Here is a 72,089-nt window from a genome sequence, read left to right as displayed (position 1 = left end):
GTTAAAAGTGGCTGAAGAACACATTTGGCTGGGAACTACTGTGTGGCATGGAGTGGAGCAGAATCAGGATTCCGAAATGATGGGCTCTTTTTCTGCAATTAAGGCTCTCCTCTTGGTTTCCCCTTTGGAGCTACCATTTCCAGCAACCTTAATAAACTACAATTTCCAGGATTCTTCGGAGGAAGCTGTCAGATGGTGCTGCGGTTGCTCGAGAATAACCAGGCAGGACTCTGACCTGTCTTTTACAGGCTTTATTTTGGTGTAAATTATTTACAGTGAAGAGCGTCACAAGTTCATGTCTGGCTTAATTGATAGCAGAATCCGGGAGTGGTCTGTTTTTGTACCTCCCCCAACATCATCACCCCAAGCCTTTTCCGCCCCTCCCTGCACCTCAAACTACTGTGCATGATTGGGGATGGCAGGGGTGTGCTTCCCTCTTCTCCAGCTTGCTCAGGTGCAGTGTTAAGGCTCTCTCTAGCATCCTCTGGTCCTCTTCTCCACTGGAGGTGGGGCTTTCCTCCTCGCCTGAAGAGGAACTGCTTCGCAAGATTTTTGGAGGCTCCCTGTAACACAACCCCCCCTCTATCTCTCGCCTCTGAGCCGATGGCAGTTCCCTGACAGAAGTCATTTGCTTTGAATGTATTGTGTAGATCTGAAATATGACTTGGACTCAGTCATGAGCTGGACTTTGGACTGGGAAATCTGGGTGCAAGATTCTCTGGCAAATTCACTCCAGGGCATCTCCTGGTAGGACTTGGAGAGACCTCTGCCTGAAAGAGTCACTGCCAGTCAGTGTAAATAACACTGAGCAAGATGTGCAAATTTCCCATGAGTGTGTGCCCCAAGCCTTTGAGAGCCAGTGGTGGCCTAGTGGTTAGAGTGTTGGGCTAGGACCTGGGCGAGACCAGGGTTCAAATCTCCACTAGGCTATGAAGCTCACTGTCATGACCGTGGGCCAGTCACTGCTTCTCACCTTAACCTACCTTGCAGGGTTGTTGCGAGGATAAAATGGGGAACAGGAAAATCCTGTGCACCACCTTGCGCTCCTTGGGGGTGGGGAAGGTGGGATGTAAATTTATTAAGCAAATACATGAACAAAATTGGTCTTCTGAAGCCATCCAATTTGTCAAGTCACCACCGCATCTTCTGGCACTGAATTCCACAGTATGACTAGGTTCTGCGTGGAAGAAGTCCTTCCTTTTGTCTATCCCGAATCTCCTCCACTTCTGCTTCATTGGGTGACCCCGGGTTCTAGGACTCTGAGCGAAAATCTTCTCCCTGACTTGAACTGCAAAGAACAGGAATGAGGAGTTACACTCCAGTGAGAAAATTATGCACTGAGAATCATTTTCTTAGTTCTACAGGTTGGGTACAGAGACGCGTTTCTTCGGTCGAAACAGGAAACCAAGCGGCCCTAACCAGCTACATTTAGCACACGAGTACACAAAGAGACGTGTGTTTCTCCTGGAGTTTGGCTGCTCAGCCCCCTGGCCCATCGGCTTGGGACAGCAATCTTTTGATGGAATCTGCCTTCCTCATGATGGCTTGCCAGCTTTAACAAAGATGTATCATGGTGCAATTTCCCAGGAAAAGCGAGATTAATGATTGAGAAATCAGAGCATGTAGGTTTTCTGCCATTATCCCTGAAAGAATACCTTTGCCTCTTCTGCTACTCGAGGGAAAAGAACTTGGGTGGGACCCCAACATACTGCATAGCAGGAACCTTACAACATGGTTTTATTCTCCTGAAACAGAAAGAAAATCTTTTCTCAATAAGTACTATTCTTTCTCCCTCTCCCTCTCCATGTGCTTTGTAGCCTGATAATGAAAAGAAGCATGTGATAAAAATCCTTTAAACATTCTGTGTGAAAACTGAACTTTCTTTTTTGAATACATGACTAGGTGGGCAGCATCATTCCTTTCAATCTGTGGCAACAGAAAGTCAGAACTTTCCATTCTTTGTGTTCATTTTCACCTTCCTGCAACTATTACTGATGCATATGTATGACATGTTGTTGTTGTTTAGTCGTTTAGTCGTGTCCGACTCTTTGTGACCCCATGGACCAGAGCACACCAGGCACTCCTGTCTTCCACTGCCTCCCGCAGTTTGGTCAAACTCATGCTGGTAGCTTTGAGAACACTATCCAGCCATCTCGTCCTCTGTCGTTCCCTTCTCCTTGTGCCCTCCATCTTTCCCAACATCAGGGGCTTTTCCAGGGAGTCTTCTCTTCTCATGAGGTGGCCAAAGTACTGGAGCCTCAGCTTCAGGATCTGTCCTTCCAGTGAACACTCAGGGCTGATTTCCTTAAGAATGGATACGTTTGATCGTCTTGTAGTCCATGGGACTCTCAAGAGTCTCCTCCAGCACCATAATTCAAAAGCATCAATTCTTCGACGATCAGCCTTCTTTATGGTCCAGCTCTCACTTCCATACATCATGTATGACATACCTTCCAGCATTTCTCTGATGAAGTTAGGGATGTCCTATTCCATAAAAATTATAATTATTATTATTAATATCCTGCCCATCTGACTTGGTTGACCCAGCCACTCTGTGCAGCTTCCAGCATGTATAGAAACATAATAAAACACTAAAAAGAAACCCACTTCCCTATATAGGGAAGAGAGCTATTGTGTTCACCTTCTGCTTTTGGGTTTCGCATTGGAGCATCTGGTTGAGGAACAGGATGCTGAACTAGACGGGCCTTTGGTCTGATCCTGCAGGTTCTTCTTATGCTCAGAGTACTTGAACAGGGCACAATCATGCCAAAATATGAATGGGGGTGTGTTTTCAAATTTACATCTTATTGAAAGCGACACACTGGAATAGACAGTGTTCACACCTACATGTTCATGCATCCTGCTGAGTGTTCGCATGACCATCTGATTTATACTCCTGGCCCTGCAATTTTAAAAAATGCTTTTCATTTTTAATATAACTGCTTAATATTTAAAAAATCTCTAAGCCATATCTCTAATACGCACACATCAACCAGTTTTGCTAAATCAGAGTGAAGATGCAATATTCACAGGTTCAGAATTTTCTTAATGGAATCTCTTGTTCACAAATTGTGACTAATTCATTATTAATCTTCCTGGTGTGCTTGACAGAGTTAACTAACAAGGGCAGTCAACTGGTAGCTTATATGTTTATGGCTACATGATACACACATGAACAATATATGGAAGCCCATTGGTTTCACTAGGTCTACTCTGAGTATGGTTTAGTTTGGTATCACAGTACGTCCACCCCATCCAGCACTTGTGTTTTTCAGACTTGGGACCCACCTTTAAACCATCAAGGGACCCATTTCTTTCTTTTTTTTAACCATGCATGCTGCTATTGCAATGTGCCTTGGATCAGGCCATGATCCACTAGTGGATCCCAAGTCCTGACCCGCTTCAGTTGGACTAATCCTTTGACCCATCCTCCCTGACCACTGGCCATGCTAGCTGGGGCTGATGGGAGTTGGGAGTCCAACAACATATGAATAGCAACTACTTCTCCTCCCCTGCCTAAGAGGGATGGAGTCTTTCAAGTTTGCAGACAATGCCTCCTACACCAGGTGAGCCCTTAGAAATCACAGCATCAAAAATACAATATATAATATGCATGAACAAATATAAGGGGATATTTTATTACGACAATTCTTATTCATTTCTGGAATTCACCACCATTTAGGAAACAAGATGTGCTGATAGGATTCAGGGCTGAAAAAGTATGGACTTAGCTGCCATAGGGTGTGGTGATGACTGCAAACTTAGATGGTTTCTAAAGCAGATTGAACAATCCATGGACGTGTGATGGGTCTGTGACAGCAATATGGAACCTTCAAATTCAGAGGCAGAAGGCCACTGAAGAGCAGTTGCTGAAAGGCATGTGTGTGTGTGTGCGCGCGCGTAGGACAGCTGGGCTTCCCTGAGGCATTTGATTGGCTGCTGTAGGAACCCAGAAGCATTGTTCCAAGCTGGCTGTCCTCTTCTGTACCTCCTCCTATTGTATCATGCAGCATGAGTCAACACAGAGAACAGTAATGGTTTGTGAGGAACTCCTTGTGCTTTCATGCAATGAGTCATGAAACACAGATTTATTTCATATTTGCCCTTTGGCCTCTAAGGCAAAGCCTGCAGTCACCCTTCCAGCAATCTCTGTCCAACAACCAAGGGGTGTCTTGACAATGGATTTTCATGCTCACAGGAGAGGCTTGCATTGGTTCTACACAGAAAAGCTCGTTCAAGACCTATCTGTCCTACTGAAGGCCCCAATTTGAGGTTTCTCAGTCACATTCATTCAATTTTCTATGATGGAGTCACAGAAAGAAGGGACACACACACACAAAAACTAGATGGCAGCCATTGCAAACAGCAGAAATGAAACTAATGCACTAATTAAAACTTTATCCACATCTGCTGAATTGTAGGTATGAGCGTTCATATTCTTTCACCATTCTATAAGTTCAATGTACTTCATTGGCTTTATGAAATGCTATAAATCATGTGGTAAAGCTCCAAGGCACCAAGAGAACACAACACCTACAGATGGAACAGCTGGGGTGGATTAGACCATTCCAAGTGCAATGCTTCTGTAAATTTACTAAAATTTATTAAAGTGACTTTTGCATTGCATTGTAAACCTGCAGTGTGCTTGAGACTTCTTTACCAAATGTTACGCAACCATACCTGCAGAAACAGGCAGCCACATATCATTCGGTTAAGCTAGAACTGTAACTTCAACAGCGCTATACGAAACCAATTTGGAGGCTTCCCAGAGGTATGCGGTTGCCTTCTGCAGAAAAATCAAAAGAAGGGAGAGTTCTCAGAGTTTCCTGAAAGAGTTTACGATGGCTATACATGCCAAATGCAGCTGGGGATTTTTTGTTCCTTCTTCAGATATTTTTCAGAGAGAAGAAATGCCACAGTGCACCTGTAGCAGCAAAACTAGATGCCTTCACCCACCCCACATGCAATAACACAACATGTATTTCCCATATCATTCTTTATAGCCACAGCAGGCACTGTAACACTACCCCCAAAGGCACACTCTTCCATGGTTTCCTGAGACAGAAGGATGCCAACACAACAGCCGTGTTCTACCTCTGCAGTTGGAGGCAGCAATGGTTCTGAATCTTAGTTGCTGGGACTGCAAGAGGGGATAGTGTGTTCTTGTGCTCAGGTTTTATTACTCAATTTATAAAGGTTCTGCTTGTGGGTTTCCCACATGCGGCTGGTTGTCTGCTGTGAGAACAGGATGCTGGACTAGATGGGCCACTTGCCTTCTGTTTTTCATTCTTAATCTGTAGACTAACATAAGAGTAAGTGCCTTCATGCCTCTCCCCTACCCTCCTTAATTAGTGATGTGCAGGTAAGGTAAAGGTAAAGGTAAAGGTAAAGGTAAAGGTAAAGGTAAAGGGACCCCTGACCATTAGGTCCAGTCATGACCGACTCTGGGGTTATGGTGCTCATCTTGCTTTATTGGCTGAGGGAGCCAGTGTACAGCTTCCTGGTCATGTGGCCAGCATGACTAAGCCGCTTCTGGCAAACCAGAGCAGCGCACGGAAACGCCATTTACCTTCCCGACGGAGTGGTACCTACTTATCTACTTGCACTTTGACGTGCTTTTGAACTGCTAGGTTGCCAGGAGCAGGGACAGAGCAACGGGAGCTCACCCCGTTGTGGGGATTCGAACTGCCTACCTTCTGATTGGCAAGTCCTAGGCTCTGTGGTTTAACCCACAGCGCCACCCACATCCCTATGTGCAGGTATACATTGATAAAACTGCTATTCCTCTGGAAATTGCCCTCCTTTGAGGACAGAAAGGGAGATATGTGAATGGAGCATGCTGGCATCCTGACACAGATGCATCTTGGGACCCCTACTACAGGTGGATGGGAGCAGTGGAATGTGGCATCTGAGCGAAAGTTAAATTGTCATATTCACCCATCCCTGTGCGAGGGCGTTTGACCAATAAGGGGAAAGGTCACTGGCTTTTGTAAGTAGGTGCTGCCTCTGGCTTCTTTAGCAACTATTACACTTTTTATTTTATTTTATTAGGCTTTATTTTTTCCTGGCCAGCAGGTGCTCGCAAATATATATTTCCAGCAAAGTTTTTGTCATTACCATTTCAATTAAAATTGCTCTTTGAAGCAGTTTGTCTCCAGGCTCAGGCTCATGACTTTTCGCTTTCATGAACTTGTGAAAAGATGGGCGGGAATATGAAAATGACCCTGTTTCTTTCTATTGACAGCCTTATCCACACCGTGGGATTTATAATAGCTTGTTTCTTTTCTCGCTCCCCCACCCTCCTAGTCATTATATCTTCAAAGATTTTTTCCTTTCTATAGCACACAGCAAGTGGCTCAAAATTCAGTCTGCCTTAAATTAAATCACACACACACACATACACACATACACACACACACACCAGATCAAAAGATGACAGGCCAAATGAAATAAACAAATGGACAACTTCTACATGTCGGCGAGGTCAGTCTCTGGAACAGCTCTGGGATTGCAGAGCTTTCTCTACCCACTTCCCTTCCAAGAGCCCAGTCATGGTAGGACTGTGCCCATCTTGGGAGGCAGTGGCGTAGCGTGGGTTGTCAGCACCCAGGGCAAGGCAAGTAATTTGCACCCCCTAACCTGTGGATTTGCGCCCCCTAACCCGTGGATTTGCGCCCCCTAACCCTAACCCCCAGATGTTGCGCCCGGTGCGGCCGGCCCCCCCTACACCCCCCACGCTACGCCACTGTTGGGAAGGCATCCTTGTCAAGAGAGGTCCAGGTGGCACCAAGAGTTCTACAGGGCAGGCTGCAACAAATGTTTCAGCTTCTCGGAGAATCAGAGCTGAGTAAAAGTGGAAGTCAAGCTATCCAGACTAACAGATTCAAATTACAAGAAAGGAGATCAAGATGTTTCTGAGTGGTTTGACAGTGCAATGGACTCTCTTGGAAGATGGTGGATTCTCCTTCACTGGGGGTCTTTAATCAGAGGTTGGATGGCCATCTGCCAGGGATTTTTTAAAATCTGTGATTCCTGCATTACAGGGGGGGTTTGGGCTAGATCACTTAGGATCCCTTCCCGCTCTACAGTTCTGTGATTCTGTAAGCTTTATCCAAGACAGAGGAAACAGTTAAGAGAAGGGGGAGGTCTGCAAAATCCAGGATACCATAATAGGGAGCTAAGTGCCAAGATTATAAATAAACAAACCTCAGGGAGAAGGGCCCTAACCCTGCAAGGAGGAGAGCCTCACCATGTGGCCCTGAATACCAGAGACTTGCTGGAACTCTGAAGACACTTGGGACTCACAAGGAAGATAGGAATGCCCAGACATTTTTGATGTGCAGCATTCTTTGCTGGCCACTTGTTGTTGTTGTTGTAGCCAAGGCAGGGAAAAGTGCCATTTTGTTAACCTTGCAAGCTCCTGTAGGTGATTTTGCTTAATTTTGTTGGGCCCCATGGTGGCTTCCTGCAACAGCAAAGCTGCTGGTGATGTTTATGCTAGAATATTCAAAAGTCAACATAGACTCCTCTTAGCCTGAAGAGTCAGGTGACCTCAGAAGGCAAATGCAGTGCCTCTGTTTGATACAAAGCTGTCCAACTGAATGCCTTTCCCTAGTTTGGGCTACTTGTCATTGCTAGAGGCCATCAAGTTGCTTACCTACTGCTCTTTCGTCTACCTGTTGCCCAGGTGACAGAGGCTGCATTGACTCCCTATTGCCCACATTTGGGCCTGAGTATGGGACGCAGGTGGCGCTGTGGGTTAAAGCCTCAGCGCCTAGGGCTTGCCGATCGAAAGGTCGGCGGTTCGAATCCCTGCGGCGGGGTGCGCTCCCGCTGCTCGGTCCCAGCGCCTGCCAACCTAGCAGTTCGAAAGCACCTCCGGGTGCAAGTAGATAAATAGGGACCGCTTACCAGCGGGAAGGTAAACGGCGTTTCCGTGTGCGGCTCTGGCTCTGGCTCTGGCTCTGGCTCTGGCCAGAGCAGCGATGTCACGCTGGCCACGTGACCCGGAAGTGTCTCCGGACAGCGCTGGCCCCTGGCCTCTTAAGTGAGATGGGCGCACAACCCCAGAGTCTGTCAAGACTGGCCCGTACGGGCAGGGGTACCTTTACCTTTACCTTTACTATTTGTAAAATTAATTTTGCTTTTGCACGTCATGGGGAGCAGAAGAGGTAGATCTCCAAAAAGGTACAAAATCCAGTGTGGTGTAGTGGTTAAGAGCAGTGGACTCGTAATCTGGTGAACCGGGTTTGCGTCTCCTCTCCTCCACATGCAGCTGCTGGGTGACCTTGGGCTAGTCACACTTCTCTGAAGTCTCTCAGCCTCACTCACCTCACAGAGTGTTTGTTGTGGGGGAGGAAGGGAAAGGAGATTGTTAGCTGCTTTGAGACTTCTTAGGGTAGTGATAAAGTGGCATATCAAATCCAAACTCCTCCTCCTCCTCCTCCACCTCCACCTCCTCTTCTTCCTTATGACCACAGGAAATCTTATTCATTGCAGTGCACTGATTAGTGTTAGACAATGACAGTCAAGACCTGGGTTAAAATCTTCAGTTGCCTCTCAGTTAAACCTACCTCACAGGGCTGTTGCCAGGATAACAGAGGAAATAATGGCGTATCCTGCTCTAAAGTGTCTTCAGCAAAATAATCTGATGTAATTAAAATAGATGATTCAGCTATTGCTTTGGCTTCTGAGATTTTGACAGGCCCACACTTTTCCAAGTACATCCACACCTCTATAAAGACTAGAAACTTGTTTGCCTTTTAGTTTTAAGACAGAAAAGGAAAATGAAAGAAGCGTGCTTCGGGACCAATACTGCACCCAGGTTTTTTTCCTGGGCTTGCGTAGACTCTTGGAATACACTGGCACAAGCATTTCAACAGGAATCTCATTACTAGATCCCTTCCTCTAAAAACACCCACAGCCAGCTACGTTGGTGTGTCTGTGTTGCTGGTTTTCTTTTCTTTTCTTTTCATTTTTTGAAAGCTAAGCTTCACATCAACATGTTGCTGATTATGGACAGTTTCCTTCTGATAAGCCTCAGAGAGAAATGGAACAAGTTCATCAGCATGTTTTTTCTTTCTGCAGGAGAGAATCCAACAGGAAACTTGAAAGGCAAGAATACAAATAAAATAAAATAAAATAGAAACTCTCATTAGTTTGAGGTGACAGCTGGAATGTAACACTGTTCAAATGGGGGGGGGGGGTTGAGCCAAAGAGTGTAATAGATAACAACCGTGAAAAATGCTGTAAAATCCTCTAGCAGGCGCTGCCACGGTGCCTGCGAGATTTGCAAACACAGCTTCACTGCCACTGGCCTCCCAATCAATTTACATGACAATTGCAATATGTCTGTAGTCTGAAAAATAACAACACCTTGGCATGGGTAGTCGAGACTGTGGGACGGAAAGTTGGACTGCGATGCTCTGTGGCAGAAGATGGAGGCTCTACCTGGGTACCTCCCAACTTGTGTGCAGTGCTGGATTTACATATAAGCTAAACGAGTACAACTTAGGGCCCCACTCTCTTGGGGCCCCCCAAAAAATTTAAAGGAAAAAAACCCTGGATCTACATTTTCAAAATATAAGATAAAAAACAAATAAAATAAAACCTGCATACAGCAACAGTGTTTTGTGTTGTGTAGGCTCCTATGAAGTAAGTAATGGGCCGCCAATCATTTTAAGTTAGAGCTTAATAATTATTTTGCTATAAATATACTTCTTCTTAATTGTATTTCACTATTAATATACTTCTTCTTAATTGTATTTCAGTTCAACAATTACTTTGATAAAATACATATTCTGTTATGTGCAAATGGCTTTAGATACCTGTTGGGTCGAGAAATTACGATATAGCATATATTCAACACACACACAAAAAAACAGCAATGATTTGTTGTTGACAAAGGACAGCAGGACATATAAAGGGCCCCATTGCCTTCAGTAGCTTAGGGCCTCATCAGACCTTAATCCGGCCCTGCCTGTGTGGCAGGTGTGTTGGTGAACTTTAAGAAGATGGTTTGTGCATCATGAGGAGGGAAGGGGCAGAAGCTGACTCTGTAATTAAGGGTTCTGGGAGTTCAGAGCAGCCACCCACAGAAGTGGTGCCTGTGCTGCCTCTGCATGATTCACTGCTCTGGTCTTGCTGTCTTTCTAATCAGTCTCCATAGGGACATCAGATGACAATCAGAGTAGTCCAGCATCCTGTTCTCACAGTGGCCAATCAGATAGCAGTAGCCAATCAGTTACCTGTGGTTCTTGCAATGTAGGGGGTTGGACTAGATGATGGGTGAAGGAATTTATCCTGGCACTATACCCTGAATGGAAAACTGAATGGACAGCTGAAAACACTGAGAGATTTGTCTCACCTTCTCGTTCTGCTAGAGCTTTTGAATATAATTGGATCAAGGCTTGCAATTCCGAAAAGCCTGTATTTTGGTGCTTCGGTTAAGTTGCTTGCCTGGCCATTAGCCTGGTCAAAAGCCAATGTCCTTGGAACGTGACAGAAATGTCTGGGGAATGATCAGCAAATACTTGGGCAGTGGAGGAGGCTGAGGTGGGAAAGCACCCATGTCCAGGTCTTGAACAAAGGGCTATTAAAGTCAGCGGCGTGTGGATTCTTCTGCTCATAAATTGCTTCTACGGAAAGCAACAGTTTCAGTGTCTGGCCAGGACCTTGTAATTCAATAACAGGGGAAATGGTTCCTCTCTTTGCATGAGGGATCAGATCTCTCAGTCCCTGGATGCTAAAATGAAAACCACAAGCCCTCTAAATGAGGGTGAATCAGGGACAGAACATCTTCACTAAAGGGACACAGTGAGGGATCTCTGTCTGTCTGTCTGTCTGCTGCTCTGGCCACACTCACACCATGCATTTAAAGTGCTATAATACCACTTTAAAGAGTCACCCCCCCCAATTATGGGAACCACAGTTTCTTAAGGGTTCTGAGAGTTGTTAGAAAGCTGCTATTCCCTTCCCAGGGCTACATTTCTCAGCATGGAATAATAATCAGCTCCTCTTCAAAGGGAACTCTGGTAATTGTAGTTCTGTCAGAGGAATAGGTGTCTCCTAACAACTCTCCGCACTTTAATAAACTACAGTTCCCAGAATTCTTTGGGGGAAACTATGATGGTTTAAGGGACGCAGGTGGTGCTGTGGGTTAAACCACAGAACCTAGGACTTGCCAATCAGAAGGTCAGCGGTTCGAATCCCCACGACGGGGTGAGCTCCCGTTGCTCGGTCCCTGCTCCTGCCAACCTAGCAGTTCGAAAGCATGAAGTGCAAGTAGATAAATAGGTACCACTCTGGCGGGAAAGTAAATGGCATTTCCGTGAGCTGCTCTGGTTCGCCAGAAAGGGCTTAATCATGCTGGCCACATGACCTGGAAGCTGTACGCCGGCTCCCTCAGCCAGTAAAGCGAGATGAGCACCGCAACCCCAGAGTCGGCCACGACTGGACCTAACAGTCAGGGGTCCCTTTACCTTTACCTTTATGGCAATTTAAAGCAGCACCATAGTGCTTTAAAATAAATGCATGATGGGAATGTGTCCTCTGATGCATTTCTGTACGAATAGTCCAATTCTTGTTCCCGTGTTGATCAGGAGTGGATTTTAGGGTGCAGAACTTCCTCCTCTTCTCTGCCACATCCCCATCAGTCCCAATTAGCACCCTCTTTGTGGGGTTTTGCCTGGCTGGACTATGTCCTTGAACTCTGATCATGTTTTTTGCTTTCCGGGATGGAGGATAGAGGGGAGTCGGTGTGTGTGTGTGTGTGTGTGTAAGAGAGAGAGAGAGAGAGGGAAATCGAGTGTGGCAGATGATGTATGTTTAGCCATCCGAATTTGTGATGAGGTGTTTGTTTAGTGTTTCTGTTTTGGATTTAATGTATCTCATAAGGTTGGTTGCCTGAAGGGAACAGGGAATCGGGAGATACAGGTAGTTCTTTGTGTGAGATAGTTCTGGGCAGTCTTGGCAACTGTTGCTAAGGGGGCTGGGATGTTGGGAAAGGGCAGCTGAGAGAATGACAGTTGGATCAGAGTGAAGAATAATAGAATTGCAAAGCTGGAAGTGACCCAAAGGGTCATTCAGTCCAACCCCATGAGATGCAGGAACGCTGGAAGAGAAGAGATGAAGGGATATTGAGAAAGGAGGAAGAACCGCTGTGAATGTGTGGAGTCCATCTGGTGAGGGGAGATTGTGATCAAGGACTGGAAGTACAATGCATCCCCGATATGAGGGTTTTGGTCTGATGCACCCCAGGAACTGATTAATATTACAGGGGATATATCTAACCCGAGAGCAACAATTCCCAGAATGGCTTTTCAATCAATTCCTCTTTGTAGGGAACTTTAGGAATTGTTATTCTTGGAGGGAAGTAGGAACCTCCTAACATCTCCCAGTACCCTTAAGAAATTATAGCCCCCCTGAATTGCTTGGGAAGAGCCATGACTGTTTAAAAAGTTATCAAACAGCGATGGGTTACTGCAAAGGGTACACAGAAGAAAGAGATGTGACTTTTGATGTCTTTCAGACCCAATCCAATTAGAAGTGGATCAAGCCAATATAGAGATCAGAAGGAAAGCTGGTGATAAAAAAAGAAGAAAAAAATCTCGAATACCACGTCTGCTGATTGTGTGCTCCAAGCCATCCATCCCTGGGCACATGAACAACCACCAACAGCTGACCATCCTTGGTAATTGCTCACAAAGTCATCTTTTTTAATGCAAATGAAGTGCTTTTCGGGAGCGTTAAATGGAGGCTCTGCGGAAACATTTAATTGCTGTTCAGGGAGACATGGACGTAGTTATGAAAGAGAAGCAATTCCTTGGACAGTTTGCAGTGCACACTTCACGTGCAGCAGACGCCATTAGCAGCAAAGCTGTCCATGCTCCAGCCATCTCATCCTCCTTTTAATTTTCAGGGGGATCTTTGGTGACCTCTGAGCTCAATATGTTGTCATGTGGCATGTGCTATATTTAGCATTGCCTTTGCCTGCTCTTCTCCAAAGTTTGGCAGACATTGCAGTAAAAGTGGGCTGAGTGCAAGGTGATTCATGGAGAAAAACTATAGGCCAATGGGGTGGAGGAGGAGTGAAACTTAGCAGTCACAGAATCATAGACTTGTGGAGTTGGAAGGAGCATCTAGTCCAACTCCCTTGCAATGCAGAAATATGAACCTGAACGTGGATCAAACCCACAACCTTGGTGTTATCAGCACTATGCTCTAGCCCAGTGTTCCCCAAACTTGGATCTCCAGCTGTTTTTGAACAGCAATTCCCATCATCCCTGATTACTGGTTCTGCTAGCTAGGGATGATGGGAGTTGTAGTCCAACAACAGCTGGAGGCCCCTGTTTGGGAAACACTGCTGTAGCAACTATACCACAAGAAAACCACAAGAAGGGAGAGTGCTTCCCACAGGCATCTGTTTGTCTGCTGTGAAAACAGGATGCTAGGCTAGATGGGCCATTGACCTGATCCAGTAGAGCTCTTCTGAAGTTCTTATGAAGAACATTCAGGTTTGCCTTGGCTGAGTGGCAACCTAGGTGACTATCCAGAGTCCTAGTGTTCTTGTTTGTATGCCCTGCTTGTATTGACTTAGATCTTTTATAATTTTTTTGCTTGACCTCACTTTGTTTTCTAGCTCCCAAACTGGAACTAGTGTTTGTGACCTTTTGTCTTAGAATGGAAACCTAACTCTTAGTGGTGCAGCAATAAAACTTCTAGCACATTTGCAAAGCTTAACAAGGGTATGGTATAGTTTCAAATTGGATGAGGGATGGTGTGTTGAGATAATAATAATTATAATTATAATTATAATTATAATTATAATTATAATTATAATAATTATAATTATAATTATAATTTATACCCTGCCCATCTGGCTGCGTTTCCCCAGCCATTCTGGGTGGCTTCCAACAAAATATTAAAAATACTTTAAAACATCAGTCATAAAAAACTTCCCTAAACAGAGATTCCTGCATTGCAGGGGGTTGGACTAGATGACCCTCGGGGTCCCTTCCTGCTCTTCAATTCTATGATTTTAGAAATGAGCCCTGTCACCTGACTGAGAACAGTGCCTGGGGACAGACCTGAATCTCCCATTTTAATTATTGTGTTGTTTTAATGGGTTTGTCTCAATCATGGGTGCTTATAACTTAATGTTTTAATGGGATGGTTTGTTATGCATTTTAGTTGTGTATTTTAACAAGAATGAAAAGGTTTTTATTTCAATGCGTGCGTAATAGGTATGCATACTTGCGAACTGCTTAGAAGCCTGTTTTTGCATTGAGTAGTTCCCATTGCTTTAATTAGGGCTCCATACTAGATTTGGCTGAAGCCCAAACAGAATCAGCCTGATTTGGAGTGATCTGCTTCATCTGAGTCAGGTGATGACTGTCCTGGATCACCCTGGGTTGGGCTGGGTCATAACCCCAAGTGATCTTGCAAGCGGTGGGGTGGCAGGTGGGGAAAAGGGGCAGGCAGCCACTGTGCATTTTCTGCAGGGTACACACAGGGGGAGAAGACCACTGCAGGACTGAATTCTCTGCCCATCTGAAACTCATTCTCTGATTCACCCCTAAACTCTGGCTTTTCCTCCATCTTAGTTCTGAGCAGGCATCACTTGCAGCAGGACTATGCTTCAGTTGTCTAGGAACGAGAACTATAATTTATCTTAGAGTAGGGAGTTAAGGATCTTCTAGGTGAGTCTTACACACTGATCCTTTCATTAATTTAAGATAAGGAAAAGGTCAGTGTGTACTGCTGACCTACAACAATCCTTTCCGTCGGCTTATGCAAGCTCAGAGCTGCTGCCAGTGAGGATCGAAGAACTCTAAAAAGTAATGCCATCAATAATTTGGCCTATCGAAGGAGTATACAACGTGGCCCAGGGAGAGAGGGAAAAATAGTGGAAGTGAACAGCTGGCTTCGCAAATGGTGTAAACAAGAACGGTTTAGATTCTTAGATCACGGACTGCAGTTTCTTGAAGATGGACTTCTGGCAAGCGATGGGCTGCACCTCACAACGGTTGGGAGGAATGTTTTTGCCAAAAATCTCAGAAACCTCATCAGGAGGGCTTTAAACTGACTAATGTGGGGGAGGGAGACAGTGCTCCTGAAGGTAGGAGTCTATCAATTGATGAAGATGATCATCCAAATGTCATAGACCAAATGGAGCAAACAGCATGCAGACCTAGTGGTGGGAGGAAAAAATCCTTAAATAAGAGACACGGGGGAATGATTAATGGACTTCAATGTCTGTACACTAATGCGCAAAGCATGGGAAATAAACAAGATGAGCTTGAGCTCTTGGTAAAGGTAAAGGTAAAGGTACCCCTGCCCATACGGGCCAGTCTTGACAGACTCTGGGGTTGTGCGCCCATCTCACTTAAGAGGCCAGGGGCCAGCGCTGTCCGGAGACACTTCCGGGTCACGTGGCCAGCGTGACAAAGCTGCATCTGGCGAGCCAGAGCCACACACGGAAACGCCGTTTACCTTCCCGCTGGTAAGCGGTCCCTATTTATCTACTTGCACCCGGAGGTGCTTTCGAACTGCTAGGTTGGCAGGCGCTGGGACCGAGCAACGGGAGCGCACCCCGCCGCAGGGATTCGAACCGCCGACATTTCAATCGGCAAGTCCTAGGCGCTGAGGCTTTAACCCACAGCACCACCTGTGTCCCGTCGAGCTCTTGATACAGCAAACTAAATATGACATAATAGGCATCACTGAAACCTAGTGGGATAAGTCCCACGACTGGAATGTAACAATGGAGGGATACAATCTATTTCAGAGAAACAGACCAGACAAGAAAGGAGGAGGAGTGGCGTTATATGTCAGGGATGTGTATACCTGTGAAGAGATCCAAGATTTAGAACCTCAAAGCCAAAGTGAGAGCATTTGGGTCAAAATTAAGGGAGAGAAGAATAACAGTGACCTCATTGTGGGAGTTTACTATAGATCCCCAAGCCAAACGGAGGACATAGATGATGCCTTCCTGGAACAGATGGCCAAGCATGCAAAAGGAAGGGAGATAGTAGTAATGGGGGACTTCAATTACCCGGATATTTGTTGGATGTCAAACTCAGCCAAGAGCATAAGGTCAAACAGATTCCTCACTGGCCTTGCAGACAACTTCATTGTCCAGAAAGTGGGAGAAGCAACAAGAGGAACAGCCATTTTAGATCTGGTCCTAACCAATGTTGATGACCTGGTTAGTGGGGTAGAAGTGGAAGGATCATTAGGCACGAGTGATCATGCTCTTCTGAAGTTTACTATACAGCGGAAAGGAGCAGCCAAGCATACTAGGACTCAATTTCTTGACTTTAAGAAAGCCGACTTCATAAAACTTAGGGAAGTGCTGGGTGAGATCCCATGGACAGTAATACTAAAAGGAAAGGGAGTTCATGATGGCTGGGAGTTTGTTAAGAGGGAGATAGTAAAAGCACAACTTCAGGCAATACCAATGAGATGGAAACATGGAAGGTGCCTAAAGAAGCCAGGGTGGCTATCTAAAGAACTTTTAACTGAGTTAAGATTAAAAAAGGATGTGTACAAAAAATGGAAAAGGGGGGAAACCACCAAAGAGGAATTCAAACAAATAGCCAGCATGTGTAGACACAAAGTCAGAAAAGCTAAAGCACAGAATGAACTCGGGCTTGCTAGAGAGGTTAAAAGCAACAAAAAAGGCTTTTATGGGTATGTTCGTAGCAAAAGGAAGAACAAAGAAACAGTGGGGTCACTCAGAGGAGAAGATGGTGAAATGCAAACAGGGGACACAGAAAGGGCTGAACTCCTCAATGCCTTCTTTGCCTCAGTCTTCTCCGATAAAGAAAACAATGCCCGACCTGAAGAATTTGGAGCAAATGATTCAGCAGAGGAAACACAGCACAGAATAACTAAGGAGATAGTCTAGATGTATTCAAGTCTCCAGGGCCAGATGAACTGCATCCAAGAGTATTAAAAGAACTGGCAGATGTGATCTCAGAACCACTGGCAGTCATCTTTGAGAATTCCTGGAGAACAGGCGAAGTCCCGGCAGACTGGAGGAGGGCAAATGTCCCTATTTTCAAAAAGGGGAAAAGAGAGGACCCAAATAATTACTGCCCAGTCAGTCTGACATCAATACCAGGGAAGATTCTGGAGCAGATCATTAAGCAAACAGTCTGTGAGCACCTAGAAAGGAATACTGTCAGCATGGATTTCTGAAAAATAAGTCATGTCAGACTAACCTGATCTCGTTTTTTGACAGAATTACAAGCCTGGTAGATGAAGGGAACACAGTGGATTTCAGCAAGGCATTTGACAAGGTGCCCCATGATATTCTTGTAAAGAAGCTGGTAAAATGCGGTCTTGACTATGCTACCACTCAGTGGATTTGTAACTGGCTGACTGACCAAAGGGTGCTCATCAATGGTTCCTCTTCATCCTGGAGAAGAGTGACTAGTGGGGTGCCACAGGGTTCTGTCTTGGGCCCCGTCTTATTCAACATCTTTATCAACGGCTTGGATGATGGACTCAAGGGCATCCTGATCAAATTTGCAGATGACACCAAACTGGGAGGGGTGGCTAACCCCCCAGAGGACAGGATCACTGTTCAAAATGACCTTGACAGATTATAGAACAGGGCCAAAACAAACAAGATGAATTTTAACAGGGAGAAATGTAAAGTATTGCACTTGGGCAAAAAAAAAAAAAAAATGAGAGGCACAAATACAAGATGGGTGACACCTGGCTTGAGAGTAGTACATGTGAAAAGGATCTAGGAGTCTTGGTTGACTACAAACTTGACATGAGCCAACAGTGTGATGCGGCAGCTAAAAAAGCCAATGCAATTCTGGGCTGCATCAATAGGAGTATAGCATCTAGATCAAGGGAAGTAATAGTGCCACTGTATTCTGCTCTGGTCAGACCTCACCTGGAGTACTGTGTCCAGTTCTGGGCACCACAGTTCAAGAAGGACACTGACAAACTGGAACGTGTCCAGAGGAGGGCAACCAAAATGGTCAAAGGCCTGGAAACGATGCCTTATGAGGAACAGCTAAGGGAGCTGGGCTTGTTTAGCCTGGAGAAGAGGAGGTTAAGGGGTGATATGATAGCCATGTTCAAATATATAAAAGGATGTCACATAGAGGAGGGAGAAAGGTTGTTTTCTGCTGCTCCAGAGAAGCGGACACAGAGCAATGGATCCAAACTACAAGAAAGAAGAGTCCACCTAAACATTAGGAAGAACTTCCTGACAGTAAGAGCTGTTCGACAGTGGAATTTGCTGCCAAGGAGTGTGGTGGAGTCTGCTTCTTTGGAGGTCTTTAAGCAGAGGCTTGACAACCATATGTCAGGAGTGCTCTGATGGTGTTTCCTGCTTGGCAGGGGGTTGGACTCGATGGCCCTTGTGGTCTCTTCCAACTCTATGATTCTATGATTCTATGATTCTATAAATACTAATGGAGGGAGTATGGAAGCCTTTTTATTCATTATTGAAACTACAAAGGTTAAGAATATTGTCCAGAGGGGGTCCCTATGCATCACTACTGAAAGAGAGACTTCTGGACGGCCCAGCTGGCATAATGGATATTGTAACCGTAGCATACAGCTCTTCAAACCATGGTTCCAGCATATTGCAATATGAACTGTGCATGTTCATGCGTTTGCAACCACCCTATGAACCTGGGGATGGGGAGTCTGTGGCAACCCCAGCTGGCATGACTGGTGGTCAGGGTGGAAGGGAGTTGTGATCCAATTGCACTGGTGTCCCATCCCTCTTGTAAGTTATGGTAACACACTGCCTAGGTCAAACGTCAGGCCGAATGACTGCCCCACCAAAAACTGTTGGTTTGTTCCAGAAAGTTGCATATTTGGGGCAACTTGAGTCAAAAGTAATGGGACCATTGTAATAGCACTAAGAATACTATCAGAAACAGAGAGCCAGAGTGGTGTATTGGTTAGAGTGTTGGACTATGATCTGGGAGACCAGGGTACAAACCGCTGCCCCCACTCAGTCATGAAGCTCATTGGGTGACTTTGGACCAGTCACCATCTCTCATCCTCACAGGGTTGTTGTGAGGATAAAAATAGGGAGGAAGAGAACCATGTACACCACATTGAGATCACTGGAGGAAAAAGTCATATATAAATGTAATAAATAAACAATAATAAATAATAACTGTTCCCACGGCTTCCCCTTAGCTAGAAGAAACAAAAACTCAGGCCCAGATGCAAATGTGGAGTCATCTCTGAAAACATTATCCTAATTCATATGCCTTTCATGCTATCAACTGTCCTTCACTCTCATCTGCTTTTGCTTGGAAGCAGGTGGGTCTATGTTTTTGTTTTTTGCTGGCTGCTGTATTGCTGAATAAATCAGCCTTTCCAGACAAGATTCTGCAAATATGCGCAATGGTGCACTTTTCAATCAAGCAACCAAGCATCGTGAGTTCCTCCCACCCAAAGATGCGATGGCAGCCCAACCCAAATCTCCCTTCATTCTGGTCGGCTTCCATCACCTCTCTTCTCCCTTCATTGAAGGTGTCCATGCATACATATGCATTTTCTCAGCCCAGTGTTTGTTTGGATCAAAAGCATGGAAGGGAAAAGCAAAGCGATTGTCAACACAGCAGGTGCTCCGTATCTGAGAGAAATGGATGATGATCTAGAATACCAATGGACCTTGTGGGTGGAGGATGACGATGATTGAGGACAAGGTCTTTGAGAACTGGCACTCCGTCTTGAAAGAAAGAGTTTCTCTTGCTCTCTACACAAGGAAGTACAGTAGTAGGCTGAGTGAGCGGCTTATATTTTGAGGTTACATCATTGGTTACCTCTGTTTGGACTAGTTTACTTTTTTGATTTGTTTATAAGCACTTCCAAAACGTTTATAAGTGATTTGTTTATAAGCACTTCTAAAAACGAGTTCACCAGCACAAAACATTAAAATGGCAAAACAATACGATAACGACAGACATTAAAAAAAACCACACCTGTACGAAGATACCAAGGCTGCAAAGGTCCAATCTTATGCATCAGGGAAGTAACCCACAAACAGGACTTAAGTACAAGAGCACTGGCAGAACACCAGAAAGAAGATTTGTTACTAACATTATTGTGGGTAAGCGGGTTAGATTGATTATGTTTAACAATTAGAGGATCTGCAAAACCAACCTAATTAAGCCAGAGCAAATATGTCTGGGCAGGCGAGTTGTAAAAATCAATAAATGGGGGGATTCTAACCCCCATCTCCTGGAACATCTTGCAGTGGCATACTGTGGCCACACAAGGCTGTTTCAAGAGAATCTTCCCTCTCCGCTGTGTTTCTCTTGAGTGTATGAACCTGACAGGCACACTGTGCCCCTGTTGGCCAGTGTTCACCCCAGAGTGATGACCAGGCATAAAGGCCACCCCCAGGAACCTCCAAGGCATATGGAAGGTGACTAAAGAGTGCCCTGAACTCAATAAATACTTCAGGTATTGATGCAAGCATTTCTGAAGTACACTCACCTGCCTGGGTGAAATTCCAACTGGACCAAATTAAAGAACACTGCACCAGTCATACAGATAACATCCAACAGTATGTTGTAGGTGAAAAAGAGGCACCCAAAGGCCAATTTGGGCATACCCCCACATTCCTACTCAGTCCTCCCCCCAAAAAACAGCGTGACTAGTGAAGTCCATGCTGCAATGGATTTGGAGGGTACATGGAAGGAGGAAGGAAGACTCTAGGACCCTGTCAGAACCTCACACCTCTTTCCAAAGCCTAGTGCCTTGCTTACAAGGGCTCTGAGACAGCACCCCTTGACTCAGAGCCCAGTACACATGCACTAGTCACATATCCCTAAACCCACCCCTGCCTGCTGAGAACTGTCATGTTGGTGAGGTCTACAGGGAAGAGATTTCTCTGTTCTGGTTCCACGTCACTGAAATGCCCTCCCTAGGGAGATACATGTGGCCCCTACATTGTTGGTTTTTGGGGCGAGATCCTTAATGATATTCTTATTTCAGTCTGGTAAAAATCAGCAGCAGGATGGGCAATTGGGAGCCACAAGCAAGACTCACGAGGGCTACATGTGTCCAGATTGTGGGCCATTCACTTGTGGTTTTCAGCACAGGAAGCTACAGTCTGGAAGTGGTTCTCCAGCTACCTCGTTTTTTAAACTATAGATACCAGGGATTGAACTTGGAACCTTTCCCAAATCATGTGCTCTAATACAGAGCTACAGTCCTTTAGCAAATGCCAGCCAACTGTGATACAGAATCATAGAATTCTAGAGTTGGAAGGTACCCTGAGGATCATCTAGTCCTTCAACCTCCTGCAATGTAGTACTATTCAGCTGTCCCATACAGGAATCGAACCTGCAACCTTGGTGTTATCAGCACCATGCTCTAACCAACTGAGCTATCCAGGCTCTGTTATAGAAGCTTCTCCTCCTCAGTAGGCAGTGAGTTTGCGGAGGGGAGGGGAAGCAGATGGTACTGCACCCAGATTAGGGGAAAAGAGAAATCCCATTTCTAGTCACGCTAGGTGGGGAGATATCATGCCCCACTCCAAATGGGGTCCCTTTCTCTGTTCTTGTTTTAATATTGTCAAACTGCAGTTGAAAGCCTACCAGATGTTATCTGCGTAAGTGACAAAGCTTGGTGGCCGTTTGAAGAAAATTTGAATTCAGGCCCCTGATGGCCATTTGCAATCTCTAATCTCTGCACGATAAGGGGACAGCGAGGAAAGGGGGAGAGAAAAACCCATAGCCACACAGATAAGAAAACTTATTCCATTTGGTTATTGACTCGATAAAGCGGGCCCAAGTCCTGTAATCCATTTACAGCAAGCCTCCATCGCATGGCAGCATAAATATTTTAGAAGCAAGACATTTATGCCGACTGCCAAGGTGAGAATAATTGAGTCTCAGCAACCTTCCTGCCTATCCCTCGGCCCTAGAGGTGCAAAAGCTGCTGGGAGTTTTTGCTATGAGAGACATGCAGACATTCGGTGTATTAAATGAGATAGGAGATAGTGACGGGAACAGCTAAGGCTTAGCAAAAGACAGCAGGAGCTGGTGAGGGGACTCTAGAAGTCAGCTGGGAATAAGGTACACTGCACCCTGTTCTGATGGAGTTTAGTGTGTCCTGGAGGAAGTGGTAACAATGATCAGAGTCTCTTCCAGCAAGGTGAATCAGGACCATGGACAGCTCCCAGTTGACCCGTCTGGATCCTTGGAAGATGTTGTCTCAGCGGACCAGAGTCACTTGATGGCTGTCAGAACCTTCCCTTGCCATGGGAGTGCTCCCTGAGAAAGCTGCCTGCAGTCCTCAAAGGCTGGATCTGCAAGCTCCTGTGAGGCTATGGAACAGGGAGAAGGTACAGGGAGTTACCCCAGAGTCTGAGAATTTTATTTATGTATATGCTGCATTGATATCCTGCCTTTTTCTCCAATGAGCTCAAGGTGGTGCGTGCATAAGTGGTTCACTCCTTCAATCCCCACAACAACCCTTTGTGGCAGTGACTGGCCCAAAGCCACAGCCAAGTGAGCTTCATGGACACGTGGGGATTTGAACCCTGATCTCAGGTCTTAGTCCGACAATCTAACCACTATGACATAATACCAGCGGCAAAGAGGAGGTGTAGAAGAAGAGGTCCCAGGAGGGATCAGCAGTTATACACTGCTGTACAATGGTCATCACTGATACGAGTCTAGATCACATCTCAAAGACATGTCTTGCAAATATGTATCTTTTCCCCCAAGCTTTCCCTGACCCATAAGATTGGAGCCCTGTTTGAGATTGGGCCCAGAAGACTGACATTCATGTTTTTAAGTTGTCTCTCTGTTTTTCCTGTGCTACTGTTTCATTGTTCTTACATTGTACTTGTGGAAAGTTGTATGTTATGGAATTTGTGTGGATACTGAATGAGCAGCATCCTATTGTGTGTGTGTGTGTTAATATTTCATTGCATTTTATTTTTCTCAATTGTCTCCGCAAACCACTTTGCAAGCTTTGCCGATGTAAAGAGGTACAGATAAACTTGAGATAAAACTTAATATTTTTTTTTAAATAGCAATTTTGTTCTAGGCACTGCTTAGAGATTTTTTTTTAAGATGAAGTGGTTTTAAAGTGCTTTTAAATAAATAAAACCTTGAATTGTACTCTGTGTCTGTGTGGGGGAAGCATACATTCATGACATGAGAGATGTGCAGAGGCATTTTTTTAATGTACACTCTTGGGATCTTAACTGGAAGCGACTAACAAAAAACAAGATCATGGTATCATTGTAGGTACGGTAGCTTGATTAAGGTATTGACCCTGTGTGCTTTGGTTGTGAAAAAGGCAAATTCCATGTTAGGAATCATTAGAAAATGAATTGAAAATAAAACTGCCAATATCATAATGCCATTATGCAAATTTATGGTGTGACTGCATATGGAATACAATGTACACTTCTGGTCACCTCCTTCACCTCAAAAAAGATATTGTAGAGTTGGAAAAGCTTGAAGAAAGGGGGGACTTCCGGGTTGGCGCCTCCGGCAATGGCGGAGCTCCTCCGATCGGGAGGAACTTGCTCCGTGAAAAGTAGGGTCTGAACCGCCACGGCGAAGGTGGAGACCCACTGAAATCACAGGCGGAAGAAGCCTGTGAACTTGGGATTTGGCTGGCACCTTTCGTGCCTCCCCTACTTGCGGGGAAACCCTGTTTTGGGGATCCGGAGCGACGTGGGGTGAGCGGCGTGGTGCTTTGAATCGACTGCTTCTTTCACGGAGTGAAGCTGCATTGCTATTGTCAGAGAGTGCTGACTTTTTCCTGTGGACAATTGGACTTTAAACAACAACCCGTGAGTAGAACGGAAAATTGGATCTTTAAATACCTTAATTTGGCACCGAACGGGGAAGGTTCAAAACAGGAAGTCCACCTTCCCTTCTTGTAAATAGACTGAAGCAAAGAGGTTGCAAGCTAAGGTCTTGGAAAGCCTCATGTAAAGGATTAAATTTCCATCGATTGAAACTATTAAACCCCCCTTGGAAGCAGGGGAAGAGGGGGAAAATTGTGGATCGTGCATCCTGCAGGAGAGAGTGATAAAAATTAAATTACCACTGCTCTGAACCCCTGGGAACGGGCTGCCAGCAGATTGACATTTTGGAAGAGTTCATTGACAGCGAAAAACAGTCAGTTAATAAGAGAAATATATTGTTTCTATTGTCCGCTTCTGCGTTTTAAAAGGAAGAAAAAGTAACTGAAAATTGAAACTATCTTTACTTTTGGAATTGTGTCGGAAAGGATTGATACAAATGGAGACTATTCCCCCCTAGAGGGAGTCTTTGAAACTGTTACAAGAGTCGAGCTGAGGAATCCAGCTGTATGATAAGTACTGTGAGAACCAGAGATTGACCTTGGACATTCAAGAATGTCGGCAGGAGAGGCAATGGTGTCTGCATTTTGTAAGATAAGCCATCTGTTGGAACAGCTTCATAAAAAGATAGATATTATGACTACTAAAATTGACATTTGGGGACTAAAAGTGAGTACCAACACAGAAATAACTCAGGATCTGGCACAGGAATCTATTTTAACAGGGCAAATTGTTGAAAAGGAGAAGGAGAAAGTTGCTGTTGTCGAACCTAAAGCAATACAAGGGGGAGCCTTAACCTCACAGAGGCAAATTGAGGGTTACAAGTTGAGGCCTTTTATGATTGAAACTAGAAAAAGTCAGATTTTGAAGATCGGAGCCTGGCCTGGACTGGAAAAGGAAAGTTGGAGAGATCCCCTTATGCAGGGATCAATTGACATTTGGGATATGGACTTGGGTCAGGAGGAGATCGGAGCTTTGGGGGCCTTTGGATTTGGAGGAACCTTGAAACAAGATTTGAAATACTTTATGGATCCTAGTTTTAACTATGGAAATTTGGCTGACCTTTCAAGAAGGAATAAAAGTACTGTTGGGTCGGAGCTTCCCTGAGATCTGCTCTCTAGAATTAAAGAATATGAAGAAGACTGGCAGAAGGGACGTGGAGAAGAGTTAAGAGCCTCGGACATAAGATCTCCAGGTTGATGGACTCTATGGGGTTGATGGAAGGGACTGGCAGAGGCCAAGACCAGGAAGAGGAGACGGTGAAAGAAGATTGGAAAATTTAAAGTCTATATAGGGAAATTTCGTAAAATTTAATGAGGGATAGAAAAATCTTGGAATGAAATTTTATGGCCTTAGCGGAAATGTTTTAAGAGGTTAAGTGTAAATAGGTATATTAGTTTTAATGGGAAATAAGATTAAAAATATTTTAAGACAAAGGAATTGCTGAGATAACTTATAGAAGTGGAATACAAAAAGGGAGGTGAGAGGAGGTCAATGAAACAAGGGAATGAAAGATAGATTATGGTAAAGGTATGATGTGTGTTTTTAAGTTGTTTTTGTTTTGTTTTGTTTTGTTTATTGTGTTTAGGTGTTAAGGTTGTGTTTTGTATTGTCTATATTGTATTGTTCCTTTTATTTCTTATTTCTTTTTCTTCTTTTTTGTAAGTTTTAAAAGTAATAAATATCATTTTTTTTTTTTTAAAAAAAAAGGAAAAGCTTGAAGAAAGGGAAACTAAAATGGTCAGGGCAGTGGAGCAATTCTGCTATGAAGAAAGGTTGCGGTATCTGAGACTTTTAATTGAGATGAAAGATGAATAAGAGAAGATATGATAGAAGTTTACGGAATGATGTACGGCATGCAGAAAATGGACAGTAAAAAAAAAAGGTTTCATCCCTCTTTCATAACAATAAAACTCATGGACATCTAATGAAGAGACTCTGTTGGGAGACTCTGGATGGTTAAAAGAAAGGCCTTCTTCATGCAGGGTATTGTTGAACTATGGAACTCGCTGCCACAGGAGGCAGTGAAGGGCCACCAAATTGAATGGCTTTAAAAGAGGACTGGATACATTCATGGAGGAGACGGTTATCAATGGCTGGTAGTCACAATAGCTCTGCTCTGCTTCCCTGGTTAGAGGCAGCAATGCTTCTGAATACCAGTTGCTGGAAACCACAGGAGGGGAGAGCACTGTTGTGCTCCAGTCCTGCTTGTGGATTTGGCCACTGTGATGCCAGACTAGATGGGCCATTGGTCTGCTCCAGCAGGCTCTTCTTACCATCTTTTGAAGCCATGAGCACAATGGCTTTACCACCCCATCAGCTGCAACCAGGATACTTCTTTGTGTGCCCCACTGGAAGGATTTGACCCAAACATTATCCTTCCAGAAGGTGCTTGTGTCTACTTATCATTCCAACCTTCTGCTATATAGTGTTGTTTTTTTAAAGCTCCTTTTTTGCTTCTTTGTCTTTGCAAACCATTGCCTTAGCAGCCAGCAAGCAGGGCAATTTTCGGGAAGCTGCTGCCTTTGCAGAATGAGTTGCAAGGGCACATCTTCTCTTGATCAAGACTACTCAAATTAGACACATTGCAAAGAATAACATCTCATCCCTTTTGGGATGCTGCTGGAGGCGTTCCCCTTGCCCAGGCAGGAAACACACAACGCTTGATCTCACTCCCTCTTTTTAAGACTGTGCTGCGTTTGAATGTGACACTTGCTTAAATGGGTCAGTCATGCTTGCGGTGTGAAGTACGCTGACCGCATATTAAGCATGTGGCATTGAGCACTGAAAGCAAAGGAGGGAGCAGATTTTCTGGAGGTCTGGGCTATGTTGTAGAAACAGCTCACCATTAGGACAAGAAGGAGGTTGCATCTTTAGGGACTGAAAACACCCTGTGGAGTCTAAATGTGTCAACGTGTCCCCTGTAGTACTGTGCCAAAAAAATTTCCACACACATTTATTTTTAATTTTAATAAAACATTTCACGTCTATCAATGAGAAGGGAAGGAGAAAATTGCAGTGAACCTCTCATGGGTGGGGTGCAAGTTCTTCTAGTTGTTGTTGTCAAAATCTCTCATTTTAAATCAAAACAAGATAACATACCAGTGTAACATTTACACTTGTTTCTTCGGTCAGTTTCGCATCTTGCCCTACTCACATAAGAATACAGTTATCTTCTCCAAGTTATCAGGTCCATGGCCCATCTAGTCCATCATCCTGTTCTTCCAGCAGCCAACCAGATGTCCCAAGAGGAAACCAGCAAGCAGGACCTGACCACAAAAGGACTCTACCCTTCTGTGGCTTCCAGCTACTGGCATTCAGGATCATTTACTGCCTCTGACCATGGAGGCAGAGGGTAGCCATCCCGATTAGTAGCCATTGATAGCCTCCTCCTCTAAGAATTTGCCCAATCCTCTTTGAAAGCCATCCATGTTGGTGGCCATTACTGCATCCTGGCATGTGTCCCACAGATGTTTGTCAAGAAAGGAATCTGACCCTCAGGCTGGAAAAGGTTCCACACTCCTGCCCCAGATGAAGCAGAGCATTCATTTACTTCTTCTGGAGTTGAGTTCAATGTTCCCTCTCCTATTCTGCTGCAGGTAAGCTTACCCTCTCACTGCCCCCAGGCAGTCCTGCTGCAGTGGCAGACTTTGGGCTTTAAAATTTCAGCAATGCCCTGCGTGACACCTGCCCCTTGTCTTTCATTGCTCATCATTGTTGTGGCACCCCCTGTGGTGCCCTCTCATCTAAGCACTCAGTGTGGGCAAAGCGGTTGTGCTCCCCTAAATCTGCCTCTGCCTGCTGCACCATCTGTCTGCTGCCATGGTTGCAGCTTATGTAGGTACTGGGTTAGCTTTGGAATGCCAGAACCTAGACATCAGTGATCCACTTGGTGTCATCTTCTTCTTTGGCTATCACTTGTAACTAAGTAAGATTGTCTTTCATGGAAATGGTCCTAACAGTGAGTCCGTAAGTGACTGTGGAGGCCAATTCTGGATCCATACATCCTTCCACAATGGGGACATTGGTTTCCGGGTGGGAGTTGATCAAGGTGAGGGTTTGCCAAACATGCCTTCCTCTTAGCAGGTTTCTCCCTTTCGTCCTGTCTTCAAAGTCCATGACCCTTTCGTAAAGGACGTTCATCTGACCCCTGGCACTGATAGCAAAGAACATTGTTATGGTGGCTGTACCAGGAAGTAGGAGATGGAAAGAGGGTCCATCTGGTGGAGAAACCCTTCGAGAGATGGATGAGGCAGACTTCTCAATCCTGCTATCCTCCAGACATTTTGGACTACAACTCTATTTAGTCCCAGCCAGAATCTTGGCCTGTGGCCATACCTGCCACTAGATAGCACAGCAGGTTAGAGCATTGGGCTGATAATGCCAAGGTTGCAGGTTTGATCCCTGTATGGGACAGCTGCATATTCCTGCATTGCAGGGGGTTGGACTAGATGATCCTTGGGGTCCCTTCCAACTCTACAATTCCTATAGTTCTATAGCATATGCCCTCAGGAGGGTTGCCCTCAAAGGGGTGCGACCCTTGGGCTGAAAAAACAAACAATTCTCCATCCCTGATATAAGTAATGGAGCAACTTTACAAAAAACAGAACAAAACACAAAACAAACACACAAATGTGTGTGAACAAAGCTTGGGTGTTTAAAAATATGGATCGTACATGAGCATCTTTTTTTCAAAGCTTCAACATGAAATAGAAAGAGCCACTTTAATATTTATCATGCTCCTAAACACCCTTTAATCCATACATTTCCTTTTGGAAGCTGATCAAACTTTTCAGCACTGATTCATGACAGCCAAGGAATACTTCAGATCAGCCGATGGCAGGATGAGGAACTCTGGATGAACAAGGCTTTTAGGAATATATCCAGACTTCTTGCAGGAGTCCCATTAATCACGGCACTCTCCCTGCTCTTTTTAATTTGTAACTGAAACGCCTCTGATTTGTAGTCTTTTAGTTCAGCTTCTTTCGCGGTGTATGTGTTGATGTTATATTGTACTCCGCGCTTGTGTACCTCATAATTTCTAAACGAATAATTCCTGCCATCAATAACCTCTGTCTGAAGGGCTGCTAATGCAACGTCTTCATTTCCTGAAGCTTTCGTGTTTCCAAACAAGGCCACATCTTGGCAGATGGAGAGATGGATGTGGAGTTACTGCAAAAAGCTGAAGCCGTAGTCCTTGTATACCAGCAACATGACCTTGGGATGCTTTGTGATCTTCAGTATATCCTTGGCTCAGTTCCAAAACTTGGCCAGTGGACCACATATGGGGTAGATATTCCACGTTGAGGGACTGGGTATGTTTAGCCTGAATAAGAGAAAACTGAGAGGTAATATGACAGCCATCTTCAGATATCTGAAGGCTGTTAACATGGACGATGGGGCAAGCTTGTTTTCTGCTGCTCCGGAGTGGAAGACCCAAACCAATGGATCCAAAGGACAAAACATGAGATTCTGCCTAAACATTAGGAAGAACTTTCCAATGGTAAAAGCTGTTTGACAGTGGGATTGACTACCTTGGAAAGTGGTGGGCTCTCCTTCATTTGAGGTTTTTCAACAGAGGTTGGGATGGCCATCTGTCAGAGATTCTGTAGCTATGTTTCCTCACAGCTTTGCCCTTGTAGAACTTAGAAGAGATGGGGACAAAACTAGAATTAGTCTGCCCTGCCTGCCATTGGCTCTGGTGTCACCTAGTGTTGATTTCATGATTTTCATAGGATCACAGAGTCGCAGAATTGTAGAGTTGGAAGGTACCGGAGGGTAATCTAGTCCAACAACCTCCAGTGCATTTTTTCACTGCACCTAATGGATTGGACACCAGCTAGCACTAGCTGAACTCCTATCTCCCTTCAGTCCCAGTCAGCAATGCCAATGGTCAGGGATGAAGGGAGCTAGAGTCCATCTACTCCTCATTACCAACCCACCCAGCCACTCCCCTGAATGTAGTGCTTAAACACCCCAACAGGACTAAACAAGTGCGTTCTCTTACTCTCTCCCTCTCGGTCATCTGTTGCATGTGAATTAGATTAGGCTGAGAGGCAGTGACTGGCCCAAGGTCACCCAGCAAGCTTCATAGCTGAGTGGGGATTTGAACCCCTGTCTTCCAAGTCATAATGGTCTGACACTCGGACCACTACATCACACTGGCTCTTCCACCACACAAATTGCAACACTGGCCCAACAAGTGTAGAAGCTTTCAGAAACTGTATTGTAACTGGCCATGCATGGGATAGACTTTTTATTTTTAATAAAAACAAAGCTACACCAAATAAATGAATGGATGAGGTGATAGCAGGAAGAAAGTGTTCGTCTCACAAAGCAAAACCCTTAGGGATTTATTCTACAACTTAACTGCAATCGATCGAGCTTTCTGTGAGACTGTAAGAAACACATATTGTTCTTCTTCTCCTTAAAAGAGAATTAACATCTTGTTTTGTTTTTCCTTTGGTCATGAAAATCCATCTGGTATTTGGAATGTTTCATTGTTTGTTTTATCAGCCGAGAAAATAACAGAAGATTGAGTCGAATCCACTGCCGCTTAATGCATCTCTGTGTATAAACACATATAGCTTTGTGCATCTCTTTTGGGGGGAGGAGGGGGGTAATTGCAGCTCATTTTGCAGCAATGTCGTTTGTGGTATTTGCACAATAGCAATTTCCCCCCACCTTGCGTTAATCTGCTCGTCTTTGTTGTAATTATTTGTTTACACACTCACGAAGAAACAAGATTTCCCCTCAACATCAGCAAAACCCTTACCCAAAATTATATTTTGTATTTAAGCCTGGTTTAGCAAAGCAGTTATATGCCTCAACGAGGGATGCTTTTTAGAATTATCCATCCCCAAATTTATCCATGCATTTTGGCATTCCAAATGACCTGGTCTTTTTGAACTAGAAACATCCCATTGCTTCCCCCTCCCACTTCTTCTCTCTCCCTCTTTTCTAATTTGAAAATTTTGTACAGTTTCTCTACATGCACACAGGATAATAGAATCATAGAACTGTAAAGTTGGAAGGTCTCCCAAGGGTCATCTAGTCCAACCTCCAGGAATTCAGGAATCACAGCTATTAGTGATGGGCTAAGCTGCCTTTAGATGTATAGCCAACTTAACATTTTATGTAATTCTATTGCACTGGACTCCATTGTACCAAACTTGTACATGATTTTTTTTTTTTTTGGGGGGGGTGTCATTTCTTGCTGTCGAAGAGATTAATGATTAACATTTCTTTCTTTTAAAAGTTCTAATAATGACAACAGGTCTTAAAAATGGTTAACTATTTGATCCCTGATTGTCTAGGATCACATTAGTAAAGGAGCTCTTTTGAGTAATAAAGAAATGAAATGACAGGGAAGCGGCAGATCAATGACAGGTTCAAAGAGATATGCAGAATAACTGGAAGGTGGGGTTTTTGTTTTTCATTCATGGTACACTCCCATGCCCCGGCCACCATCAACAGCAGCTTTCAAATCAAGCATCGACCTTCACAAAAATGCAGCACAGCACTAGCAATAATGGCACTTTTGGCTTTAATGTGTAGCTACAGCAAATCAATTGCATTTTCACTACCAATATGCTCAAGTTTCCCCTGCAAACATGCTGTCAGAATTGCTTGAACATTTAAGGAGTGAGTCACAGTGCAGCACGGAAACCCACCAGGAACTGTTTGTGTTACAGAGAAATCTGGCTGGTCCAGCTTTCCAGGCCTCTACATAGCAGCAAACATAGTCCACTCACTGTGGGTAAGATATGAGTGATGCTTTAACCTGGTTCACACATGCCTATGCTACCATTGGGTTCAAGTGTACACCTGATGAACATGTGAAATGACTCCATAGTGATTTGAGGTGATCATCAACATTTAACCTGAGATGTTGCATCTGTGATGGCACATCCACAACAATTTATTGTTGTCATCATGTGATGATGGATATGCACCAGTAGAAGGACCAAATTTTAGATTTGCTGCTCCCCTGATGATGATGATGTGAAGACCCTCACTCAGCCGCAGGCAACTGGCCCCACCACTACAGAGAATATCATGGCTTTTCATCAGTCGATCATTTTATTTGTACACCACCTTTCCAACATTAAAACCATGCTCAAGGTGGCTCATCACATGTAAAAAATTACAAACATAACAAAAGGAGTCATAAAAAATAAAGAAAGCATTAAAAAGTACACAGTGAACATTTGAACATTCTTCACATAAAAAATAAGATCTAAAATAAAGATCCAAATATATATATATCAATATTAGCAACAACACTCCCCGCCCCCGTAAACAATGCCCCAGCTTAAGTCATAGTCATGAATAGGGATGTTTACTCAGAGTGTAAAGGCAGCCAACATTCCCCAAGTCTCTCCCAGAGCAGAGAAAATATGCTGGCCTCTTATGATTCTGATGCTAAATTTTCAGTAGCATGGATTCCAAGCATGGGGATTCTAGAATCCTGAGGTCGGCAATGGCACACATTTCAGTGGTCAAATGATGAAACTTTATTAGAAACGAAGGTATGGAATCATAGAGTCATAGAATTGTAGCTGACAGGGACCCCCAAGGGTCATCTAGACCAACCCCCACAATGCAGGATTCACAATAAAGAATCCCTGACAGATGGCCATCCAACCTCTGTTTAAAAACCTCCAATGAAGGAGAGTCCTTCACCTTCCAAGGTAGTCCATTCCACTGTCGAATTGCTCTTACCACCAGAAAGTTCTTCCTAATGTTTAAGGAAGTTTTTTTGGGGGGTGGGGGGTGGGGGAGCAGGCAGACTGTCCAAACAGAATACAAAATAAACTAAAGCATGGTGACTCCAAAACTGGTCTATCTTATAGTTGTTCTGGTCTACTTACAAGTAGACAGCAAGGATGGTCAGCTCCCGATCGCATGGGAGACCTGGGCTGGACTCAGAAACCATTGTCTAAAACTACCTGTGGTTGGTAGCTGACTGCCTTTCCATGTGTGTGCACACACAAACACCAAAGTCCAGGGAGGATGGAAGTTGTACTTCAGCAGCATCTGGAGAGCAAAGCTTCCCCACACCTGTACCAACTTTTCGTGCCCTGTTTTGGCTGGAGACTTGCGCCACAAAATTCAGCGGAGTGCGAATTTCAAAGGATAAATGTGCTTGATTTCACCGATTGTTTCAGGAATTGCAAATGAGGCCAGTTCACATTAAAATGTGAACTGAACGTCATTCTCCCTCATCTTTGGAACGACCTCTTTCCTCCCAATATCCAATGCAGCGCATTGCACTCCACAGTCTTTAATGGCATTAATGCCATCAAGATTGTGGGACCCAGATAATTCAGGCTTCAAGAGAAGCCACTTCGTGAATCATGCATCACTGTTCCTCCAAGATCATCGAATGGGTAAGTAATGGAGCTATAAAGAGACGTGTTTGCCTCTTCGCTGTGCGGGAACCAATCTTCATTTGCAACTCACTTTAAGGTTGCACATTTCAGGAGGAGGAAATTATTCCTATAAAGGAAGGATACAAACTGGAAGAATGTAATGAATCATTGTCTGCAAATGAGCTCCTCTTAGGTAATGAACCATTGTCTGTGTGAAAATTTCAAAGGCATCGCATGTCCCTCATTGTCTTGGGTAACAGCTGCGAGGATTGAGGCACTCTTCAGATGCAAAATGAAAGTGTAGAAAAGCACAAAAAGCCACTTGCTCTTTTCTCCACCCTGAATACTTTCTTTTATTCTAAAGCAAATAACTTCTGGAAAGTTTCCCCATCCGACCTCCAAGTGTCTAAACACCAGTTTGAGTTCAACAACATGTACTATATCCATGCATCTGAAAACCAAGGATTGACGAAATTACTGCTAGCCTGAATGAGACACTTGATGTCCCTCAAAATTCCACAGATTTTTCACTAGAGGAGAAGGTTCCCCCTGACAGGAAATATAATCCTATCTGAATTGAGTTTAAGACAAAATCTGGTGACAATCTTGATATATGTCCTTGAGGGGATGTTATATTGGCTTTCCTCCAGTTCCTCAGAAGTTTCACCAGAAGAACATTTGCCCTACCTCCAAATTTACTTCAAATACACAACTGCACCACATTGGCTCATTACACAGTAGCAGTTGGGGGAGTGGGACAGTGGCTCTTTCCTGACTTCCCATTACCAGCATCACTGCAATTTACCAGGAGGGAGAGGGGGAGGTGGGAGGTGAGGTCAGTGCAGTAAAAGGAGGACGTGTTGGAAGCTGAAGAGGTAACAGGGCTTAGTGAGCAGAAAGAGGCTGTGGCAGAGAGCAGTCTAAAATCTGAGGCGGGAAGCAGAGGCTGGGGGGGGGGGCAGAAGCAGAGATCAGGCAAGCTGCTGAAGTAGCCAGGATGTCTCCCCCTCTTGCTGTGATCAGCTGCCCCTCCCTGGTCTCCCATGAATAGAAGAGTTGTAAAAAAAGGGTGGAACAGAGACAGACTAGTCAATGGAGTCTCAGATTGCTTGGGAAGGACCCAGGGGAGGAAAAAGCTTAGGCTACTTTGGGAAGGCAAGAACTTCAGCTCTCACAACTACCTCATTTGGGCAAGATCCACTGGGCAAGGTTGCTGTGCTCACTAGGCCTGGCCTCCTGAGCTGTTTGTTTCTTTGAATAGAGAGTTAACTTCACTGCTGCTGCATGAGTTATTATTGACCTGCCCTTGACATCATCCATCCAGGCCCAGATCTACTCAGCTTCAGCAAGGTGGAGGCTGTTGAGAATTTCCATTCCATCTTAAGGAGCAGACATGGGATTGTTATGTGTCACATGTCTGTTTATATTCCAGCACAGTATGCTGAGAACTTCCATTTGTGTATAGCTTTTGCTTTTCTCTGTCTCTCTGAGAAGACAAAGAGAGAGAGGACATGTTTCTTTGTCCTGATTTATGATTAATAAATCAGTAGTTGTAGTATGCTTCCACAAGCCTCACACCTATTCTGTGTGCACAGTTCACTCGGCTGATATAGTGTGCCCTGGCTTTGAAGCCTGCGTCACTGATTTACGTCGGAGCAGAGGCCAATGGGTCTTTGCAGCGGGACGGCTGGAAGGAGACGACCCAGCTGGGGCTAGCCAGCTGGCCTTGTGACCCTCTGCATGCCAACAGAGGCTCCATGTGTCTATGGCCCATGTCATGGGAGCTCCTCCTGACATGAGGGAGATTTTCTGCCTGCCCCTGAAGAACATTCAGGAAAATGGCACACCACCACCCTCAAGTTTCAACTTTTGAAAAAATTGGGTAGAGATGCAGATTCACTTCTAGTATTGTTTGATAATATTGGGAGAGCATAAGAACATAAGAAGAGCCTGATGGATCAGGTCATGGCCCATCTAGTCTGTCATCCTGTTCTCACAGTGGCCAACCACATGACCCAGCACAAGAGCACTCTCCCCTCCAGTAGTTTCCAGCAATGGGTATTCAAAGGCGTTTCTGCCTCCAGGCAGAGCATAGCCACCATGGCTAGTAGCTATCAATAGCCCTCTTTGCCATGATTTTGTTCAATTTTCTCTTAAAGCCACCCAGATGTTGGGTATCACTCTCTCCTGTGGGAACGAGTTCCGTAAATTAACTTCCTTTTATCTCTCCTGAATCTACCAGGGAGACAGAGCAGCTGCAGAGACAGGTGTTCTGGAAGGGGTCATGGGCTAGCTAGCCTAGAAGGATGCTTCCCATACATGTTACCAGCAATAAGAGAAGAGATTGGATCAGAGCCCAGTGCAGCTGGTGGGCACGGACAGTGTCTGCAAGGCAGGCTATGTGTCTGAGCAATGCCAGCGGTACCAAGAGTTAGAGACGGCAGGAGTTGGAAGGTTTAAGAGAAATATAACCTGTAACTGGAGAGATTTCAGGAGGGGTAATTAAGAAGAAGAGGTTTTGTTTTAGTTAAGCAGCCTGGGCAGGAGGCCAAAAGTTGCTTGTGTTTAAAAGCAAACCTCCCAGGAGAAGCCTAAGGATGGGGGGGGGGGGGACCTTCCAACTCTACCATACTATGTTTCTATGAGTCTATGATTGAGGCACCAGTACAGTAGTACCTCGGGTTCCATACACTTCAGGTTACATACGCTTCAGGTTACAGACTCCGCTAACCCAGAAATAGCACCTCAGTTTCAGGTTAAGAACAAACCTCCAGAACGAATTAAGTACATAAGCAGAGGTACCACTGTATGCACAAACAATAGAATTTCTTTCATTGTGAACCAAGATTTATCAGAAAATACTAGTGGAGAATTTCACCTTTTCTGCCCTAAGCAAAATCCCCAAACATTTCACTACCTCAGAATAATTTCCAGAGTCTTTTTTCACACAGATCTGTTTCTGTCTTTCTAATTTTCTCTTCCTTCTTCTCCCTCTTCTACCCTTCCTACATAGGCCTTTCTGGCATATCTCTGCTTCCTCCTTTCCTAGGTTTCTGTTGCTTCTATTCTTGAAGCTGTTTAACTCTTCCTGCTCTTCTCTAGGATCAGAGCAGCTCAACCAATGGGAGCCAGAGACCCACTGTGACATAATGGCAGGTCAGCCAATTGCTGCCAGAGGCATTGCCATATAACCCCTTTATACTTTGTAATCAAAATGGATCATATCTGAATACCTCAATTCTAATCTTCTTCCAGAAAAACCCTTCTCTAGTTTCTAAATTCAGGTTTGCTTAATGCACCTGGAGTGCTCCCAATTCAAAAGCTTTGTTTAAGTGTCAAGATAACAAAATATAGCCCCACTATTTTAGTCTGCGCACACCTACAATTTCTCTTGGCAATTTTTCACTCTAAGATATTTCCCCATAAATAATGCATTTATCCCCTCCCCTCCTTTGCAAATATATTGCTCTGATGATGATGCTTATTATTATTTTTCCTCATGGCCTCTGACTCTCCATGTGTGAAAGTCTCTGAAGAAAGTAGTAATTTGTTCCTCTTTCTGGTAATTGCAATATTAGAAACCATCTCTTCAAGCCACCAGTTACAAATTGGCATCTCGCTTCATGGTTTTCCCCCTGCCAAAATCCTTAGCCCCACTCAAGATTGCAGTTTGTGCTTTATAGATGATCACGATTGAAATAATAAACCCATAAAAAATCACCAGAGACACTTAAAACGTCTCTTTCTATATTATGCTCACCTGACTAGAATATATTCCATGGAAATTCCCATTATATTATCTTCCCTGGTCCAGGCATCAGGTATGGAGCACCATATTTTTTCCATTCTCTTAAGGTTACCATCCTTTTCTCCTTCCTATGTCCCAGGACTTTTAGAAAATTCCATAAATACAATCACTCCATTTACTTTAGGGGGTGTTTTATCAGTGTTCATGAGTGCATCAGCAATATAGAGGTGAGAAAAATGTTCAAATGAGATGAAGGAACTGAAAGCTGTGACAAATTTTGTATGCACAGTGTTGTGCAAAATTTAGATTCTCCACCCCCCCCCCCCGCTCCCAACTGCTTAAAAAAACCCCTCAGCATAATATGGAGTTCCAATTAATGCACCAGGTCCAGGTAATTCAGTACTCAAAAATCTGGAGATAATTTTGAATGAGGAGAACACTGGAAGCATCTAAAAGTGAAGCTTTCTCCAGCATTGGCTCTATACTAAGAAAAATCTAATCTGTAGGTATGCCATGAATATTCATGGTCAATGCACGGAGAAAGAAAATAACAGCCTTATATTCACAGTTACAATTCCACAGAAAGATGAGGAAAAGATTGTATCTCACTACTCAATATGTTTCACAGCGAGGCCTATTGCAATGAAGGAGCAATAATTATGAAGTATTTGTGCAATTACGTTAGGTTAGGAGGCCATTTGACGCTGAAAACTCTTGCCTTCAATGGTGTGCAGCACAAGGTGTGAAAATATATGCAAGAAATAAATATTTGTTGGTGGACGCTTTACATATCACCCTTCACCTTCTGCACTTTGGGTATGTTGAGGAGTCTCTACCAGTAAATTCCTAAGTGCCCACCCACCCCCAGCATGTGAGCCAGGCGGGAGCAGAGCATGTTCGCCCAGCCTTTGCCGCCAATGCCGCTGGGTAGGCACTTGTGTGCTAGGCAGGTGAAGGACGTGGAGCCCTTGCCGTCTTGGCCCAGGTGGGGCACAGAGGGTGCTCTTCATTCTCGACACTCACCTAGACCTCGCTGCCGGAGCCAGTCAGGGTGTGACAGGGATCTCAGGGCAGGGGGGCACCTTGTTCGCTTCCCCGATTGTGCAGCTGGGGCCATGCTCTCTGGCTCCCCCATGCTATGCCCCTGTAGGTAAAGGTAAAGGTAAAGGGTCCCCTGACCGTTAGGTCCAGTCGTGACCGACTCTGGGGTTGCGGCGCTCATCTCACTTTATTGGCCGAGGGAACCGGAGTACAGCTTCCGGGTCATGTGGCCAGCATGACTAAGCCGCTTCTGGCAAACCAGACCAGTGCATGGAAACACCGTTTACCTTCCCACCAGAGCGGTACCTATTTATCTACTTGCACTTTGAAGTGCTTTCGAACTGCTAGGTTGGCAGGAGCAGGGACCGAGCAACGGGAGCTCACCCTGTCAGGGGGATTTGAACCGCCGACCTTCTGATCGGCAAGTCCTAGGCTCTGTGGTTTAACCCACAGAGCCACCCCCTGTAGGTACATTGATTTTAATGAGTCTATTCTGAGTAGGACTTAGTTGGCTGTAACACAAGGTTCCTGCAACATATTTTAAGTACTAAATATTCAAAGCATGCTTTCCATCAGTATAGTTGTAAGAGAAAGAAATCCCAGGGAGAACAAGGGATTCTTCAGGCTAGCCTGCCTGGGTACATCAAGGGGACTTTCTCTTAGGAATGTGAACAGTGGCAATTTCCAGAGTGACACACCAAACACCAATTTATTAGCAGCTCCGTCAGTCTAAACTGGTCTCTTTAACACATCTGCTGGTGTCTTGGCAAGAACAAATATGGGTGACATTTCAAAGGCAGAGTTAAAACTTCACTTTCCATTATGGCACTGCAAACAGACTGACTCAGAAATGTAACCCAAGGGAGCTCTGGGACAGCAGTACTTAGATATGAATGTCACGTCGCACCTATAGCTGCCGGGAGAAGGAGGTTCATGTGTAGTTTGCATTTTCGTTGAACCTTCCAAGACTTGGAGCATCAAAAGATTGGAGAGGATGGAAAACACACACACACAGAGGACACTATTGAATTATGTAGCTGAGCAAGAAGGAATATGGGTGTGCAAGTTGGTGGCAGACTCAACCACCTGCATTTATCTCCATTTATACAAGTATCTCTATACAATATGGTATAGGACAGATAAACACAATTTTGTCATATTGTGTCCCAGGGGGTGTCCCAGGCATAACTTGTTGGTGTGGAGGGCACAACCTAACCAGACCAGCTTACAAACAAACTTGACCTTTGCCCAGTGCATGGTACCACCCTCCCAGCCAGTGTTAACATTTGCAGAATTCCTCCAATGGCTTGAAGGCTCTTATCAATGTCCTTCTTCTTCATGACATCGACAAGATTATTAGCAATAACTTCAGCTGGCTTTTTCTCTCTTTTCCCTCTTTGAGCCTTTCACCAGAGGAAAGTGGAAGATATCTCTTCCACCCAGTTCACTGCACACAGAGCAGTGCTGTTCTGTGTTGCTGTGCTGGGGAACTGCTGATCTGAATTGTCTGCTTTCAGCATAACTTTAGTGTCAAGGGGGAGGTTAGCCTTTGGCTAATTAAACAATCTATGGCTTTTTAAACTCTATGTGTGGTTATAAAATTATTTTTCTTATTATGTTGTGTTTTTTGTGTTTTTATATTGTAAAGGAAGGGCAAAATGGGAAGAACTTTTTGAAGGTAAGAGCTGTTCAGAATCTACCTTGAAGGTGCTGCATTCCTCTTTATTCTTTAGCTGCAATTCCTACATTGCAGGGAGCGGGGATTAGATGACCTTTGGGGTGCTTGCCAACTTTACAATTCTATGATTCTATGAAAATAACTGCTTGTCACAAAAGGGAAATAGCTTCCCAAGAAACCAAGGGCAACAGAGAACTTGGGTTTGAATACCAAACCACAGCTTTGCTCCCACAAAATGCAATCAGATAACCTGTTTTATGCAAGGGAAAACTGGCAATGCTCAGGAAAGAATGCAGCCGCCCTCAAATGCTACAAAGGGGCAGCTCCTCCAGCTTAATATTTTATTTATTAAAATATTTCTATACCTCTGTACCATAAAAGTAAATCATAGCAGGTTTACAACAGTATAAGAATGTAAAACCAAAAAATAAAATCATAAAAAGTTAGAAGCAAAATGAAATGAAATACAACCAATTTAGATTTTTATTTTTAAATCATTTTGTTTTTAAATTAAAAAAAAAAAAACTGCAGAAAAACAACAGCCCCGTCCACATGGGGCCTTTGATGGAAAACAAAGAGAACAGGGTAATATATATATATATATATATATATATATATATATATATATATATATATATAAATTGATAGAAGCAAGACCTCTGCAGGCATGAAGGAGGGTCTCTGGCAGTGCCATGGCATCCAAGAGTACTTCATTGTGTCCCTAGGATTAGGTATACACTTAGGCCTCTGTTCCAGATCAGGTATTCAAACTGCTCAGATATTTTTCAGTAGCAATAATTCTGAATTGTAGTATACCTGTGGTCCAGGAAACCTCAACTGCTGTATAAATCAGAAACCAGGGAAAGCACCATTCCCCAAGAATACTTGAAAAAAAATCTTGCTGTTTTTGAATTTGCAAATGAAATGACTTTGTGCTTAAATGGCAGCAGTAATCATAAATTCCATTAAACACACACACATTATTGTGGCAGCATTGTATTTGAGGAATAACCAATCTACTGTTCCCACCTGAAGCCACTTCTTAAGCCAGGCAGTGATCTGGCAGGCAGACAGGAGTGTCTCACAGTGACTCGGTGACCTTGCTGGAAGACTTCAATTAGCACATGTTAATCACTTATTTCTAAAACAGATGAATATTTTGCTGCCAGAATCCAAACACTCATATGCTCCATAAATTTCTGCATTTTGCTCTTCCCTGACAGATGGATTCAGATATAAATAAATTAGCTAATGAATAAAATGACTCATTTATACAGATCGGGCCACAGTCAGCAAGTGGCATCTAGAATGCAACAGATTTTTATTTTATTTATTTTTTTAAAAACATCTCAGCCAACCAAGCTAATGTCCAACAAAAGCAGAGCACAGTTCCTCTTTTTTATTTTTTGCCCCATTAAAAAATTCTTAGTGAATACTAGGTTTCTCCTGCATGCCTGATGACAATGGCTGGAGTTTTGCATTAGTGCATTCCCAGTGTCATATTTCAATAAAGAGGTGAATCTCCACCAAGCCAAACACAGGCCAACAGCTGGTTTTTGTGGCTGTGAAAGTGCTTAAAAATCTACCACTCCCAGGTAAGCAATGTCTTAGGACATTCCACTTGGAAGGGAGGGAAGCCATTATACACCATGCCAGCCTGAGGTCACAGCTCTCTCACCATTCTCAGATGTTGTGAATATCTCTCCTGTAGCTTCTTCCTGCTCTGCAGTCACACAGGAATACCCAACTGGAACATCAGCTATGGGCCCTTTAAGGACGGCAGAGAAGAGGTGCTGAAACGGAGGTCGCATCAGCATCCCTCAGCCTTTAGTTCAGTATTCCCCAACTTGGTGGCCTCCAGATGTTCTGGGCTTCAACCCCCATCAGCCCCAGCCAGCATTTCCATGCTGGGCCTGATGAAAGTTGCAGTCAAAAACTTCCAGAGGGCAGCAAATTGGCGAAGGCTGCTTCAGACGACTCTGAACCTTGGCTGAGACAATACTTTCCATAACTCAGCCAGCAGGGGAGCTATCCAGGGTTCTGACCAGCTTTGTCTTGCGTGGATTTGACCTGATCTACCTGGAAGAGCCCCTGATAGCTGCCCACAGTCCAACCCATGTCTTCAGTCTCCTGCACTCATTCCAGGCATGTAGTAGGACAGACCTGAGTTTGCTACTGCCTAATGTGTCAAAACAGCTCTCAGGCCTCAAAACAGCCTGGCTTTCCATTGCACAAAGCCCATGATAAGCGAAACCCACCAGAGAACGGGTGTGTGTGTGACCCCCCCTCCACAAATAACATAATTGGCCCTGACTTGTAATTAGAAGGAGGCTTGCAAAATTGGCATGCATGTCATTGCCGCTAGACTTAATGGATCTGAAAATTGTAATGGAAAACGTACATCTTCTCATCAAAGTAAATTGAAAAGCTTCTGTGATTCCAAGAAAATCAGATCTCCCCCTCCCCGCAAGCAGCTCAGCCCATTTTTTCTATTATTGTTATTATTATTCATACAAAGCAGGGATGGGGATTTGGGAAGCTAAGAACTGACTGATTAATAGGAAGACACATGTCATTCATCTGAGCCTATAAATAGATGGTTGTTAGGTCTGCTTGTGTTTAACAGTGTTGCCAGTCATGTAACTAGGGCAATTGGGAAACTTGATCAGGGCGCAGCTTTGACAGGGCTGTAAGATGTGAATAATCAAAGCTCATGCAATGCATTGTCAGTTATTAAATAACGTCAGAGGGCATAATGCCTCCCCCCCCCCCAGTTTTAAACCATTGCGGGCCAATGCATGTTTACTCCTGAATAAATCCCACTGAGCTCAGTGGAACAGAATCCCAAGTGAGCACGCTTAGTATTGCAGTCAAAGGTTGCAATCCTTGGCACACTTCCCAGGACGTTAGGCCTGTTAAACACTATGAAACCAGAGTCAGGCCACAGCAGAGGGTGGGAAAGGGTCACTCCGTTGAAACAACTTTGGTTACAACCCTTGGCTCTTCCTTTCCTTGAATTGTCTGCCCAGACCACAACTTTTATTAATTACAGATGCAAGTAGGTTTTGGCCAAGGCATTGGGTATGTATCCAGTATCAAGCAGCCAGTCTGCTAGTTGGTAAATAGGGTGGGGTCGATCCTGACTAGGGCCACCATCGGTAAGGATGTTTTGGCCCATCGGTCCCTATATGGACTCCCAGACAGAAGCACCCCTTCCTGGACCCCTTTAACAGTATACCTGAGCAGCTAAGGGGCCAACCCAATACCTCATCTGCCAGAATTGTGAAAACCTGCAGACCGGTCAACTTGTCTGCAGGAAAAATTCCCCCCTGGCCCTGAATACAGTGACTAAATATACCAAAGCAAGGTCCTCGCTCTGCCTTGCCCGCTCACTTTTGGGCAGGACACCACTGACATGGGTGGTGAAAGCCATGACAGTCTTCAAAAGAGGGGCTGGGGCTGGGCAACCTTCATTTATACTGCTGCAGCTCCACCCCCTGACATTTCCCAATTGCTTCATCCAAACAGGTCTTTGGCACCAAGGCCAGCATGGCTAGAGGAGGGAGGAACTGGGTGTCCCACCCACGGCTACGTGGGAAGAGAAAATGGCCCTCAGGACCAAGCTGTGGCTGCACTGAACAGGAAAGGCCACTGCTCCAGAGCCTCAGGTAAGCAGAGATTGTTCTATACCACTAGATATGGGGGGGGGGAACTTGTGCATAATTCTTTTGTCAGATTTTTGTCAGCTTCTCAACACAGCAAAGCAGATTCCGATATGGAATTCTGTCACTCTATACATGTGTATGTGAGACACACACACATACAGAGAGAGAGAGAGAGAGAGAGAGAGAGAGAGAGAGAGATATGGAATAAAAACACTGACATAGCGATCAGGCATCAGTGTTTTCTTTTCTCTCTGAGCTGATGCCACAGGAGCAGTCTATCCGAGAATTTGGTGTTTCAGCACCAATGCCCTGAAAGGTATACAATATTCTTAACTCACCTCAGATTTTACCAATCACTTCAGGGGTAGCTCCTGCGTTATACTCTTAAGCGATGGAGGTGCTGAATAAAAACTTCAGGTGATTATAATATCTATATTTCATCATGTGATACTTGATCATGGGGTAGTGTTAGCACTGCTATCATGCAGAGTTAGGATCCTGTTTCATCACAGAAATAAAGGTTATAATCAGAGCAACAGGGCCCGCCTAGAGTTACGCACGCTTCTCAAGGGGGGTATGGGGTGTGCAGAAGAATGGAGAGACTGCAGTTCAGAATCTAAAGGACCCACTTCCAGAGATCATGCAAGAGTCCTTTTACTATAATTTCACAGCAAAGAGCAGCATGAGATTGGAGGTAGGCAGCTGCAGCTTCTGTTCAAGGGCTGCATTGGATCAAAATGTTCCACTTCATATTAATGTCTCAAAAAGAAATGGTCACTTGGGATGGAGCACTCGGGAGCGAAACAAATCCCTCCAAGGCCACAAACATCAATGGTTCGCCCTCATTGCCATGAATATGCATTGTTCCCCAGTCAGGAGAAGAATTAGAAAAGGTTTCAGCTTCACTGTATTGAACAGAATCCTACTGTAGTTTAGAGAGCACTCAGCATCCATCATGCATTTATGAAAACAGAGGGAGGAAAACGGGGCTTTATTAATCATAGCTGTAACTGAAACTTGCCCAGAGCAAAATTCAAGGAGAATTGGGAGAATCTTAGCTCATTGGTGTTGAAGGAAGTGTTCTGGCTCTCCTCCCAAATTATAAATTTACTGATTTTTCATAGCAGCACTAAGTCACCATCCCATAAGGACAAGATTTATGCCTGCATGATGGGACCTTCAACCCTCCTGCTCTGCATGTCCCCTAAATATGTTCCATGGCTTCCTCCAACCCTCTGGAGCAGATTTGGGAAGTGTGAAGGGTGTGCATGGGGGAGCAGGGGGGGGTATCCCACTGTGCAATTAGGGAAGCTTTTAATGTTTAACAGACTACTGTATTTTAATACTTTGTTGGAAGCCACCCAGAATGGCTTGGGAAACCCAGCCAGATGGGAGGGGTATAAATAAATTATTATTGTTGTTGTTGTTGTTATAATTATTATAATAAAGATGGTAGACTACCTAAAACTTTCTTTGACATGACTGATAATATGGATTTAGTTGATATTTGGAGAGTGAAGAACCCGATGGGAAGAGAGGGAACTTTCTTCTCCGAGGCTAAAATGACATGGACAAGAATTGATCAAATTTGGGTAACTAAGGGATTGGTTCCGAAGATCAGTAAAGTGGAGATCTGCCCCAAAACCTGTTCTGACCATAATGCTGTGAAGATGGAAATGAAATTGATGCCAACTGGTTCCTTTAGATGGAGGATGAACGATACCTTGTTTAGGAATGAAGAGGTGACCAAGAAGGCCCAAAAAACTCTAAGAGATTATTTTGAAATAAATATGAATACTACAGTGGAAAAAAGAGTAATTTGGGACGCAACCAAAGTGGTTATGAGGGGATTCCTAATACAACAGAATGCAATTAAGAAGAGAACTCAGAATGAAAAAAGGATAAAATCCTGGGAAAAATAGAGGAAGGAGAGAAGAAACTGAGAGCAAAACCAAAGTCACAGGAGATTCTGAAAGAGATAAAGTTATACCAAGTACAATATACAAAGCTGATGAATCAGGAAATAGAATGGAAGATCAAACAGATGAGGCAAAAGACATTTGAATCGGCAAATAAGTGTGGAAAATTATTGGCCTGGCAAATGAAAAAAAGACAAGAACTAAATACCATTATGAATTTGGAAGTGGAAGGAAAGAATATACAGAACCCAGTGGAGATTAGGAAGTATTTTCAGATATATTTTAAACAACTTTATACACAGGAGAAGCAGAAAGAAATGGACATTGATCAATTTCTGAAAGTAAATGGACTACACAAAATTTCTCAGGAAAAACAGCTAATGTTGAATTATAAAATAACGGATCAGGAGGTGGAAGGGGCCATCCAGAACATGCAATTAGGTAAATCTCCAGGACCAGATGGTTTGACTTCAAGATACTACAGATCTTTGAAAGAATGGTTAATACAACCATTGAAGGAAGTCTGTAACGAAATTTTGGAAGGGAGAAAGGCACCAGAGTCGTGGAAGGAAGCTTACATTACACTTATACGAAAAACAGAGACTGAAAAGACACAGCTTAAGAACTACCGCTCCATATCGCTGCTCAATGTGGATTACAAAATTTTTGCAGACATTTTGGCTAAAAGATTAAAAAAGGTTTTAGTAGAAGAAATTCATAAAGACCAAGCGGGCTTTCTCCTGGGCAGACATTTGTCTGACAACATGAGGAATATAATTAATATTCTAGAAAAATTACAAGTGAATATCAATACCAAGGCAGTTTTGATATTTGTGGATGCAGAGAAAGCCTTTGACAACATCTCATGGAGTTTTATGAGGAAGAATCTACAGGGAATGGGGGTAGGCCAAGGTTTTGAAAATGGTATAGGTGCAATATATTCAGAACAAAAGGCAAAACTAATTGTGAACAATGTGGTGACAGAAGAATTTAAGATTGAGAAAGGGACACGAGAAGGTTGCCCAATCTCTCCATTGCTCTTTATATCGGTCCTTGAGGTTTTGTTAAATATGATTAGAAAGGACCAAGAGGTTAAAGGTATACAAGTGGGAGTTAAACAGTACAAACTGAAAGCATTTGCTGATGACTTAGTGTTGACTTTACAGGAGCCAGAATCTAGTACTAAAAGGGTATTGGAACTGATTCAAGAATTTGGACAGGTAGCAGGCTTTAAGTTGAACAAGATGAAAACTAAGGTTTTAGAGAAAAAATTAACTGTGAATGAGAGAGAAAAGTTTCAGGAGGAGACAGGATTAACACTGGTTAAGAAAGTGAAATATTTAGGGGTTAATATGACAGCCAAAAATGTGAATTTATTTAAAGATAATTATGAAAAATGTTGGACTGAAGTGAAAAAGGATTTAGAAATATGGACAAATTTGAAGTTATCATTGTTAGGCCGAACTGCTGTGATAAAAATGAATGTGCTGCCAAGGATGTTGTTTTTGTTTCAAACATTGCAAATTTTGGATAAGATGGATTGTTTCAAGAAGTGGCAGAAAGATATTTCTAGATTTGTCTGGTAGGGCAAGAAGCCTCGAATAAAATTTAAGATATTTATCCTTAAATAAATTCACATTCTTAGATGTTAAGTTTAACCCCAGGTATTTTACCCTTTTTGTTATTTCCAGGCCTGTTTCATTCTGAAAGCTCTCTCTTTCTTCCATTGTTAAGTTTTTTTCCAACACTTTCGTTTTTTGTTTGTTCAATTTAAAACCTGCTACTCGACCAAATATTTCAATTAGTTCTAATACTCTTTTAGTACTAGTGTCTGGCTGTTGCAAAGTCAATACTAGGTCATCTGCAAATGCTCTTAACTTGTAATGTCTAACTCCGACCTGAACTCCTTTAACCAACTGGTCCTTTCTAATCATGTTTAACAAAACCTCCAGGACTGATATAAAAAGCAAAGGGGATATTGGGCATCCCTGCCGTGTACCTTTTTCTATGGGTATTTCTTCTGTAACCACATTGTTTACAATTAGCTTGGCCTTTTGTTGAGAATATATTGCACCTATACCGTTTTCAAAACCTTGGCCTACCCCCATCCCTTGGAGATTTTTTTTCATAAAAGTCCAGCAGATATTGTCAAAGGCTTTCTCCGCGTCCACAAAAATCAGGACTGCTTTCTTGTTAATGTCAACATCTAGCAATTCTAAAATGTCTATAATGTTCCTCACATTGTCTGACATATATCTCCCTGGGAGAAAGCCTGTTTGGTCCTAATGAATCTCCTCTATCAACACTCTTTTCAATCTGTTTGCCAAAATGTCTGCAAAAATTTTGTAATCCACATTAAGCAGAGATATAGGGCGGTAGTTTCTAACCTGGTTCTTCTCAGCTTCTGTCTTCGGTATAAGTGAGATAAAAGCCTCTTTCCACGATTCAGGTGCCTTTTTCCCCTTCAGGATTTCATTGCAAACTTCCTTCAATGGTTGTATTAAGCATTCTTTCAGCATCTTGTAGTATTTAGCCGTCAGGCCATCTGGTCCTGGTGATTTTCCCAATTTCATATTTTGAATGGCACCCTCTATTTCTTGTTCTGTTATTTCCTCATTTAGAGTCCTTTTACTTTGTTCTGGAATTTTTGGTAAGCCGTATTTTCTGATGAATTCTTCTATTTCTTGTTCATTAATTGGCCCTTGTGCATACAATTTCTTAAAAAAGCTTTGAAAGCAATTGTTTATCTCATTAGGTTTGTGGATAATTTTCCCATCCATTTCTAAACTGGTTACCGTGTTCATTTTCTGCCTTTTCTTCAATTGCCATGACAGAAGTTTCCCACACTTGTCCGCTGATTCGAAGGTTCTTTGTCTCATTTGCTTTATCTTCCATTCTATTTGTTGGTTCATGAGCTCCATGTACTGCATCTGATAAAACTTTATTTCTCTCAGAATCTCATGAGACTTTGGTTTGGACCTCAATTTCTTCTCTCCTTCTTTTATTTTTTCTAGGATTTTTTCCTTCCTCTCATTTTGTTGCTTCCTCTTTATAGAGTTCTGTTGAATTAGGAAACCTCACATCACGGCTTTGCTTGCGTCCCAAATTATTCTTTTCTCCACATCTGTTTTCCTGTTAATCTCGAAATAATCTTTTAATGTTTTAAGGGCCTTCTTGTGGATTTCTTCATCCTTAAATAGGGTGTCATTCATTCTCCATCTAAAGGATCCAGTTGTTGTTAGTTTCATCTCCATCTTCACCGCATTATGGTCGGAGCAAGTTTTTGGGCATATTTCTACTTTTTTTGTTCTTGACGCCAGACTGCTAGAAATCCAAATTTGGTCTATTCTTGTCCATGTCATTTTTGCCTCAGAGAAGAAAGTTCCCTCTCTCTCTAGAGGATTCCTTGTTCTCCAAATATCAATCAAGTCCAAAGTTTCAGTCATTTCAAAAAAGATCTTTGGTAGTCTCCCTTCTTTTGAGATCACTTGTCTCTGTGCCTTATCCATGTTTGTTGAGACAACTCCATTCATATCCCCCATCATTACAATTTTATAGTCTATGAAATCAACTAGTGTCTCATGCAACTTCTTAAAGAATTCGGCCTTCCCCTCATTTGGGGCATATACTCCAACAATCAGGATTTTTTCTCCTTGAATTTGTATTTCAATTGCCAGGTATCTTCCTTGTTCATCTTTAAATATCAATTTTGGGGCCAATTTTTCCTTTGCATAGATCACCACACCTCTTTTCTTCACTTTGTCTGATGAAATAAATTCTTGACCAAGTCTCTTATTTATCAATAATTTCCTGTGTATCCTGGCAATATGGGTTTCTTGCAGACATATTATATCTAATTGTTCTCTCTTCAAGATGTGAAAAACTTGTCGTCTTTTTCGAGGAAGGTTCAAGCCATGGAAGGTTCAAGCCACTGACGTGTTGGATTTAGAAGGTTTTAATAATGTATTTGGCTGGCATGCATATTTGTGGTATGATAAGGTAAAAGCACATAAAGCGTTTAAAAATCACATTGTTAGAAAAGCATTGTTTAATGCTTGGATAAGATATAAGGATTTGTTAGAAAAGAAAACCCCAAGATGGTTGTCACCAATGGAAGCAAAGGCACAGAAAAAACTCAATATGGAGGCCAAATGGCCGAAATATTGGGAAATTTTGGAACAAGATGGAGACAGAATAAAATTGCAGAGCTTTGAAAAACTGAAAAATAAAGTGCGAGATTGGCTTCATTATTACCAAATAATGGAGGCATACAATTCGGACAAAAAAGTTGGCTTCCAGGTGGAAAAATCAAAATTGGAAACAGAATTGTTTGATCCAAAAACTAAGCATTTGTCAAGAATGTATAACTTGTTGCTGAGATGGAACACTCAGGATGAAATGGTGAAATCAGTTATAATTAAATGGGCACAAGATGTTGGACATAACATAATGATGGCTGACTGGGAACAGTTATGGACCACAGGTATGAAATTTATGGCATGTAATGCCCTAAGAGAAAACTTAATGAAAATGATTTACAGGTGGTACATGACACCAGTCAAGCTTGTAAAAATTTACCATTTGTCTGATAATAAATGTTGGAAATGTAATGAGACTGAAGGTACATTCTTTCACCTTTGGTGGACATGCCCAAGGATTAAGACATTCTGGGAGATGATTTATAATGAAATGAAAAAGGTATTTAAATATACCTTCCTGAAGAAACCAGAGGCCTTTCTCCTGGGCATGGTCGGCCAACTGGTGCCAAAGAAGGATAGAACATTTTTTATGTATGCAACAACAGCAGCAAGAATACTCATCACAAAATATTGGAAGACACAAGATCTACCCACCCGGGAAGAATGGCAGATGAAGTTGATGGACTACATGGAATTGGCGGAAATGACTGGCAGAATCCGAGACCAGGGAGAAGAGTCAGTGGAAGAAGACTGGAAAAAGTTTAAAGACCATTTATGGAAATACTGTAAAATTAATGAATGTTAGAAAAATGTTGGAATGAAGTTATATGGCTTTAGTAGAAATGTTATAAGGAATTAAGGACAAATAGATTAATAGAGTATCAAAGGGAAAATAAAGTTAGAATGTGTTAAGATAATTATAGGATTAAAAATAGAGGAAGATGGAAAGGAATTGCTGAAAGAATTAGTAGAAGTGGAATACAAAAAGGGAGGTGTGAGGAGGTCACGGAAATAAGGGAATGAAAGATAAGATATTGAAACTATTTGATGTATCTTAAATTGTGTTTGTTTTGTTTTGTTAGTTTAATGTTAGTGTTTTGTTAGTGTAATGTATAGTTGTTGTTTTTTGTATTGTATTGTGTTGTATTGTATGGTTTTTATTTTTTGTAGTGTGTAAACTGTTGGAAAAGGTAATAAATATTATATATATATATATATATATATATATATATATATATATATATAATTAGTAGTAGTAGTATTGTGCAAGCAGAAATCATTGCACTAATATAACATGTTAGCTGGATACCACCCAATATTCTTTTAGTTGCACACAGTCCAATCTCTGAACAGCAAGATACTACCAGGGTTCCAGCATTTACCCAGGGTCCGATTTCTTTGGAATGAATGTCAGTGGAGACTATGCTGTCTTTACAAGCTATGGTTTTATTTATGCATATTGTGACAGATTTGGGGTGGCAGAGTTCAGGGGTGCAAAAGCACCCACAATTCTAAAAAGTTAGTGGATGTTGGAAATTACTGAATGCTGAAAATTACTAAATGCTCGGAGTCTTCCCCTGGGTGAGAGACAGCTTAGCAGTGTAAAAATGCAAGCTAAGCTAGTTTTTCAGGGTATTGCCTGGGATGGAAGTCATTAAGCACGACGAAAGCGTTGATGGCCGATCAAAGAAAGATGCCTGTGTCTGTGAAACTGAGGTTGTCAGGGTAATGGGGGCATGATGTCGCACAGGAAAAATGTCCTTTTTAAAAAAAACAGAGGTCTGGGGCAGGGGGTGAGCTTCCAGGTGTAAATATGTGTAAAATAGTCCATATTTCTTGAAGACACTAGTCTCTGCTGTGCCTTGATTTCCCCTGAGTGAGGACCAGGAACCCCCTGGAATCTTGCTACCACTTAGCAGAGATTGGGGGGGGGCATGTAACAATATATACAACCTGAGTATAGGATAGAGAGGCTCATAACATTTACACTCTGACAGAGCTTATTTCCCCATTTGAATTCCAGGGAAGCCCCCAAGTCACAACTCTTGGGTCCAGCAAGTGTGTTTCTGTGTCCTCAGCTTCCAGCACCAGCCAAACCCACACAAGTAACTGTCACAACCACAGTCCTTGCTCCTTGGCCTATTGTTCTCCATCCTTGGCAGATGTGGCATCCAGCCAGGTGAGGTGGGAAAAGGCTCACACATTTGTCTCTATGGCAAAAGATGCGGATGATGGATACTTAGCTGAGCCACTTGAGAAAGGAAGCCATGAACTGGCTGGATGCAGAGGAGTGGTGGGAGGCATCCACTGGGGAACCCACAAATGAACCTCATGGGGAAGAAGGCTCAGAGCCAGTGGGTTGGTGGTGATGGGATGACAATGAGGGTCACAGGAAGAAGAGGGAGCATACTGGGAGGAGGAGAAGCTGAAGAGGTAACAGGGTTTAGTGAGCAGGAAGGACCAGTGGCAGAGAACAGTCCAGAATCAGAGGCAGCAGCAGAGGGGGGTTAAGAGGCAGAGTGGATGCAAGCTGCTGAAGAAGCCAGGAAAGCCTCCCCTCCTGCTGTGACCAGCTCCCCTCCCCACTGGTCTTCTAGAACACAGAGAGGAATGAAGAGGGTGAAGCTGAGAAAGACAAGACAAAGGAGCCTTAAGCTTATGGGGGAAGAAACCAGGGGAGGAGTCTTAAAGAGCACTAAGAAGGTGTGGACCTTCAGTCCTTGCAACTGCCTCACTGGGGCAAGCAAGATCTACTGGGAAGAGTTGCAGTGATCAATAGGCCTGCACTTTTTTGGTTTTGTTTCTTTGAATAAAGAGTTAACATCACTGACAACAGGTGTTTTATAGCTGACCTGCCCTTCCCTCTGGCTCCACACAGCAGTGGTCTGAATGGTTCAGGAAACTTCCTCCTATAGATTCTAGCTACACCTGTGCATGATCACAGGTTTGGGAGGAAACTATTGGTGTTATCCAGACTGACATTCCCCCTGCAACCTCATAACAGTATTGTTACCCTTGTGCTTGATTGAATGCAGTTCAGCTTGTTTTGTTCCAAATGATATTGGTCTGGTAATCAGCCTTTTCCTAATCAAATGTGTCCAGAGCAGGGCCGGATTTAGATGAAGACGGGCTCTAGGCTACTCCACGTGTGCGGTCCCTCCCCACCCCCCCACCCTAACAACTAGAAGAAAATGGAAGAGTGTTATAAACAAAATTGAGTGAAGCCAAGGATGATGATGAGCATTTAAAATTCTGCAATTCACAATTTCTCCTCTAAAGGACATAAGATATTAACTGCTTGTGTGTGTGTGTACCCAAACAAAGTGGTTTACAAAAAGATCAAACAATAAAACTTAGAAAAATTCACCATCGTACTTTAAAACTTGCATAAGTTAAAATACTAAAACAGGTTAAAATTACCTCAACCTTCTAACGAAAGGAAGAAAACAGAAAAAAGAACACCCACCCACCCCTCCATAGGATTTCTTTATTCTAATTTGGATATAGATATGTGAATTCAGAAAAAGCGGCCAGAATTCAAATTTCACAGAAGGCAAGCTTACTTATTCCCCTTCCAAGCCACCTCAAATAAACATTTGCCCCCTGCCACAGATCACCCAAATCAATTAATTTCCCCATGACACAAATTAATTTCCCATGCAGATGATCCAGATACTTCTCCAAAATCAATTTCCTTGCAATTAATTACCCCATCAAAGAATCGTCATGTCAACCTCCCCCCTGGAAAAATTGCACACGCTAAATTAGACTAAAAAGAAATAGGGTGCAGTGCCAACCCCCCCTTTTGGGTTGGTGAATCCTATGAACTATGAGGAGAAGGAGGTGCTGGCATCTTGGCCATCTTCTCTCTCTCTCTCTCTCTCTCTCTCTCTCTCTCTCTCTCTCTCTCTCCTTCCCTCTTTCTCTCTTAATTAAGACAAGTGGCTCAGCAATTGCCTGGCCTGCTCCCACACCACAGGCTTGAATTCAAACTTTGAATGCCCCTGGCATGGAAAGGCAAGGCTGTTTCCAGAGACAGTGCACAGTGAAAGAAACATAGAGGCTCTGGGGTTTTGAATTGGTGGCAGCGGCACAGCAGCAAGTTGGTAGCTCAAGGGCAGGTTTGCCTCAATTAAGTTACAGTATAAGAAGAAAAGAATAGAGAACAACTGGCCACTGCTCTCCTTCTGTAGGTCCAGTATCTGACTTGCAGAAAAAGGACCACCATCCTGGACAGCACTTGAAACACCAGGCTGCCTGGTCAGATAGCCTATATGCTTGGGCCCAGACTACCTAAAATATCATTACCTGTCCAAGTGCTAAGATCTGCTGGGGTGAGAACAGTGCTTACCCCCCCCCCCGAAAAATAGGTGTCAGTATTCACCATGAGGTTATTACAGTAAGTACCACACTTTTTAACAGCAAAAAAGAGGGGCCGGTACGGCAAACCCATGAGTAAAGGTAAAGGGACCCCTGACCATTAGGTTCAGTCGCAGACGACTCTGGGGTTGCGGCGCTCATCTTGCTTTATTGGCCGAGGGAGCCAGTGTACAGCTTCCGGGTCATGTGGCCAGCATGACTAAGCGGCTTCTGGCAAACCAGAGCAGCACACGGAAACACTGTTTACCTTCCTGCCTAAGTGGTGCCTATTTATCTACTTGCACTTTGACGTGCTTTCGAACTGCTAGGTTGGCAGGAGCAGGGACCGAGCAATGGGAGCTCACCCTGTCACGGGGATTCGAACCCATGTCCCTTACATCACTAATGACACATCACTAATGACAACCAATCAATGGCCTGCCTTTCAGTGACACTTCTGCTCACTTGAAAAGACCAAACTGCTTTCTTTATTAGGTAGAGATTCATTTCAGTTTAGTTGGATATTGATAAGTTCAATTCCCGACTGATAATCTTCAGAGGATTGGGAGGGGGAGAATAATTAGAATTTGAAACAAAAACAAAAAACATCCAAGGGGATAAAGCCTTCGAGTGGAATGCAATCTTCAAGAAATCTTCTAACCAAATCTGTGAAACTCCAGTGTAATGTGAACTCATTTATACATAAACACAGCTGATCAATAAACATCCAACTTATATTTCCATGCCTCCTGGATATTTTCTTCATGCTTTCCTATAGAGAGTTTAGACAAATGTTCTCGAAAAGTGTTTATATTATTCCCCCCCCCCTCTATTAAAACAAATCTACCTTGTGAAGGAAATGAAAGTAATCTCTTGTTTTTGTTTCCTGGGCTCCTGGTAAAGAGCCCCTCAAGCAATGGCACTGGGAGAAGTACAGCTTTGTGCTCATGCATAAACTTTTCCCCTGTGGGCAGAGACAAGACAAAGGAAAACAATGCGGGTGTTAATGTTTCCTTTGAGATTTGGATGCCGCCTCAGACCCATTTGCCTAATGTTGCCATCTTAATACAGGGAACTGATTTTGTCTTTTTGATTTATGCTGCCGTTGATTCTCTGATAGGGAGAAGCTTTCCACCTGACAAACAGTGGGATGCTTATGCTGAAACATGCTAGATGTAAGTGGAAAATATCAGCTGAGACAATTGCCATAAGCTCTGCTGATTTGAAACCATGAATGGTGAACCTCCCCAGCACAGAATGCATGCGCCCACATAACAATTACCACCACATCCCCATTTACCCACCCAAATACAAGCATAGCCCATTCATCCATTCTCTCTCTCTCTCTCTCTCTCTCACACACACACACACACCATCTAATCATTCCTCGTATTGCAGAGGGTTAGAATAGATGGCCCTTGGTGTCCCTACCAACTCTACAATTTTATTATTCCCTCCTACACACCCACCCACCCACCCTGTAATTTGGATGGGAAGAAAACCTCCCATTTGCTACAATGGGAAATGTCCCTCAATACAAATTACAGGCATGCCCCACCACCCATTTGGATTGGAACATTGCCATAGGAGGTGGGCGCTTTAGTTCAGTACAATTTGTAGTTTAGTACAGTTTGTACTGGATTATTACATTTTGTAGTTTAGTACAATTTGCACAGGAAGAAACCTCCCTGGCAGGATGTCATCAAAAGCCTATGCAATCCACATTGATGTTTCAAACCATAGTGCCACCAAGTTGGTCAGGCATTGGACATAGTTGTGTCCAGGATCTGGTGCTCAGACTGAATTTGGGGGTTCCATAAATAGCCATTGATGCTCCATCAAGACCACCACCAAATGCTAGGGACTGTATTCAGCTAAGCTCTACTCTGAAAAGGCCCATTGAAATTAATTAACTTGGGTCCATTAATTCCAATGGGCCTATTCTGAATAGAACATAGTTGGATACAACACTAGAGGTTGTATTGCTGGTTTGGGATGCGAGTCCAAACGGGTATCTAGTTAGGATTTCAGGCCCAAGCAGGTTTAATGTGTGCAGAACTTTGGCCAGCTCCAAGTGAAGCTCTGGGGAGCTTCTCCTAACATGTGAACAGGATACCCATAGTTGTTGCTTTGGCAGCAGCTTTGAGTTTGAGGCAGGAAGGGTGTGAGGCAGAATGGGACCCAAAGGACTTTTGATTGAGTACCAGTAAGCCCCAAAGAACACAGAATTACTGTATCTACTCAGTCCACCCCTTCCCCTATCCCTCTTGCTTGTTGTGTCTGCCTTGCCTTGCTAAGCCGTTGTGTCTGAATCCCTCCATATGAGATGATGGGACCAAACTCACTGTTTGCCAATTTCTCCAGACTTTGACAAATAAACATTTTGCTTATTCATTTACACTCCTCTATTTATCCCTGTGTCATTCTGACAGCTTGGAGACATGCTGGTTGTTTTTAAGTCCTGGAATGAAAACACACACATGCACATGCAAGCTTTCCAAAGGCAGGAGAGAGATTCAGTTATTTAGTTAATAGATTTCAGATGGGGATGGAGAAGTTGTACACATCACCTTGGCTGCATTTTTAAGCGAGCAGCTGCTTGTGGCTACAGTTGTGTTGGCTTTTCAAGTGAAGAAATCAAAATTCAGATGTTCAGATGTTTCAAGGTCCTTCAAATGAAGAAGGACCCCTTAAAGAATAGTCGATCTCATGGTGTCATCAACTAGGTTTCTTGCTAGTAGTTGGGTAATTCAGATTTTCCCTGGTGGCCTCCAGACAGCTTGATCTCATTAGACTAGGGTCAAGTAGTCCACTGCTGCCCGTATGTTATGAGGACAGGTTCAAGGGTCTTGTATTAATTTGCAGGTCCCTTGAGAACTTGAGTTCAGGATACATTCAGGATTGCCTGATTCCTTATATCACTCAGGGGCAGTCACTGTTAGTGGTCCCCCTTGGCTCAGGTGCATAGCTTGCAGCCACCAGAAGCTGTGCATTCAGTACTGTAGGCTGAATTTTGTGGAACTCTCAGCTGGCTAAGACTCCTCTCTGTTGAACTTCAGATTCTTGACAAATATTTTTCTGTTCCAACAGGCACTTTCAAGATGTTGCAACATGCTATTTGATAGAACTTATGTTTTCACCTGTGGCTTTTGTATAATATTGCTTGATGAATTGTTTAATTGAATGCCCCGTAAACTGCTTTGTGACCATCTATGGTGAAAAGTGGTCTGTAGATATTGGAAATAAATACTCATCCCAAGGGGATCAGACTGAGGAAGGCTGATCTAATTCTCCCCTGGTATTTAAGGCTTAATTGAGCCTTCTCTAATGTATCGTCAAATGATATGCTGTAAAATTATTGTGCCGCGTTATGTGGCAAAGACACCACGGCTGTGATCCATGGACTCCAAATATTCAGTGGACTCGGAAGCATGCTGTTCTGATCTCCTAGAACTGGCTATTTGCCAGTGCTCCAATGCTGTCTCCATCTCAAACTCAATTTAACTGACATTATGGTGAAATTGGAAAGGAAGTGAGTGCTTTATTTGCATAAGCTGAGGACATCATTAATCACGATCGCTGGGCTTGGATCACAGCAGGAACTATTGCCTCTCTTGTGCTCAGGGATCAAGCAGCTGCTCAGGCATTACAAAACAGCATCACCATTAATAAAGCGGGAGCTGTTGCACTCCCAGAAACGAATAAGAGCTGCATGTAAGGAAGCTTCTGAAATTATCCCCGTCTGAATTTCTCTCACCATTTGGGATCTCCTCCTACAGGCATTATTTGGATGAAGGAGCAAGGCAAGTAGAAAAGGGGCTAAGGTATGGGATTGTGTCTCTGGTTACACCTCTGACAGTGAACAGCTCCACCTAGCCCTGGCAGTGTGGAAGAATGAGGTGGGGAAACCTTTGCATGTAGACATGTAGGCTTCCCCACCCCTGATGGTGCAGTTCTCAAGGTCCCAGGAAAGACTATGCCAGTAGGCTTCCCCACCTCAGACATCATCACCATCATCATTTATATGTTGCCTTTCTCAAGTGTGGAAACTGATTCCTAATGGCATTTAAATCCACTTCTGACTCTGAGAACTGCAAATGAGGTTGACTCGCTTAAAAATTGTGTACTGAGCAAAATTCTCTTCCACCTCTAGATACATGTAGTGTCCTCAAAACAATTCTGTGTGGTAGTCCAGAAATAAGACAAGTGAACCCATTTTATCCTAGTTGTTCATTTCACAGAAGTGGCAAAGCTACCTGCTTTGACATCGGGAGCAGCGTACATCCGGGGACATGGCTGGCGCACATCGCAGGGGGCATGGTGTGCATCCCAGGTAGCGTGGCATGCTGCCCAGGGGGCGTGGCAAGCACCAAGCATCCCAGGGGAGTGCGCTGAGTGCCAAGCATCCTGGGAGCAGGGCGGCTGTGATGTCACCCCCCCAGATGGCACCTGGGGTGGCCCGCCCCCTCACCCCTGCCTTTGTCCGCCAGTGTTTCACAGCAACCTTATTTATTTACTTACTTGCCTTTGCATGCCAGCTTTCCCTCTAAGGAGCTTAAGGTGGCATACACAGTTCTCTCCTCCTCAATTAATCCCAAAAATAACAACTCTGCAGGGTAGGTTTAGGCTGGGAGGCAGTGACTGACCCAAGGTCACACCCAGTGAGTTTCAAGGCTGAGTGCAGATTCGAACCCTGGTCTCCCAGGACCTACTCTGACACTCTAATCAACACACCACACTGGCTTACTATACGTACAAACGGCATATTTTTTACTAGCAACTTACAAGAAAAGAAAAATGAGGAGAGAGAGCGCCAGTGCTTCTGGATATCTAAATCATAGGCTGTTGTTTTTCTCAACCAAATCATATCAGAAAACTTTTTGATATCAGCTGACCTTCTCCTTTTTGCTGCAGACCAAGTCTTTCTTTCTTTTTCTTTTTCTCGTTCTTTTTTTGCTGCTTGTCAAATGTTGTTTTAAATATATTCCCTTGACTTTGGTCACTTGGTGACAGCCCATCAGATATTCTTGGCAAATACCTGCCATCGGCTTGTCAAGGTTTCCAAGTAGATGTCTTTAAGGCCAACGTGTTTAAACTGACATTCACATGATTTCTGGGCTTTCGAAAAAGGGGAAGAAAAAACCTTGCACTTGGCTCATCAGGGATAGCCTATAATGCCAGCTTTCTCCAACTGGATGCCCTACAGATATTCTGAACAGCAACCCCCTTTTGGCCTCACCCAGCACTTGCAGGAACTAGGGAAGGAAAGTCTGTATCATCGCAGAGATCACTATGCTATTCCAACCTTAGATGGACCTGTAGTGTGACTTGGTATAAGACAGCTTCCTACTTGTTTAATAAGCTCGTTTACAGAGAGTCTGCAGGAGGTTCCAGGTACACTCCACAGTATCTCTGAGTAGGACTGGGGAAGACTCCTTTCTGAAACCCAGGAGAGCTGCTGCCAGTCAATGTTGTCGACAACACTGGGATAGCTCAGATGGTAGAGCATGAGACTCTGAATCCCAGGCTCATAGGTTCGAGCCCCATGTTGGTCAAAATATTCCCGCATTGAAGGGGGTTGGACTAGATTACCCTTGTGGTACATTCCAACTCTACAATTCTATGATTCCCAAGGTGGACTAGGGATTTGGCTTGTTCTAAGCCAGTTTTCTGTGTTGGACCATAGCCCAGTGGCAGAGCACATGCTTGGTATACATAGGTTCCCAGGAACAATTCCTGGCATCTCCAGATAGGGCTAGAAGAGATCCCTGTCTGAAATGCTGAAGAACTGCTGCCAGACAGTGTAGACATTACTGAGTGATGGTCTGACTTGGAATAAGGCAGCTCCCAGCATGCCTCATTTGTGCAGTCAGGGTGTCCAAACTTCATGGCCACTAGCTGTGGAGAGATGGACTTGCATGGCAATAATAACCGCATGAAATAGGTCAGAGGAAATGGCTGGAGACTGATGCTTTTCTCCTGTGCAGAACCCATTTTGTAATCACTGCTATCTTCATAAAGGAATAAGCTTGGCTGTGGGTGAATGCACTGTGCCAGTACACATGTGAGCCAGGGGGGGAAAGAGAGAGAGAGAGAGAGCTGTAATAGCCTTGTAAAGATTGTGTCTGATCAAGGCCTGGTGTCAGGACGTCTATAAAGTTATACGTTGGTGGATTTCTAATAAGCTTCTCTAGGAGGGCAGGCAGTTTGGAACCAGAATGGTGAGCTGAGTGTGGGGAGCTGGAGTGGGGAATTTGAAGGCACCTGGGACACAATTAGGTGTGACACTTCAGGTAGGGGTCATTACTGAGTCCGGGAGTGTGAAAGATTAAATGCTGTGACCCTTTTATTTATGTCAAAGCATTTCTGAATGGCTTGATTTTTTCAATATCTAAGTGGTGTACAAAAATATATTTTAAAAAGTATTGGAAAAGCAGATAAACAAGAAAGACTCAGGAACAACAGGAAAGCCTAAGCAAAAAAACAGTAGGTATTTAAAAAACACCTGAAGCAGCTGATGGATAATGCCTCACAAACAGAAACTCGGGAATGCAGCGGGCTGCCTTCTAATGTGTAAGACTCATTGATTCCTCTTTGTTGTTATCTGGCAGCAGCTAGCCAGGGTTTCAGGTAGGGATTTATCCCAACCCTGTCTGGAGATGAGCTACAAGGGGGGTGAACCTGGGACCTTCTGCATGCAAAAGAGGTGCTCTACCATTGACCACCCTCCACTTCCTAACCCCTGTTGAGCTTTCGCTGGCTAGGATGGTATATGTGTGGCTTTCTACACCCTCCCTCTCCCCCGCCCAGTGTTTAAAAGGGTTTTCATCCCATTAATTTCAATGGGAGAGAAAATAATTACATCAACTTCAGGGCTGGCAAAATTTTCCACTCCCATGCCCAAGGAGCATCTTGCGGTAAGAACTGTTTGATAGTGGATCGGTGCACTTCACAAGGTAGTGGACTCCCCTTCAGTGGATGTTTTTAAACAGAGGTTGGATAGCCATCTGTCAATGATTATTTAGCTGCAATTCCTGCATTGTAGGGGGTTGAACTAGATGACCCTTAGGTTACCTTCCAACTCTGCCATTCTGTGATTCAAATTCTAGGGCTGGAGGGTAGTGCAATACAGGTGAAAGCGATCATTCGCTGATGACAAACACAAAAGAGCTCTCTCTGCACTGCCTTTCCTCTTGAAACAGTTCCCTTCTGGAGCTAATCACCCCTCACTATTGTTCTTCTGGCAGATGCTCCCTTCTGGAGGCTCCAAGGGCAGGATGGTGGGGCAAGGCTGGTGGAAAAAGCCGCCCCCTGAAGGCCAACACAGAGTCTCTTGCCCCTGCATATGGCAGATGCAAATCATTTCTTGATGTGCCCTTGAAATCCCACACTCCAGAATGCCCCTCTTTGCTCTTCACTACTTGTGTGGCAGCTTCAGAGGCAGAGTTTCCCACTTACTCAAAAGAAGTCCTCCGCAGCAGACCTCTCATTCTCCATGGATGGAACTTATTTTCTGCTCACAAAGGGGCGGTCTGCAGTATCCTATGGCCTCTGGGATGCCTTTCCAGGGGCCTCAGGATTGCACCATAGCATTTCCCTTCTTTTACCAGGCCAACTCATGATTGGTGGAAGATGTAAGTTTGTAGAATCATCCCCTTCACCGCCACCTTCTCAATTCAGCATGCCCTCCACACCCAAGCATATTAGCAAGACTGTGGTAAGCTCCAGTTGGAAAATTGTCCAGGCTGAATGGAGGCATGTGATGTCAGAAATAAATATGGGGATAAATGAAGGAATACCAATGCTGCCATAATTTTTCAGAGCAGGACCTTGCTCTTCCCAGCTGGACACGCTGCTCCCTACAGGGACACTAAATTTGGATCATCTCTCAGATTTGCTTAAGTGGCTGGCTTGCACAGATGGCAACATTTCTCAGTTCCCAACAAAAACTGGCATTAGAGGTTGAAATGCTTTCTCTCACGACATGCAAAATGGCTCTCGCAGCAGACAGCCTGGGCACAGACTAGGATTCATCCGGCCCTCTGCCCAGAACACTGGGAGTCCTGAACTCTTGTTGGAACCCGACTCTGAGTAGGAAAAGACACTTGCAGCTTCCAGGACTGAGTGATGTTTCCATAGGGAAAAAATAAAAAGGGTTCATCATTGTAGATCCTTAGTTCCTCCTTAACCCATCATGTCCTTTTCCTAATTGTGAGACTCCGCAAACTTTTGAACAAAAAAAAGAGAACACCACCCACCCTCCCAATTTATTTATAGAGCATTGTCAGTGAGTGTGACCCTGTATTTTTTATTATTCTTCCACACTCCATTTATGCACTTCCTATAAAACATCTCAAAAGTGATCTAAGAATAAAAACATCAGCAGCAGCAACTTCACAGAACCTCGTAAGGAGACAAAAAAATTATGCATGGCATGGGGAAAGTGGCTAGAGAAAAGTGTTTCTCCCTTTCTCACAATGTCAGATGCCCTGGACATCCAATGAAACTAAATGTAAGAAGAATCAGTACATAAAAAAAGGAAGTCCATCTTCACAGAGCACATAGTTAAGCTATGGACTCCCTCCCATGGGAGGCAGTGATGGCCACCAACTTGGAAAGCTCTAAAAGAGGATTAGACAAATTTGTGAAGGAGGGGGCTGTTGATGGCTATTAGCCATAATGGTTATGCTCTGTCACCACACTTGGAGGCCGTGATGCTTCTGAATACCTGTTGCTGGAAACCACAGGAGGGGAGAGTTGCTTTTGAACTTGGGTCCTGCATGTGGGATTCCCATAATGGGCATCTGGTTGGCCAGAACCAGAATGCTGGACTAGATGGGCTTTATCCAGCAGGCTTATTCTCTTTCTTTCTGCCCCACTATGTGACCATTCCCTTTTGAGGGCACATGGGCAACCAGGATGACCCCATAACTGCACTGGCACAGTGGCTGTAAATGGGTAGAGGGCATAGGTGGGTAACAGGTGACCCTTCCGATTCTTTCATTGAAAAGGTGAGAGCCAGTGGTGGTGTAATGGCTAATGCCAGATTAGGACCTGGAATACCAGGATTGAAATCCCCCCTCAGCCTTTAACCTCACTGGACGACCATTGATCCAATCACTTAATCTCAGCTTAACTTGCCTCACAGGGTTGTTGTGAAGATAAAATGGGGAGGAGGAGGAGAAGTAGGCATGCCGCCTTGAGCTCCTTGGTGGAAGGTGGGTTATAAATGTGCGGCACAATGAGTCAGTGTGTCTAGCTGTTAACCAGAAGGTTGGTTGCAAACTCAGAGGACAGAAAGGGCTAGGTTCCTGAATCTCTATGCAAGTTGTCCTAGTAGAGGACTCCCACAGAGAAGGCACAAAGGAGGACAATTCAGCCTCCACCCTCTTCTCTTGCAGAAGTAGTTTGCATTCAACTTCTCACCTTTTCAGCTCTACTGGGGCTGCTATGACAATCCCAGGGCATCCTAGCCCTGCCAACAACAACAGTGTGTCCCCCACTTTAAATTTCAACCAGGTTTCCTCTTGCGATCGGGGGCATCACACACCTTCAAGAGTACAATTTAAACCTTGATCTGGTTCAGAGCAGCAACACTCCCTGTTTCCCATGCAACAAACTGATCTCCTCTAGACTGATCTTGCATCCCCATCATAGGGAACTATCCATGGTCCTGACGACTTATTGCCTCATTTACGTACCTGTACCACACACAACTTGTACAACAACCCACTTGTGGCCAAATCTGGACCTATTCGGCTACATGGCAGCCAGTAACTTGTAGCCAATAGCTGCATGAGTTTTTTTTTTTAAAGCATCTTCACTTACTGGCTTTTCTCTCTCTTCCAGGCCAGTTCAGAGCTCAGTGCAGATTAATGGAGATAACAGCAGCCTAGATAGGAAAGTTAATTTTCTTTTACAATATCTTGGCCAGTGATGTTAGTAGCTCTCCACTAATGTATAGCTGGGCTATCTCTAGCTGCCAGAAACGAGATGAAACATGTGCTGTAACACCCCTATTCTCTCCTCTGGTGAGATCTTTCTTCATAACACAGACTTTTATCAACAGAATTACATTGGGCTGTTTCGTGCCCCCACCCACCCAGAGGCTTCTGGGCTTCTGGTGGTGATGGATAAGGAAACTTGAGTTTGAGTAAGGAGAGTGGAACAAAAAAGGCAAGACACAAGGCACAGGTTTAAACCAGGGCTTTGCTGAATACAACTGATGATCCAATGGGTGCCACCTAAACCTGTTGCATATGGGCAAACTTGGCAGTGAGCTACTGGCCTCCAGTTCAAATGTTATTTCTAGTGTATAAAGCCCTAAACAGCACTGGACCCAAGTACCTAAATGAGTGTCTTACGCAAACCAAGCAGTCAGTTTATCTTCCTTCCTTCCTTCCTTCCTTCCTTCCTTCCTTCCTTCCTCTCCATTCACCTCCACTGCTTCATTCAAAATCACTCTATCTTCAACCATCTGTCACTTATGGATTTCTCCAACACTACCACCACCATCAGGGCATAAGATTTCAACTCAGCTATTATTGCAGGTTGAAGGCTGATTCTGTGTTCATTTGTCAGCAGCAGATCAGGACCTTTTTGGCCCTGAGTCAGCACCAAAATCTGTTTGAATACACAGACTGCATGATGGTTGAGCTTGGAGGTCGTGACTTCTCTCTCTTTTGAAATTCCATCAGCATCTGAGATAAGGATGGACATCTTTTCCACATCAGTCTCACTTGCATTTTGTTGTATATTCTGTTCCATTTTCTCTGTGTGTTTTTTTTTAATGCACACATAAAAATTGAGTTTCAGTTGTACATGTTTGAATTAATTCTATGAGGGAAGCATTCACACACACATACACCCCACACACATCCCAGGTAGTGGTGGATTTATTTAAAAAAATCACAGTTGTTTGTTAACTATGCAAAACTGGCATGATAGGGTTTGGAAGACTGCACTTGTAGACAAGCTAACACAACACTGCAGAGTAGTAAGAAGCAACATTAACAGAGATACCACTTCTTTCATTAATTCATCACCAAAAGAACCCAGACCCCCTTTTCTTTTGGGGAAGGTATGTTATCCCGAACTTTCTCTAAGTATTCTGGATTTTCTTTGTTTAGACATCATGCCACTGACTCTCTCAGATTTAAAGAAGGTTGTTGTTAATGTCACAAATCTTTTTAAAAAATCGATTTAAAAAACATTTTCATTGCCTTTTTTGTTGCATGTGTGCAGGCAAAGAAGAAAGAGTAAAGAAACAGAGGGGGGGGGAATACAGTAATACAGGGTTGTGGAATGAAATATAGCAAACCAGTATACCAAATTACAATCGTACTTCACTGAATATCAGATGATATTTAAATACCCCAACCAAAATGAAGACTGAGAAGCTGGACGGGCATGGGACGATCCCTCCCTGTTAATATATTCAAAAAAAGGGGAACCAAGTCTATTGTTGCAGTTGATTCTATATGTTTGGCATTTAGAGATACATATTATTTCCAAAGTGTATAGTGAGGATACATGGGTTTACTTTAACAAAGTGATCTTTGGAATGTTTTGTGTCATATTGGTTTGTTTGTTTTAATGGTTTGCCTGAAATAATAAAATAATAATAATAAAAAGAAATCACAGGTGCCCAGACTTTTAGAGGACAGAGAGGTTATTAACAGTATCCCACCATTTGCCTATGAGTGAACTGGAATGTTATACAGGTTGGGTGGGCAGATCCAAAAGCCTGCAAGAGACATATGGAGCTCCTCTCTCATTTCCCTCTTCAGAAAGTCTTTCTTGTGTGATGCAGTCTGACCCATCAGCCAATTCAATTCCTGTTTTGACCCCCAGGAAGATTTCAATCTGAGGAGGTGAATGCAAGCAGATTATCCAGCTGCTGGGGATCACACAAATGACCTTCCCCCACCTGCTGGGTTTCATATCCAGAAACCATTTGAAAGATCTCCTGGCTCAGCTGAGGCACCCTTAGATCAACAACACTGTTCTTTTGTGTGTTCCTTAGCTTTTATCAGGGGAAAGAAAATAAAACAGGACACTGATATTCTTGCGAGATAAAGAGTCATGGGGCTCGTTTCTCAGAAGGCAAAATTCAGTTCTGATATAAATGTACTCTCAAAGAGAGGGCAGACAATGTCCCCAGATGACAAACTGTGCAACGGATTGGAGAGATAATGGTTTATCTTTTGTGTGGGATAAAATAAATAGAACTATTATTATCTATCTCCATAGGATATTTTAATTTACGTTGTTTTGCAATATCTATCATCAATCTCTGGAACAACCTTGCAAGTTAGATCTTTATTATACCTGTTTAATAGGTGAGGAACTAAGGCTGTGAGATAAGAACTTGTTGAAGGGCACATGGCCTGGAGTGGGGAAAGGAGACTTGGATATTTAAAAGTCTGCACAGCTCAACTTATGGTTCATATGAGGTTCAATGAGGATGATTTTGGCAGCAGATCACTTTTTCTTCTGCATTTTTCTGGAAAGTTTTAATAAATATTGAAAAATGGCTCTCCTTCCTGGTGATTATTATTTTTTAACCCCCTACCTGAAATTTATGCTTATTGCCCTCAGGGACATCATTGCATGGTTTAAATCTGATGCATTACATAGCATCCTATTCACAATGTGATGCCTGATTGGCTGTGCTCAGCAGTGTTGTGCCAGAAGGTTGTTTTACCACCACAACCATTCTCTGGCAATTAATGAGAAAATAAATTGCATTCTAAATTACCAATGAGAAGATAGAATCTTAGTGAAATGCTCATGGGTTTGTATGGGTTTGAAGTGACTAAGGGGTCCTGTGGGGTGTCATTTCATTTTGTAAATCTTCTCTCTGGTGGCCTACATTCTGCAGCCTTCCTAGGTGCCCACACTTCTTGAAAGACCCTGTGATGTCCTTCATGGGGCTTTCCTGAAGGCACAGGGAGGCGAGGAGACTGCCCAAGGGACATACAACATGACGGTTATTTTCAAAATGTGGAATGTGCCAGAGAAAGAGAAGTATGGAGAGTTTGGAGAGGAGACAGCTGAAATAGCCTCATACCTCCCAAAAGCAAACTGACTCTGCTACACAAAAGGAGTCTCCCCAACTTCTCCCCTGGGCCAAACCACTCAAAGCCTTCTTCTGAGGGGAGACTGGGTGTGGCAAAGATGCTGCCCCTTCAAAGGTTAGGAAACTAATAATAATAATAATAATAATAATAATAATAATAATAATAATAAAAAATTGTATTTATATCCCTCCCTCCCCAGCCGAAGCCGGGCTCAGGGCAGCTAACAACACTAAAACAGTGCAACATTATAAAAACATTATAAAAATGAATTAAAATCAAAATTGATGGCAACCATAAACTAAAGTTTTGTAAAGATTGCCAAAGGAGGGAGTCAGGCTGCGCCCTGACCAAAGGCCTGGTGGAACAGCTCTGTCTTGCAGGCCCTGCGGAAAGATGTCAAATCCTGCAGGGCTCTTGTCTCTTGTGACAGAGTGTTCCACCAAGTTGGAGCCACAGCTGAAAAAGCCCTGGCTCTAGTTGAGGCCAGCCTAACCTCTCTGTGAAATTTTATCCTCCCTCATTGGAAAAACAACAACTCCTTCTCATTAACAGAGCCTTCAACACTAGTTGATGGAATGCCTGGACACTTTCATTAGCCCTCACCTGCCTTTCATATCTCAAGCAGTATCATTCCGATTTAAGACATCATGGCTTCTTCCCAAAGAATATCGGGAACTGTAGTTTGTTAGGGATGCTGAGAGTTGGTAGGAGATCCTTATTCCCTTCACAGTACTACAATTCCCAAGAGGTTTAACAATCAATCCCTCCTCCTAGGGAAATCACTCCAGACTTCATAGCATGGGATGGCAAATTTCTCCCCCATTCTGAAGTGCCATCTCAGATACAAGAGGACTAGGCAATTTGGACCCATAAAGTCTGGCTGAAGAAAATCTTTGAAGCATCTCTAGTATAGATACTGAGCTCTACATCACACAATGGAACAAATCCATCTAGCACTGGGATATCCCTCCTTTCAATATTTCTTTTTTTCTTTTGCCTGTTCTCAAAGTTCCCTTTGAGCTTCAGTATCCCAGTACTAAATGAATAGTGGCAGCTTTATAGAAAAGCACATTTTAAATAATTTAGAAACTGGGGTAAGTCATCTCAGCAGAGTAATTGAAATACAGGGATACAACGTCAATAAATTCTGAACAGAATGTGGGAGCGAGAGTTTTGAAAATGGCTTTAAAGAGATAATCTCTTCCATTTCACAAAGAGATACGTGTAGCCTGTGCAGGGTGGGATGGGGGAGTCAGATTTGATAAGCCATAAATCATAATGTTATTGCAAAAAGCAAGAAAAGCAACTTGTCTTTACCTACCTGGCCATTATTCTCTGCTTTAAATAGGTGTATTGTTATACAGAGCTCTGCCTTTGATGCAGAAGGCAATAAGAAGATGGGTCAAACCACTGGCTGGCCTAGCCCAGCAGGCTACCTCACAGGGGCCAATCAGATGCCTCCAGGAAGCCCACAACCAGGACATGACAACCCTAAATTTATTCCACTGTTGCTTCTCAGGAAATGGAATTCAACCTGAATACCTCTGCAGGTTCCATATAGAATCCATGCTATTGCATCCCATGACAAATAGCATCATGACATAGGAGACAGCCTTGTACCACGGATTTAGGTATCTTGGTTCCAAGTTATGTTATTTTTTGTTTATAAAAAGGGCGAAGCTGCAAAAGGGAATAAGAGGATATTATGGGTAGAGCTGGCTTAAACAGCTGAGCAGACACTCATTCCCACTGGGCTTAAAAACCCATGGGATGTCTCAACCCCCCTCCCCCTGGGACATACCATCTCAGGTCTTCTCCCTAAGGTGGGTGGGCAGGTGGCAAACCCACTCCCACAACATATTACTTTTGTGCTGGCAATGAGATTTCTGAGTGCCCTTTATTTCATTCTGCAAATAATATCTCCAGTGGTTTCATTATTCAGTCTGCCCAGGTGCACAGACTTCCTAAAAGCCCTACCGCAACCTTGACTTGGGTTTCCAGTAACTGAAGGAAGCTGGAGAAGCTGTCCAATGTACCCCTGAAAATGGCCCATTCTTACCATTTTTAAAGAAGTGTGGAGGGAAATAGGAGGGACATCCCTTAAAAACGAAATGAAGTGTGCCAATTTCAGGTGCCTGGTAGCTAGTTCCCCAGTTTCTCACTCTTTAGTTCAACTCAAGGTGAAGACATCATGAAGTCATTAACTTTGTGGGGCTTTTTCCAGTTTAGGAAGCATGGAGGAAATGCTTTGTTACAGGAGCAGGGAAATAGTTTAATGCTGAGTGCCACATTCTCTCCTGAACAAACTGCCAGGGGGCCACGTGACAATGGTGGGCCAGGACAGAAGAGGAAGTGGGTGGAACAATGAATGCGAATGTTACCTTTGTATAAGACACTGCTATCTCACACACTCACACACCCTTCTCTCTCAGGTACCCACAACATCCATCCTAGCAAGAAAATGCCTTATCAGAGTATAGGAACACATTCCAGGTACTTGTGATATAAGGTCAGTGAGAGGCATGGCCTGAGGGAGGTGTGTAGCTGGAAAGGGAATATAGCCAGGGGAGTATCCCAAGGGTCAGATAGCGAGGTCTAGAGGGCCACATTCTACTCCTGGGCCTGAGGTTTCTCCACTCCTGGTTCATTGAGAAGAAAAACAGACAGGCCACTGCCTTCACCTTGCAATGAAAATGTAGGCCTATGCCCACTGGAATTAAAAGAAGTTCTGGAGGGCCTTGTGAATGATGCCAAAGAACAGAAATCTCTTTCATGTTGGAAGAAAGCTTTCGAGAAATTTGAGAATGGTTATTGGAACAGACCTAACTGCAACAGTGATGGCACATGAATAGATTCATTGCAATCAATCAATCAATCAATCAATCAATCAATCAATCAATCAAATATATCCCTTGCAGGAATACATCTTCCAAGCTCCAGAGTAGGGCACATATTGTCCCTGGAGGACAATTGTTGTCCCCACTCGCTCTCCTGCTTGAAACCTCTCTTTCAGCCTGTACATCATTTTCCCCCTCCCAGGTAAACAAAAGCCTCTCCCAAACTCTTTGTTTCAAACTGTGTGAAAAAGTGTTATTTTTAGAGGCTGCAGGAAGAGGAAGGGATGTATGGGAACTAGCAATCCCTGCCAAGTTCTATTGGCATTTCCTTGCAAACTTCTCTCCACAAACCAGAGCCGACATCTGCCCGTCGTTAAAAATCCATGGCTGGAGAATACAAAACCTTGCAGACAGTGCTATTGTAAGCAGTGCACATTGAAGAATGAAATGAATGAGTTGTAGTGTGTGTGTGTGTGTGTGTGTGTGTGTGAATTATTCAGATGACAAAGCATGAAAGAGCACTTTGGGAAGATGAAAAGACATGCCTTCTGGAAACAGGGGAAGCCCACCCCACGCCAGGGTTTCAGATCTAGAGGAGAAGGGATTTAGCTGCAGCCTGCTTCAAATCTTCCTGCTTTGCCCTGTTTTATTTTAGCCCCCATCTGCATTATACATTTAAAGCACTATCACATCATGTCAAACAGACATCGCTTTCCCCAAAGAATACTGGAAACTGTAGTTTGTTGTGCTGAGAGTCGTTTGGAGATCCATATTACCGTCAGAGCATTACCATCCCTAGAGTTCCCTGGGAAGAGGGATTGATTGCTTAAACACTCTGAAAATTGTAGTTCTGTAAGGGGAATCTGGAGACCCTTATCTTCAATGGTACCCTGGACAGCTCCATGCAGAGTGCTGGATGGAGATTCCTTAAAAGCAGAGTTCAGATGTTGCTTCAACAGCAGCCAGGGCTCAAGAGGCCAATGCCTTTTCAGGGAGTTGTGGCACTTCTTAGGCTGGATCACATCAATAGTGTAATAGCACTCACCTCATTTGCAATTCCCAGCAGCTGGCATTCAGAGGCATAAAAAGGTAAAGGGACCCCTGACCATTAGGTCCAGTTGTGGCCGACTCTGGGGTTGCAGCGCTCATCTTGCTTTATTGGCCGAGGGAGCCAGCGTACAGCTTCCGGGTCATGTGAACCAGAGCAGCGCACGGAAACACCGTTTACCTTCCCACTGGATTAGTACCTATTTATCTACTTGCACTCTGACATGCTTTTGAACTGCTAGGTTGGCAGGAGCAGGGACCGAGCAACGGAGCTCACCCCTTCGCGGGGATTCAAACCACTGACCTTCTGAACAGCAAGTCCTAGGCTCTGTGGTTTAACCCACAGCGCCACCCATGTAACATACTTGATGCTAATTTCCCTCCTCCTTTTTATCTCACCATTCCAATGGAAGTATTGACAATCCCGTTATTCTTTTTCCAATATTTATGCCTCTTGTCTTTTCTTATCCATATTAAATCTCATAGATGTATACTCTACAAGAATTCTTATCACAGCCATCTTTTATCAAATAGAATAAGCATGTCATCCAGTGAGGAATGAGAATTTCCTTTATTATGTTCCTTGACTGAAAGGGGAGCCAAGGTGGTATCCTCCATAAGTTTATATATTATTATTTTTATTCATTGTGATTCTACCTCACCTTTCCTCTAGGGAGCTCATGGTGATGTGCATAGGTCTCTTCCTCCAAATTTTATTCTCACAACCCTGTGAGGGACTATGACTGGCCCAAGGCCACCCAGTGAGTTTCATGGCTGAGTGGGGATTTGAACTCTGGTCTCCTGTGTTGTTGGACTCCAACTCCATCTGCCCAAGCCAGCATAGCTAATGTTCAGGTATCACAGGTGATGTAGTTCACAACATGAGAAGGGCACCATTTTGGCTTTGCGTATGGTAAAACTCCGGAGAGGAAGAAAGCGAAAGAGAAAACCATAAAGTATCTATATGCACAATTACTAGCACTGTGAACCCAAACTTGTCAAACCATGAACTAAATCAGGTCAATCCAGGCTGATTTGTGCATTGTCTGGATTGAGTTGATGAAGCTACAAATCACTACAGTGTGGACCGGGTTGTCCTGAATCAATTTGCAGAGCTATGTGATGTTCTGGAGCTCAGGTAGGATGGTGGTTCCCATGTTCATGAGACTGGCCTGTTTGTTCTGGATGGTGAGGGCATTTGCGGGGGGTGGGGGGAATCAGAGCTTTTAAAAAAAGAAAGGAGAAAAAACCCAAAACCTCCAACACATCCAGGTAAATAGGGCAATTAATGATATGTTGAAAAGAGTGAATTTTGT

This window comes from Podarcis cretensis, assembly GCF_951804945.1.
Source record: "Podarcis cretensis genome assembly, chromosome: 8".
NCBI classification, from domain to species: Eukaryota; Metazoa; Chordata; class Lepidosauria; order Squamata; family Lacertidae; genus Podarcis; species Podarcis cretensis.
This window is presented reverse-complemented; position numbering follows the sequence as displayed.